We start from the raw sequence: 57,605 nt of genomic DNA, 5'->3' as shown, positions 1-57,605 counted from the left end.
TAGATAGATTTTGATGTAATGATGAAAGTTACCATACCTGGAGAACATGCTGCCGGCCTCTGGATTTTTCTAGCTAGTAGCACATTGTATGCCAAGATTTCTTTGTTATTTTGGTGTGATGATCAGTGTGTTTATTATGCTCTTAAACGGCATTTGGACGTCCAGTTATCTTTTCTACATGTAAAGTTAGTGAAACAGAACCCTTTTTTTTTGTGCAAGGAGGGTACCTGGACATTGTAAAGTAGTATATGGAGCATTTTTTGTTATGTTGGTTTACATTTTTGTCTGCTCTTTTCAATTAAACAGAACATGTGTGACAGTAGCTGAAGTAGAACAGTACAGACTGAAGCAGCTGGTATCAGGATGATACTTTTGCTCTTAACATCAACAGCTGCAATCAAACAGGCATATCATCCTCTTCCAAATACCAAATTGGCATGGATTATTCATTCATTTGATTAAAGCACATAACATAGTCAGAAAAGTAAATGAAGATACTATGACATCATACTGCAATCATCCTTATTTCTTACCAGGAGAAGTTATCGATAGTAACTCCGGTCAACCTCTCTACTCTGAGAACCACAATGTATATGAGGTACAAGGCAACAATCTGTATCCGATTCCCAAAAAAGCAAGAAGCATCTGTGCTGTTCCTATGGCTGCTGCTTGGGATCACGGTACCCAGCATCCACCAGGACCTTCTCCTTCTTGGCGAGCTCAATGTCGTGATCAACCATCATCTCCACGAGCTGCTGGAACCCAACCTTGGGCTTCCATTTGAGCACCTTCCTGGCCTTGGTGGAGTCTCCCTTGAGGCTGTCGACCTCTGCAGGCCGGAAGTACTTCTTGTCAATGACCACATGATCCTTCCAGTTGAGCCCGGCGTAGCCGAAGGCAGCCTGCAAGAACTCCTCGACGGTGTGGGACTCCTCAGTGGCGACGACGTAATCGGCCGGCTGATCCTGCTGCAGCATGAGCCACATTGCCTCGACGTAGTCTCCGGCGAACCCCCAGTCCCTGGCCGCCGAGAGGTTGCCGAGGAACACCTTGGTCTGCAGGCCAAGCTTGATGCGGCCGACGGCGCGCGTGATCTTGCGCGTGACGAAGTTCTCGCCGCGGCGCGGGGACTCGTGGTTGAAGAGCACGCCGTTGCAGGCGAAGATGCCGTAGGCCTCGCGGTAGTTGACGGTGTACCAGTGCGCGGCGACCTTGGAGGCGGCGTAGGGTGAGCGCGGGTGGAACGGCGTGTCCTCGCTCTGCGGCGGCGGCGTGGAGCCGAACATCTCCGAGGAGCCCGCCTGGTAGTAGCGGATGGGCTTGCGCGAGAGGCGGACGGCCTCGAGGAGGCTGAGCGCCCCCGTGGCGGTGACGTCGGCGGTGTAGTCGGGGACCTCGAAGGAGACGGCGACGTGCGACTGCGCGGCGAGGTTGTAGACCTCGTCGGGGGAGACGGCGTCGAGCACGCGGCGGAGGGAGGAGGAGTCGGTGAGGTCGGCGTAGTGGAGCTGCATCAGGGGACGCGGCGACGACGGCACCGCGTGCGGGTCGTGGTAGATGTGGTCCAGCCGCTGCGTGTTGAAGTTGGAGGAGCGGCGGATGAGGCCGTGCACCTCGTACCCCTTGGACAGGAGCAGCTCCGTCAGGTAGCTACCGTCCTGGCCCGTGATGCCCGTGATCAGCGCCACCTTCTGCGCCGGTGCGAGGGGACGTGGCACCGGGGTGGTCTCGCCGTCGCCGGCGGCAGTGGCAGTGGCGGCCGCGCCATTGGAATGAGCCATTTGGGAAGGGAAGCGAGGAGGTCTGATCTGGGAAGCAAATTTGGTGGGAAGAAAGCAGGGGCCTGCAGGGAGTATTTGTACATTGTAGTCCCGCCTGCAGAGCCGGAGCACCGGGGGTGTGGTCCAGTGCCAGTCAAGTGTGCGTGTATACTTGCCAAATGAGCAAAGCAAAACATTGTTTTTTTTTCCTTTTCTGGACATTGTGAAAAATAATATGGATGGCTGTGCATTGCACATCTCCACACACACACACACATCCTTTGGATCCATGATTGTATGCTGATCGATCAAGTTATTAACAAAATTAAAACCGCACTAGTGTGCAAAGATTTTTTGAATTGAGGATATGTTTCGAGAACAGGAATTTCATAGGAATCGTGAATCATTTTACAGGAATTAGCTTATTTTCAAAGGAAAAAAAACAGAAACATGAAAAAAAAAATCCCATATTTCAAACGGTTCCTAACTGTTGTGCTAAGAGAATCTCAACATCTCCTGTAAATTTCTTTTAAAGACTACCTTATATGGGTTGTCACCTTTATAGGTATAGGAGATGGGATAACGGACATGTTTTGCAGCACTCTATTCATCTTCTAAAATATTGTACTACCTTTATTTGCTTGGCTGAAAAGTCATAGCTGAAATATACCGTAATATTTACGGAGTAATAATTAATGAGCATAATTTTCACCATATGTATCGCCACCTTTCGGGGGGTGATTGCATCGTACCCATGTTCACCGTCGAGTTATTAATGTTAGGAAAAGAACTAGAAAAGTCAATTTTTTGTAGTCTAGCCGATCCCCATATAGTCATTTCACCATTCTTATAAATGTGCGTGTCAAAGTTGCACTAACATCGGTTTAAAGAATGATTGTATCACTATCTCTGGTACGGAGTACAAAGTAACGAGCGGCAGATATGTGTGTGGACGTGTGGTTTATGTAAAGGATTAGGTCCTGTTTGAAACATTAGATTTTTTTTCGAAAAGAGAATAATATTTTTTTTTCTGATCAAGCGTTGTTTCTATGTAATTAAACTTATGAAATTTTATAATTTTATGGAATTCCTGTATTCCAGACGGACGCTCCTCATGTTATACTTCATCGTATAAGAGAACCACTGTAGATTTGGAGAGGTATACAGGTGAGGGTCGCTTGGTTCACGTATAGTGCACTGAATAACAGTGAAATGTCAAATCAGCTCGCGTAAGATAACGATAGTCAAATACTCCTAGATAGCTTTGCTTGAGATGGTAAAAGTAAAGGCCGGCTGGCTCATCGAACATCTCCATCTTCAACGATCTGATTTTTTACTGGGATACTTCAGATACGTTTGATACTACCAAGCAAACATATACAACCTTCTCGTCACTCCCATCACGATTCACGAAGCAAGACGGCAGATGCGTGGCAATGGCATGCGACTAAAGGATCTGCTAGTTCCTTCTGTTATGTTAATACATATTACATCGAATGTTTAAACATATGTATAGACTATATGAAGTATTGAATAGAGATTATTTATGAAAACAAATCTTTTAAACTTAATTAATTTATGATTACATACTAGTTAGTAAATAAAACGAAAATATTTGTTAGACTTTAATAGGTCCAATCAAACGCCCCCCAAATGCATGGCAGGCACCAACGCAGCAGCTAGCGACGACAGGAGCAGCACAAGCAGGGCACGACGACTCGTCGCGCTGCGGCCCGCCGGAGCAGCGACTTGCGCCGAAGTCGTCCGACTGAGCAAGAGGCAAGAGGCATGCACGAGCACGGTTGACCGGCGGCCTCGAGCACCGGACACTTGGCTTCCGTTCATGATGATCCCCATGCATTGACCTCTGGTGCCCAACAAGTTGGTTCCACTTTTCGTCTCTGCCACGCATTCCATCTCAACCCCTATGGATTCCTCAAAACCGAGGCACGGATCCACTCCACGGATTGCAGAGAATGCGAACTCCAAAATGAGCCGGTCAGATCTGCCGACAGACAGTTAGGCCTTGTTTACTTCCACCCAAAATTTAAAAAAATTTCAAGATTTTCCATCACATCGAATCTGTAGACACATACATAGAGTATTAAATATAAACGAAAATAAAAACTAATTGCACAGTTTGGTCGAAATTTACTATACGAACTTTTGAACCTAGTTAGTCCATGATTGGACAATAATTACCACAAACAAACAAAGTGCTACAGTGTCGTGAAAAAAATTAGGGAAGGAACTAAACAAGGCCTTAAACAATACCAGGAGTATGATGCAGAGCACAGGATCCAGAACGCCGGTTGCAGAAACCAGCACAGGACGGATGAACCGCAGGCGACCAAGGACAGATGCGTTGCCCAGGCACGTGCCATGTCAAAGGTTCAATCAAGTTCAAAGCCAAGCACCACCCTCTCAGCTTTTATTCTACTGCCGTGCCGTCATTCTCCAGGCACGCACGTCCTAGGAGACGGATCCGGCAGAAACGTAGTCTCGGAAAAGAAACACGTATCCACGCTTGTTCTATTCGGCGAAGGAACCGTGCTTTTCTCCCGTAATAATAATTAATAACACATGAATATAAACAGTACCATAAGTCAAATTTGAGCGAAACGACACTGCAGGTCAGACGACCATTATGGTTCAGTTCAGACGACCATCATGGTTCAGAGACACTTCACAAACTCATCATATTTGAAGTTTTTTCCTGACCTGACGGATCTCCACAGTTTGCATCCCTGACAGCTCCAACTGTCGGTGCCAGCTGCAAAAAAGAAGGCAAAGAAAAACACTAGTTAAGCAACGTTTTGAGTAATAATAATAGAAAAAAAAACAGGTCGATGATGAAGAGCACATATGGCTTCACCGTGGTAAGCACGTACGGTACAATCGTTCGAGCGCGATGTAAGCATGAGAGTACAGTTCCACGTTTCAAATGGAATCCGTCAGTGCCATTTTCCAAGATGTAAAGTGGCAGCAATGCGTGAGCTGAAAGATACCAATTTCTCTAAAATTGTTACCTGGGATGCGTATGCCTGGCATCTTTCCTTCCCCCCAAGCGACTACATGCCTTTCTGTGCTAGATTTGAGATTTCCATGCATACGTGCCACAATTTTTTTTAGGGACCTCTATCGGGAAAAAAAAAAGGATCATGTAGACTCACAATTGCTTTGATCTTTAGCCATCTTGTAGTAGATTCGGATTTCTTCCTTTAGTCTACGAATGACACCCAATCAGCTGCTACTGTCTACTTCAGATCTCTGGACCAGCTTTCTGTAATTCTTCGGCCTTGTTTACTTCGACCCAAAAATCTAAAATTTTTCAAGATTCTCCGTCACATCAAATCTTTAGACGCATGCATAAAGTATTAAATATAGACAAAAATAAAAACTAATTACACAGTTTGGTCGGAATTAACGAGACGAATCTTTTAAGCCTAGTTAGTCTATAGTTAGACAATAATTACCACAAACAAACGAAAGTGCTACAGTATCGCGAAATTTTTTCCTTCGCGAACTAAACAAGGCCTTAGAGGCTTGATTGCATCTCGATGGTCCTTTCGTTCTTAACAGATACTAAGACAATTGTTTCATCTCATGCCAACTTTTTATATCAGCTTTCCTGCTTTGTCTTTGCACTGTATAAGATCTTGGTGACAACGACACCTTTGGGACTACTTGCTTCATGCTTGACCGGATCCTTTTTTAACTACTTTAAGCTTTGTTCTTTTCATGCCTTATGTGTCACGCCATGAAAATTGCAGTAACCCTTTGGGCCGTGTTTAGTTGGTGTAGGAAAAAATTTTGCGACACTGTAGCACTTTCGTTTGTTTGTGGTAATTATTGTCCAACCATGGACTAACTAAGCTCAAAAGATTCGTCTCGTAAATTTTGACTAAACTGTGCAATTAGTTTTTATTTTTATCTATATTTAATACTTCATGCATACGTCTAAAGATTCAATATGACGGGAAACCTTGAAAAATTTTGGTTTTTTGGGTGGAAGTAAACTTGATGCTTAAGCTCCTTTTAACCACTTCGCTTGATTCTTGAATTGGCTTCAGTAAGGGCCTGTTTAGATCCCAAATCTTTACATCTCAAAACTTTTGGCTGTAAACTTTACATTCAAATAGGTGTTTAGATGCTTCTTGGTCTGCAAGACACATAACACGGGTCTCTAAGCAAGTTTACACAGTTTTGGGGCTCTAAGGTCCCAAATTCCAAATCTTTACAGCCAAGTTTTACAAGCCCCTGTTTAGATCCATTCTTCCAAAAAGTTCTCATTTCTCTAAACAGGCCCTAACCCTTTGGGTTTTTGGTTTCCGACACAGTGCAGTCTGTGTTGGGCACACTTATTGGACAGCCATTCAGAACCTTCCGCACTTTATTCATCAAAAGACAACAGCTCTGTAAACGCTTTCTTTTGCCTGCAACAAAATGTTCAGATGAGTAGGCCTAGTTCATACTGTTTATATGTGCATAAGTTATAGCATCAGGTAAAAACATCTGGTATGCTCTAAAAGTTAAAAGAGACACGGAATTACAAGTGTTTATTAAACCTGAGTTTATTAGAAATGTGTTTTTTTTTTCGATTTGAGTGAATCACTGGAGAAATATATATCCAGCGTGACAGCAAGAAAAGAGAACAGGGGTAGTGTGAAGAAAGAGACAGCAGATATCTAGCTAACACTCTTCAAGGATGTGAAGGAGTGCAGGATTAAAACGAGTTCCTAGATATCTTGTTATATATATATATATATATATATATATATATATATATATATATATATATATATATATATATATATATATATATATGTGTGTGTGTGTGTGTGTGTGTGTGTGTGTGTGTGTGTCTGTGTGTGTGTGTGCTCTCTTGATGCAGTGCAAGGAAATTTCATTGAAGAAGCTAATATGTTAAAAGAATTACCATGTGAGTTCAGTTACTTGTACTTGTAATAAGAACCTCATCCTCTTTAGATGTGTATTCAGCTGGTTGATTGAAACAAACCCTTAGCAACCATTGCAAGATCACGATGGCAAATGTTGTGTTCAGTGTTCATAACGCCTGTCAAAAACAAGTAGGAGCATGCAGAAGATTGGATCACAACAGTGCTCATAAGCTTTCTCAATTCTCTCCTAGCTCATTGAAATGTTCCCTGAGGAAAGTTGAAACTGAAAAGAATTTCGGAGTGAATAAAATTAAGAGGAAAAAGGCAAGCCGCTTATCCTCATGGTCACCTGAATAACCATAGCAGTACAACCACAGCAGATCGAATCAATTAAAGCACAATGTGCCTTAGGAACTCAAGGACTACTAATTTCCAAAAGAAGCTCAGCTGGAGATACATTTGTAATATCCAGATCATTTTTGTTAGATCCGATGAGAAAGTGATATTTTATCATTAAATCATACTGATGCTACTCTATTACAAAATGGCTCGGAGAAAGAGAGAGAAACTGTACCCAAACCATAAAAGAAAATTATGACTGAAACGCAGCAAGATAACTAGGCAGGTACAAATTAAACATTTGCTAGTTAACATATAACAGAGGAATGCGCATCAGCCAAAACTGTCTTGCGTCAATGGTCAGATATCATGATCCAGTGGACAGAAAAAAGACTAGCTTTCGAATCCCTCATTGAAATTACCCCACATCGCAAATGAAGAAAGGACATGACCAGCTTCTAAACAGCATCAGGGATGTGATATGACCTGCTTCAATTGACAAAAGAGACGTCTCTGTAAACCTCTTCAAGTGCTGATATACTTTGGAGTGCTTCGACAAGCAGGTAAGCAGTGAGTTCTGAACTTCACTGGATTAAACTCCGAAGAGAACTGCACATTTAGTTGTACCAATTAGAACATTACTGGTACTACATATTAGCTAAAATTTTAAGAAAACAAAATGATAGCCTGAGGATGCATAACTCTATATCATGCCTACTACAAAGAACAACCTACACTCACTACTACTGATAACCTCCAACTAAGTCAGATCAGAAATCTGCATGGAGCTGAACAATTATCCAAGCATACAAATCATTTAGTTGAAACCAAAGATGTATCACTTTCTCTTGCACTTTTTCTTATCTAGTGGCTGTACTAGACACTCTGTTGGCTGAACAACTAAACTAAATGTGCTTAGCACAGTTTCAAATAACAAAAATAGTTCAATATATATGTAGCGGTGCCATAATCATATCATGTTTTGTCCTCTGACTCTTGAGCCATTTGCTGTTCTTTTTTTCTTAAAAATCATAATGGTTTCCTTTTGCCATATCAGAGCTAAATTTAAGTTGCTTGCTTTTAAAAAAAATATTGCCAAAAGTTGTTCCCAGTCTAATTTTGCCACATGACATACACAGTAGTTTAATATGCATTAGAAGAGCTTGGAATTGATGTCAGATAATCTACAAAGACAGAATACCAAAAAACTTAACCATGGGGGGACATGTTCCCTTGGCTTTGTCTTGACTCTTGAGAGAGGAGGGTATCAAACCCTTTAGGGAGGTGCTCAATGAGCTTCAAGCATCAGGGTTCAAGTCCAGGAACTTGAAAGCAGATAGCATCACAACAATTTATAAGCTAATGATGGTGCTTGGCCAAAGCCTCATAGTTTTTGCATGACATGATTTCAATCAGTAGAAGCAAACCTGCTGTGCTCTGGATGAATGATGACCAAGTTCCCAGAATACGATAGGCTATTTTACATAAATGATATCCTCCTCATCTGGGTCATCTGCATCCCAGTCACCATCTTCTTCTTCTGATATATATGAACCTTCTACATCTTCCTCTCCATCTTTTCCTTCTTGTTGCTCCCTTTCCTCCTTTAGTTTGTCAAGTATAGCAAGGATCTATAAAGACAGAAATATTCAGTCAGTATTTTTCCAGTATATAGAAATACTAAAAAAAATTGTTGTGTCAATACACCTCCTAGAGCTCATCAAATTGTTTATGTTGAGATATAATTGTACATGCCTTATGGTTCTTATATCCCCATAAAGCATAAAGCTGATTCTAATTTTCACCAAAAACTGCACTGCACATACCCTTTGCGCTTCAAAGTTAAAAAAAATGCAAAACACTATCCGTGCCTCACAATTTGCAGGGGAACAACAAATCCAATAATGGATGATTGGATGAAGGATAGTCATTTATTTATGCACGTTTTTTTTTTTGTGTGTGTAGGTGTGTGGACTGTGGTGGTTGATTAGCATATGCTGTGCCGAGCAGATCAATCACGACATTGTTGGGACACACAAATTCACAGTACTGAACAATACTGTATCAAGGGCATATATCGAGTTCAATGTAAACAAAAACAACTATTGTCGGTCTGTGATTAACGGAGTTCACATCATGCAAAAACAAGTGAATTCGAATCCTGCAGAAACAGATAAACTTGTATCCTACCCTGCTTCCACGCTCCATAGACTCATCCTCGATGAACCTTATCTCCGGCGTGAGGCGCAGCTTCATCCGCTTGCCTATCTGGCTCCTGACGTACTTGGTCTTGGCCTTGAGCCCCTCGATGGCCACCTTCTTCCCCCTCTCGTCCCCAAACACGGACACGTACACCTTGCACACCTGCGCACACCGGAATTCAGCACCACCTGCGCAAACCCGACCACCATTTGGGCACTCACGCGTGAGCGGCGGGTGGCCTGACCTGGAGGTCGTTGGAGAGCTCGACGTCGGCGATGGTAGTGAGCGACGAGAGGTAGCGGTCGGCGCCGAGCGCGGCCTCGGGGAGCACGGCGCGCTGCAGGACGGGGTCGCGGGTGAGCATGTCAGCGAGCTCCCGCTGGATCTGCTTCGCCACCATCCGCACCCGCCGCTCCTTCGCCATGCACCGCACCACGCGCAGAGACGACGGCGGCGGCCGCAGCGACGACGGAGGAAGCCGCAAGAGGGAAAGGGCACGCGGCGGGGGCCGCGGAGCCAGAGGGCGGCACGGGAACATCACGCCGGAAGGCGGATGCTTCGATCGATCGGTGGAGAGCGCGGGTGGGAGTGGGACGGAGCGGGAGCGGCGCCGGCGAAGGGGATAGTGTTGCCGGGTCCAGTTGAGCAAATATCTTTGTAGTTTTACTGCATTTATTATTATTTATTTAATTCAAAAAAAATAAAGAAACACTGAATTTATCTATTCTTTTCTGCAAAAAGTTCACCAATTCGAATTCCTACTATCTGGTTCCCAAAGTTATGTGATGCAGCATCTGCATAAGCCGTTGTGAGAAAAAAATCCATTAGTACAAACATTTACTAAGCATTTTCCGAAATTGCCATTCTTTTTTCAACATTATTTGCACAAATTAAGCTCTCACACAACTTTGTACAATAGGGGGGGAATCAAATATCACCCGTGGACTAGATATGGAAACACAAAGAAGCCATTACAAGCACAGAATACAAGCCCATAACTACCAGCCCATTCTCGAAATCTAAGCCCAAAGGGCAACAACCCTCATGAGGCCGTGCTCTTCCAAGGCAAAAGAAGGGCAACGAATACCTAAGGAAGTGTGGTAATTCGATAATCTATGATTCAAAAAAAAAATCGATAATCTAAGATTTGGTTTGAATACGTAGTGTTTTGGCTTACCCTGTCAAAGATCAAAAGCACAATAATCTAGATTGGAAGCTTCAGTTTTGTTGATACCACTACTTTGAGTTTTTGCGAGAAATTTCCAAATATGTCTAATTACCCTCTATGAGTATTGTTGACCTTTCGTGGTTAACCATCAAGATATGCATGAAAAATTTCAAATAAATTAAATATAATTCAATATATATTTACATATTAACAATATGTATCATGCAGTCTAACTTTGTAGCAACACTACCTCATTCAAGAGACATCATGACAACGATGTGTGTATACTCATTAAACCATTAGCAATAGTCGGCATGCGACTTCTTAGAGTCTTGAACTAACGTTTACGACTTAGGCGACACCATCTGGATGGATGTGATCGCTTTCTTATTTGCCATTATCGTTGTAGATTTTGCACATCCACCGAGAACACATGAATAAGTCCGAATACAATTTAGACAGGGCTTCGATACATACTTTAAATGTTTCATAAAATCATGTTTAGTATGGTGACTAGATAAAAAACATAGAGCATGATTTTAGTATTCTCTATGCACTTTCTAATATAAAGTAGATTTTAGTGCTTTAAATGCATATTTATTCTAAAAAATATTTATATAAGGTTGACCTCCTAAACCGTGGCGAAAGGTTGATTTACATCTCTCGTTCTTAATGTGACGCCACATAGGACGGTTGATGTTGCACCACATAAGCTAAAACAACCTTCAAAATCAAAATTGTTTAGAGAGTTAAATCATATGTTCCAATAGTTGGGAAGCTTAAAAAACTATTTTTCTGATTGAGAAAAGTGAAACGAACTTACCCAAAAATTAAGGGAGGCTAGATGGACTTTCTTCAAAAGAAAAATCAAGCATTTATATCTTCGACTATCAATTTCAAAGGAAAAAATATAGATTCATGGTATAGGATTTATGTTTTTAGATTTACATGAAAATTACTTTGATGTTATACAATTCATATGTTGTAAAGCTATAAGGATTTTTGGGAGTGGATAGTCAGTCAAAGATAGTAATGTTTGACTTAGAACAACCCTAGAAGGCTAGACATATGAAAGAGAACTGAGGGAGCACTATACAATATTTATATAAACATTATTCATACATGATATTATATGAAAAAAGTTGTGGTTTTTTTTAAAAAAAATATGCTGCACTAGGCAGTGGATAAATCGGGGCAATTTTTCACATCCTTAGATAGTACATCTTGAAAAATATATAGCTTTTTATATATTCACATATCAAGATTATTTTTTTAATAACTATATTTAACGGTGAAATCTACAACAAAATTTTTATTTGAATCCATCTTGGTACCAAAATAATCAATATAATATTCATATATGTATAAATATAGATTTGAACATTTTATCAAACGGTTTTGGTATCAAAACCACCTCATCAAATGAAAAAAAAAGTCATAAACTATAACATTGTATTTTTTCACTACAACTTTCATATAAATTTTATCTTCATTCAAGTTCTTATGTAAAATTTATGGTACGGTTCAATCGGCGGCAATAGTATAACTTTGTAATTTTTCAATTTATACAGACAGATATTTAAATAAAAAAACGAATTAGAAAATATAAAAATTCGACGTTCCCATTACCAGCTCAAAATACAAGCCCATAACTGGCAGCCCATTCTCACAGTCAAAGCGCATCCTTCGTGAGGACGTGATCTTCTAAGGCCCAGCAGGTGTCTGTTCCCTTTCCCCACGTCCCCGAGTCGAGCGAGTCGCGGCGCCGCCACCAACGCGCCACGTTGCTCAGAGCGCTCTCGCTCCCGCCTTGCTATCCCTTAACCCTAGCCGCCGCCGCCGCCGCCGCCTAAACCCTCGCCGCGCGAACCGCAGCAACCTCCCGCCGGCGATGGCGAAGGAGAAGAAGCGGAAGCAGCCTCCCGCCGACGCGGCGCCGCCCCCGGGCGACGATGGCGAGGGGAGGAGCGGGCGGAAGGGCAAGAAGGCCAGGAAGGAGAAGGCGGAGGCGATACTGCCGTCGCAGATCAAGAACAAGGACAAGCGCCGCGAGGTGCATGCCAAGCTCAAGCGAGAGAAGAAGGCCCAGAAGCGCGCGCTTGCCCGTGAACGCGGCCAGGCCGCCCGCCGCGCCGAAGAGCTCGGGGAGCAGGTAAGCGAGCGCTCTTCGAACTGCACGCGCCACCTGTAGAGCTTGTAGTTTTTGGTTTGGTTTGGTTCTGATTGCTTTGGGTGTTTGCAGCCGCCGGAGAGGCAGGTGCCGCGGACGATCGAGAATACCAGGGAGCCCGATGAGACTGTGTGCCGGCCCGACGACCAGGAGGTCCGTATATCATTCTTGATGATACCATGCTTGCATAACATCATAAGTCTGTAACTACCGGTGATATGTTTAATTTAGTGCAGAACTGCAGAAGCATTGCAACTAATATAGTACTTGTGCGAATCTGATGTTTAGGTTACTAACACCACATGTAACCTATGAATGTCAAATTAATAGTGACAATGTTCATCAGAATTAAAAGTGACAGCTGAAATGAAGTTGCAAATTATAGGAGTGACAATGAGATCATTTATGTTATATAGTTTGCTTGTCCTAATGAATCCAATCCAATTTGGTTGTGCATCATCTTATGTACCTGACTGCACTTTCATCTTTCTCTTGTTAACTTGTTAGCTGCTCTTAAAGCTTTTCTTGTGCATTGTGTTCGCTGTTCCACTTGATTCTCTTGGGGAATGCAGTAACACTCTCTCTTGGAAACTTAGGAACCTCTATTAGTCTATTTTGTCTTTGTGGATGAATGCTCATTTGGATTGCTGTGTCAATTTTACTCAATTTGAAGTTCTGTATTCAAAATTTGGGGTTGCGCTCGGTGATTTACTAAGACCAGTATTTCCTCTCAGCACAGTTTCTAGATTTGTGAACTATGGAATAACTTTTCATGTCTGCAGCTGTTTGCAGGAAATGATGCGGATGAATTCAATGCAGTTCTAAAGCAGCACATAACCCCGAAAATATTGATTACAACATGCCGCTTCAATTCAGGGGTATTTATTTCCTATTCTTATCCCTTCTCCCTGAATTTCCGCTCCATATCTTATTCTGCTGATTTTCAATTTGTGACGATTTTGTGTTTTTATAATCTTCCTACAAAATTGCATGATTTAACAATACACTTTCTGCTGTGTATATCCAGAGGGGACCTGCATTTATTGACGAGTTAATGCAAGTGATACCGAATTCCCATTATGTAAAAAGGGGAACGTACGAACTCAAGAAAGTATGCCGTTGTGCTGATTTTTTTTTTAAAAAATAATTGTTTCAACGAGGCACCTTTATAAATTCATTTGTTTTCAGATTGTGGACTATGCAAAAAATAGGGATTTCACCTCACTTATTGTTGTCCACACAAATCGAAGGGAACCTGGTATGGATTCATCATATTGGTGCTAAAAGTTCTTGAACTTCATCTTGATTGTGACATCATGTTGGTTTTTATGTGCCAGATGCTCTACTTATCATTGGGTTACCTGATGGCCCTACTGCACATTTCAAACTATCCAAACTTGTTCTTCGGAAGGACATAAAGGTACTATATCTGTTGTTTGGTACTATGTTTCCTATATTTATTATTGTTGGGTCTATAATTTTTTTCTGCATTTTGTGGTCATCGCAATGTAACTTTTATGTTTTGTAAACTTTTGTTGAGTCAAAATTTTTTGTTGATGCTCATTCTACAATTTATGAAGAACTTACTGAATGGCTTGAGCAGCTGATCCATTTTCTGCCTGAAAACAAAAAGGCTGAGCCCGTGATGAAACCTTGAAAAAAGATAAATTGTTACTATGTTGTTAGTTTCCATTATTAGTAATATTTATTAGACTCCAAATAATAAAACTGCAGATTTTACATTTGCATATTTTTGGGCGCATACAGGTGTATAAGCCTGATCTCAGGGAATCAGATCAGACCAGTTTTCCCATTAACCTTTAGTTTTTTGCAGAATTGTGGAAATGGGGATTCAATTTTTCCTGCCTTTATCACAAATAAGGCCAAAGTAATGCTAGTTGGTATCATTGGACTTTAAGAATTGTTGTTTATTGTCTATATTCCCCCAAACAGTTTCTCTGATATTAGTTGAAACATCCTATGATGTTTTATTGTGTCATGATCTGCTGAGCATTATAGTAACACTTGTTAGAGACCACAATACAATTGTATGCAGTAGACTGCTCTTGTTTCAGATGCCTCTACATGGTATTGTGTCTCCACTCTACAGAAGTACCTAGATGTCCTCCCTCGTTTGTCACTATTTTGGGTAGTCTTGTAATTTTTCAGTTGTTTGCTACAAAGGACATGGTACTGCTATGGGAAAGAGAGGATTGTTCCCAATAAGCCCTAGCTAAACCCCTTCATGTTTGAACTCCTAGTTTTATGTTAATGTAATGAAGGCAATGTGGATCTCCACAATGCTATGTTAGGCATATTAGCAAAAGAGATCATGCATGGTGCATGGCAGATGCCACAAAGATGAACGGTATCGAATTATTTCTTCAGGTAGTTCATATAGCACCTCAAATGGTAAAGCATTGAGGCATAACCTCTAGACATAATTTCAACATCAACTTTTGAGACAAAAAGGTGCAAGGAAAATGAACAAAAATCAATCTGCTATCAATTACACTATCCTACTTGTCTCTAGGTTGTCCCTAGTTTGCCTTAGCCATATGAGTTTTGTGCCCAAAAACCAAACATGCATATGGCTATGTTCGGTGTCATATGGCATGTCTGCTATAGGTTGGTCCATGTCTCTTTCTGACATGCCATGTCCTAGTTTTAATTTTCCACGCTTTACAGTGTTGTATCGAATTATTGCATGGATGAAGTTGGTTAGTAACTGTTAATGCCTTCGAGATTGATGTAAAGATGAAAGTTACCTTACCTGGAGGACATGCTGCCTTTGGGTTTTTCTAGCTAGTAGAACATTGTATGCCAAGATCTGTTTGTTATTTTACTGTGATCAGTGTGCTTATTATGCTCTTAAACAGCGTTTGGTCGTCCAATTTATCTTTTCTATATGTTAAGTTAGTGAAGCAGAACCCTTTTTTGTGCACAGAGTGTACCTGGACATTGTAATGTATGGAGCATTTTTTGTTATGTTGGTTTACATTTTTGTCTGCTCTTTATATCACAGAACCATGGCAACCCTACAAGTCATAAGCCAGAGCTAGTATTGAACAATTTCACTACACGCCTTGGTCATCGTGTTGGAAGGTGATCAGAAACTTATACCTCTTTTTTTAATGAAAGGCTGGTCTGCTGCCTCTTTCCAGTAGTTTGCTGTTTGGATTTTTTTTTTCCTTACATGTCTTTCTTGCCTCTTTCATTCTTCAGGATGATACAATCTCTCTTCCCTCAAGACCCCAATTTCCGTGGGCGCCGTGTTGTGACCTTCCATAATCAGCGAGACTACATATTTTTCCGTCATCACAGGTGCGCATGTCAAAATGCAATTAGGATTAAGCGTTGTGTGGAGAGTTATGTTTTGTGAAAAAAAAATCTGGCAACTGTTGTACGCAGGGTGCCTTTGTGTATAGTTAGTTATCTGTTGTCTACCTTTATGAATAATTTTATGATGAATACTAATTTGCTATCGCCTAAGCTTATAGGCAAAGTTCATTTTTGCGGAATGACTTGTTGTTAGTGCCTGGTAATTATACAGCTAACATTTTAACTTTTGTCATGGACTCTTGATACTAGGTACATCTTCGATACAAAAGAAAAGAAGGTTGCTTCAAAGGACAAGAAAGCTAAGACATCTGAAAGCAAAAGCGAATCTGAGAAGCAAGTGATTTGTCGCCTTCAGGTATGGCAACTTCTACTCCACCAACAGTTTTACTGTTAGCATTTTTCATTTATGATTCAGAAATCAAGCGGCCTTAAATTGTCAACTGGTTTAATTGTTGATGGTGCACAATCAGTTTGTGCTTCATTTCTTTAGAAAAATATGTTGCCCCAGCAGTATCCACGATGCATCACCCTGAATACATCAACATGGGGTTGAGCATGTTTCCAGGCTAGCCGTTCCTTTCTCCAAGGCCTATTAATAGCCACTGTTTGTTAGTATGATATATATCTGTTTTTACGATATCACTATCCTGCCAGTTAGATGTTAGCGAACTCCATCTCTAATCCTCAGCAGCAGCTAAAGCCTAAAAGGAAGAGTTCACTAGATCTGCTGCTACTCTCTCTCTCTCTCTCTCTCTCTCTCTCTGCATTATTGCCACCCCACCCCCATTATCTGTAGTGGTAAAGCCTCAAACTGTTTTGTGATGGCACAGGAATGTGGGCCTCGCTTTGTTCTAAAGCTGCTCACCTTGCAACATGGGACCTTCGACACGAAAAGCGGGGAGTACGAGTGGGTTCACAAGGTACTACTGTTTCGCCCGCTGATTTATTATTTACCATGTCACGTCCACCCCTACAACTCCATGTGATGTTTTCCTGACATGTGCGCTTGATTTTGTGCAAATCGATCACAGCCGGATATGGATACGAGCAGGAGGAGATTCTTCTTGTGATGGAGATCTTGGCTGGAGGAGACCTGGTGTCCAAGCCCAACCTGGTGAAAATGCGCCGATCGTTTTTTTAAAAAAAGAAATTGCTGTAGAGAGGATGCTTTGCACGTAGAATTGACAGTCGATGCACTTAGAGGATGCTGTTGAAGAAATTTTGTGGATCCATCCAATGAGCAAGTAATACAAACTTCTGTTTCGCGTCGAAAATTTCTGTGGTGAAAATGTTGGCAAAGGCACGTCTCGTTTGTTCTGATCTCTTGTTTCGGCTGGATGAGAATCATTGTCACGCAAGGTCACCGTAGGTGGATTGCATTACATTACATTACGTGACACGTAATTGTTTCGCACCCTCCAATCACCATCTAACGACTTAGGCCTTGTTTAGTTTTAAAATTTTTGGCAAAATGAGCACTGTAGCAATTTCGTTTGTATTTGACAAATATTGTCCAATCATAGGCTAACTAGGCTCAAAAGATTCGTCTCGTCAATTCCGACCGCAATTAGTTTTTATTTTTATCTATATTTAATACTCTATGCATACGTCTAAAGATTCGATGTGACGGAGAATCTGAAAAAATTTGCAAAATTTTTGGGAACTAAACAAGGCCTTATCATCGCCTGCCCCTTCCAAGTCCCAACCCCATGTTGGTTGGTGTTGCTGCCCGTGATCGAATTCCCTTTCCTACCCGAGGCTACGAACGTCTCCATGAATGGATCTGAGCTGTTGAACTGGGATGCGTTTTAATCCGAGAAAACGAAACAAATCGCAATGCAGCAGCAGCAGCAGATGGAGGGCACACACGACACATGGATGGGGGTCCATCCCAAGCACACGCACAGAGGCTCCCAGTCCCAGGCCAGGCCAGGCCAGGCAGGCGATGGGCACACGTACGTCCGTGCAGGGCGGGTCGTACGACAGCGCGTGAGGTCTGCCACCCCACGGCCACCACCCTTGCGCGCAAACTGGCTGGCCGGCGGTGGCCCGTGGCCACGCGAAGCCGCCGGGCCGCGTCAGTTATTGCCTCCTGTTGCTGTTGCTGTTGCTGGGGTGGTCCGGCCCCCGCACGCACTCGGCCACTCGGGCGTCCCGCGGCCACGAGCGGCCGCACATGGGCTGCTGGCCGGCCCGCCCCCGGCCCCGGCCCCCACGGCGCCATGCCATGTTACCTGGCCTGCCTGGAATTCAATTCACCTGCAGGCAGGCTGCTGGAACGGACGGACGAGGACGACCGTCCTCTGCTGCTGCTCCAATGCAATGCAATGCAATGGTGTGATAGCATCTGCATCGACGGTTTTGATCGGATGGATCTATCTGGCTATCTCTATCTTATGATGATGATGATGATGATGATGATGATTGATGATTCAACCCGGGCGGGCGGCGCCTGGGTTCAGATCGAAGTGACGCCCTGCTACCAGCAGATTATGGCAGCTAACCCACCCAGCGGATAATGCAGTTTGAGCTGAGCAAACACCGCGCGCCGGCCTCGATGGACCTGCACGGCCGGGTTGCCATGCACAGTAATTTTGGTTGCATGGTCTAACCTGGGCTACCCTACTGCAGTACTGCTACTGCGCGTACGTACCTCAACGGGACTGCTACGTACGTAGTACGGGTGTACAGTGTAGGCTGCGAGTACGTACGTAGGTACAGTACGGAATTTATATATATCTATATCTGCAGTGGATATATTGAGAGCCTCGTCAGCAGAGAAGAGAATACGTACGGTTGCATTGCGCGTATACAGAGGACACATCTTTGTCGTCGCCAGATTGGCATATATATGCATGCACGATGACGACGACACGGCAGCACAGCACGCGAGCATGCACGATGCCCCCGCCGGCGCAATGCATGCATGGCAATGGCATGCAGGGCGAACTCCACCATCCCGCCAGTCGTGTCGGAGCGACGGAGAGCTCCTCCGATCCGGTCCATCCGGCCGGCTAGCTACCTCGATCGCATGAAGTAAACCTGTGCCTGTATGTGAGCGACTATTCTTTAATTACCATGCACTGCAGCCATTGCATGCATGTTTCATCCAGTGCAGAGTGTGGTCTGTCGACGTTTCTGAGAGACTGATCGTCGCGCGATGGGGCCGCCGGGACATACGTACGTACCTACGCCTGCACGCCAAGTTGGCAATGCAAGTTGCATTGCATTGCATGCGGCGGAGCGAGCCAACGGCAACGGCAACGCCCGTGACCCGTGCGTGTGGATAGATCTTCTGTCGCGCTGCTGTGCTGTGTGCCTCGCCGCGCTCTGAGCCGGACGGACGGACGGACGGGGTTACGATTTACGTGTACGTACGTGCCTTGCCGAATGAATGCCGATCGAGGCAGCTGCAGCTGCTCACTCTGACGATCTCGCCTCGGCCGCCCCGCCCCGCCCCGGACCCGGACCCCGATCGACGCGACGCTCGTGCGCGCGGGGGCGGGCGACCATGCACGGCACCGGTGGGATCGATCGGTTGGTGGATCCGTCCGTAGGCTGCGCGGTGGCCGCGGCCGTGTGTTGGCCGGCCCCCCCGCGAGAGAGAGAGAGAGAGAGAGAGCCGGGGCCGAGTACGAAACAAAACACTACTCGTGGTGGTCGTGGGTGGCCGTGCGCGCGCGCTGGGGCGCGGGTGATCGCCGATCGGGGTCCCAATCTGCAGGCGACGTACTGCGCGCGGGTACGACCACGACCCTGAAGAGGTCGTTCTCGTTCGTTCGTTGGTTCGTTCTCCCTGGTGAAAAAGCTAGCGACTCCACCACATGGTGGATCCATGATTCCATGTGACCCTGGGGTACCAGCTAGCCCTTACTACTCCCAGGTGCTGTACCTCGATCTGTTCTGCGCATAGCAGTGTGCCTACTCTGCCGTCTCTGCGCTACGACGACGTCGTACCACTGCTACAAGCCTCTTGTAATGTTTGCGGTTAACTACAGCTGGAGAGTAGGAGTACAACAACACACAGTGCACGCATCGATCCAAACATATAACTAAAAAATGTCCAAAGGTTTATATATTATCCTTACTTAATTAACGAGAACAATGTTATCCAAAAATGGAAAACCAACAGAAAACGCAAACAATCACCAGTCCAATTTTACTCTTTTACTTATTTATTATGTGTAGAGTCGTGTACGATCTACCCTTAACTGATAACTCCTGCATCATGCCACAAGCTAGTACGGATAAAAGACTAAGATCAATGTTGGTCATCATCGCGTATAAACAGGGTCGATCGACGCGACCTACGTACGTGCTGCTACAGCTAGCCGCGTGGTACGGTGTGAATGTGATCGATGAATCGACAACGTAACCAGCTCCATGATGCATGCAACGCGGCGCGCAGTACGCATATGCTCGTACGTGGTCAGTAGGAGCACACGACAATTTGCCAAAACGGCCAGGCAAACAGCGCGGAGACAGGCTCGCTGCAGATATATCCTTGGAATTAATACCCCCCACGTTCCATTCCATCCGCGGCTACTACTGAAAGCTGCACGCCGGCCGCCCACTGATTTCCTCATTTATTTCACAATCGATCGATATATCACACACATATTGACACATGCACGTACGTACTGTAGTACTGATGAGTACGAGTAGTAGTACGTAGGAGCAAGCTAATAATAAGATCAGCAACCAAAACAGACAGTGTCTGAACACAGCAACTATATATGATCGGTATCATGAACCATATTTGCTTTTGCTCTGAGCAAAAAGAAGACTTATATTGATAATGAATCAGAACAGAGAGAGACGTACGGGAATTGAAGGTAGGAACACGCACATGTTTATATGTATGCATATCTGATTGATCTCGGTACGTACGGTCGCCCATCAGCTCTGGCTACCTACAGCTAGCCGGCCATGCCGCCAGTATGCATGTACAGAAAAAAAAAATGATGCTTCACTTACACTGGCCTGACCATATCTACTAGCTTGCACAAGGCCGGCCAGGAAGTATGTAGAACGCATCACAAACAACGTACATGCATGCATGCAGCACCGGCCAACAGCTAGCTACACGTACAATAGCAGCCAGTGAAGCTCTGGAGAGACTGGAGCTAAGCTAGCTCTCGCTCCATGCATCCATCATCTCCCCATCGATATCTCCTTCTTGTTCAATCGATCGGCTATCTCCAATGACGGGCGCGCGCTAATATAATCCTCGGCGCATGCACCACTACGTCGTCGTCGTCGTCTTCTTCTTCTTCTCTAATAATACATATTTACACACGCCATTAACGTAACCTTCATTGTAGAGGTACGGTGCTCTCTCTCGCCAAGCTAGCTAGCTAGCTTGTAGGTGTAGCTGCTGGTAGCAGCGAGCAGCCTCGATCTGCTAGCTAGCTCTAGCTGGGCCAAATCAATGAATCGAACGAATAGGCGGCGGCGGGCGGGGGCATGCAAATGCAAGCATGCACGCGCGCGGCAGGAAGGGGGGCGGTGCGTTCACCGGGCGCCGCCGGCGCAGGCGAGCGCGGAGGTGAGGGAGCGGAAGGCGACCTCCTCGCAGGGGAGGACGAGGATGCCGCCGGCGCCGGCGCCCGCGAAGCCGAACTCCTCCTCGGCGCGCCGCAGCAGGGACCGGAACTCGGGGCGGTCCAGCAGCGCGATGGGCACCACGAACCGGCGCCGCCGCTCGCCCACGTACACCGCGAAGTGGCCACGCGGCACGTCGGACGGCAGCCCCGTCGTCTCCTCGTCCTCCTCGTTGTAGTCCTCGTCCCCGCCGTGCTGCTGCTGCTGCTGCTGCTGGCGCCGCCCCAAGCTCGAGCATCGCCTCAGGATCTGCTTCAGCCCCGACGCCGCCGCGCCGCCCTTCTTGATCGCCATCTAAAGTGAGTATATTATTAAGCACGACGTACGACGAGCACTGGCGGCGTGCCGGGACGACGACTGAACTGGAACTGGCCGGAGCTGGTGATGGTGGAGCGGGATCGATGTGGTGGTGGGCGACGGCGAGAGGGGTGGGCGGGTTGTATATATAGTGGCGGGCAGGCAGGAGAGAAGAGGAGGTGATGGGTGGTGGATCGACGACGGATGGGAGAAGGAGAGAAGAGAGAAGAATTAACAGCTGCTAGCATGGATCGGCGCCCGTCCCGTCCCGTCCCGTCCATGGTTGGTGGTGGTGGTGGGGCGGAGACGTACGGCGACGAGGGAGCGGGGGCGGGGCAGGGTGGGGCCGGGCGCCCGTGGGCTTGCCGGGCATGCATGTGGTGGGCCCGGCACCACCTGTCTGCAGTCTCCATGTTTTTCACCGACCGTACGTACGTGTTGCAATGCACCAAGGGTCAAGATGGTATTCATTGGCGTGGTGAATCTCTGGGTGTAGTACCGGCCGGATCTTTAAATCTCTCATGGTGGGTACATGATCGTACGGCTGCCTACCTAGCCAGGGGACCTCCCAAGTCCCAACCATATATCTGATCTGAGATGAGTTTTCATCAACTTTTATCCCCTCCCTTTTTCTTGTTTTGCAATTGCATGCAAAGTGGTCTCCAGACTAGTTAAGTTCAGGTCAGGGTTCCTTTTCGAGTGTGGCAAAACCAACCAATCATTCCAGTTCAGGCCTCCTTCATTGTTTGGAACGCAGAATGTCATTCTTGATTTTCTTTTCTTTTGTCAAAGGTCACAGGGGATGCTCCACCTGAACTTCATTAGCACAATTTTTGACAAAACCTAGTAACAGTAATAATATTGTTGGGTCATGACTCATGAACCTAGAGTCACAGGGAAGTAAGAGGCGCGAAAGAGAGCACCATCAACACCACATCTAAAGGAAAACAACCCTCACATACAGTCACGAGAACAAATAAAGCTACAACTCTCGCCATGGAGGCATGTCGATGGTCAGTGAACATGGCACCACTAGTAGGAGGCAGGACTCTTGATGAACTCCATTCTATATGTGATTGTAACACAATGAGTCAAGATGACATATGACAATCGTGATGTACATTTTTTATGGAATTTGTCTAGGATCTAGTCATCTTTCACCAACGCCCCTATAGGGGCGGAGGAAGCCTCAATGGTTAGAGAACCCACGATTGGAGAACGAGGAGATCTAAGAGAGAGGATCATGGTCTCCTTAAAACCCAGCATATGGTAAGAAGATACAATCAAGGAACGCGAAGGACGTCAAAGCAAGGACACTGGCAGCAGCAGACACCATCTAGCAACCAGCTTACGCCCCAAATAGGAGGTGCCAGTAAAAAGGCCCTGCAAGAAAGTTGTGGTTAAGTCTGAGCCGGCGACTCCTACAAAGTAAATCTTGATGAAAATAATAAATATCCCTTTTAAAATACGTACTTCTCACTCCATATTCTTGTATTAGAGAGTTTGTGTTCGCTCTTTCTCTTTCCCTCTCTCTTCCTTTGCAAGTTGGTCTCTAATTAAGTTGAGGTCACTATTCCTCTTCGAAGTTCGAACATATATACTAGATAGAAATGTCAATGACTCGTATTCATGTCTCCGTTGTAACGCAGGATTGTTCTTCCTTTCCTCATGGGACGGGGACGCATCTGATGTGACCGAGCACCTCTGTTCCTCGCCCTATACATGTTCCATCATATACGTATGTTCACTTAGCAAGTGGCCACTCAATGCAATACAATGCAATGCAACTCGAGAAAAGAGACCCCACCATGGTCAACCGATCCAAGGTGTAGTGCAATATATGCTAGATACCTAGTGGCACTTAATTGAAAGTGCTCTCTTAGCTTTAGTCTTTATACAGGCAGGATCGGAGCAGCGTGTTGACATTTTTGAGCAAATGGGGGGATCGGAGTTGACATTTGACAGCTGAAAAAAAATCTCTCCGTACACGTTCGTCCATCGCTCAAAGTGCTCTCGATCTCGATCTCGATCTCTTTACAGTACAATTATTATTATGTGGAGTATGGAGCTACTAGTATCGTCCATCACAAATAAGGATTGGAGGCATGCATGCCGGCCGCAGGGATCGCACAGCTAGCTCCAGGATAGATCCCGTATCCGTCGGCCACTGTGCGCGCGTGCGTTTGCCGGCGTCCGTTTCCACCGCCGCCGCCGCCTCCACCACACGCTCTCCGTCCGGCCGTCGTCGGCTGGCAGTGGCAGCAGACCGGCCGCCGCCCTGAGAAATCCCAAGCCCATACGCCGAGATCCATCCTCTTGTCGTAGATCCAACAATAATCCAAGGTCCTTGCACCCAAACGTGGGATTCCTTCTTTTTTTTGTGTGTGTGTGCGCAAAACCATGAATACTTTTTTTTATTTTTTTTTTGTTACCACGCACTAAGGCTTATTGGAACACTGATACTGGGTAACACATCTATCTATATTTACTAATTACTACGATTCACATGTTTAGAGGTTGGCTCACGGCATTGAGAGGAAGGATTAAACGTTGACTTTTTTAGAGGTTGCTGGTATTATTTGGAAATTTTGGTGTACTCGTAATGATATTTTTTTTCAAAAAAGTATAGTATGTTTTATATAGGCCATTTTTGGTGCATCATGCTATAAGTAGGGATTTGGTTTGCCGTTTGGCTCTATTTAGTGCAACGGGTTTTCTTTTCCCTGTTCTTCTTTTTTTTTTTAATCAAACACGCAGAAGAGCTACGTTTTATTATATTAAAAAATATTTATTTTCTTTTCCCACCCAATAACATAAATTTCTAGAGTCGCCCCAGCCGAGCACCACCGTTCCTCACTATACAATTATCTTATCTGTCCTCTTCGATTGCAGTAGAATCATCTCTCGCTTTACGTCAATAATGTAAGAATGACAAGAGCAGGAAGAAAAAGGCACACACACACATACACACACACACACTCTTTTTTGCAATAATGCAATGCAATTCATATGAAGATAGTAGACCTCTAGGTGACTAGGTCAACCCATGCATATGAGGTGTAGCACAAGCACAATGCTAGTAGTATGGCACTAGTGGGAGAGACAACAACAGCGCGTTGACATTATTATTATTTTTAAGTAAATGGGAGTTTGACGACAAGCAGACCGTTCGTCCATCCTTGTAAGTGCTCTGTCTATATTACACTTATTTGTTTATTGGATGATAATGGAAGGGAAAAGATGGACTTCCTCACCTGGTTCATTGCACTTTGGGAATCAATTATTATATATATTATAGACAGATTACAACTTGGGGTATGACGAAGGAATCAGATAAAACGGAAATTAAGAATTACACCCTCCGTTTTAAAATACTGCATAACTTTTTTTTATTTCAATGTGTGAAAAAAATAAAATATATTCTTTGGTCTTTGAACCAGAGGTGATATATACATCATCATCATCTTCTTCTTCTTCATCTTCTTCTTCTTCTTCTCCTCTCTTTGGCGATCAGGATTATACATGCATATTCGGAAACAGAAAAAGGCAAGAAGATCAGACCACACAGCTAACTTGTTCACATGGCAATGGCATACTACGTGGTGTTTCTAGAGCAGAGCTGCGTCCTTCACGGTCGACGGTAGGCGCCCAAGGCATGCACGGAGGCGAGCATTGAACAACAGCCACCTCATTGCATTGCAATATTTCTCGATCTGCCAACTGATATAGAGGAGGACATGGTAGTGTGGTAGATCGGCAGTGGCTAGCAGGCACCAAATGTGGCCGTGGCACTACACCAAAATTTATCAGAAAAGGAGCAGAGGTGTAGCTCCATATCTACACTTATTTGTCAGCAGCGGCCAGCGGCCCATACGCATATACGTCGTCCTGTCTGAAATCCAAGGCCTTTCGAAACGTGATGAGAATATATAAAATTCCCTTTTTCCAAAATCTTCAAACTTGCATTAATTGGATTGTCTATTTATCTTTTATGAAATTTGTCGGGTTATACAACTTACAAGTACAGGATTTAGCTTCATAGCTTGTCGTCTGCGACCCGTTTCGTGTGATGGATTTTCTCTTATTCTTCGCCGGGGATGAGATGAGATATGGACAACAGTAGAACACGTTGCTTCGATGCAAATTTCTTGTTTCAAATGCGATATATATTTTGTTTTCGGAGTCGCCGTCATGCCTCACCTTTGTTTCTGCACAGTGCACACTATAGATAGAGAGTAGAGACGAAGCAGCGACTGTTAAGTGATAGGAGCTGCAAATGCTTCCTCTGTTTATAAATTATAATCTTTTGATTTATTTATTCAACAAGCCTATGCATAGGAATTTCACATTAACTATAGAGGGTTCGATCTTTTGTCCCAAAGGACTGGACAGGAAATTTCCCCCTTTTTTTTTAAAAAAAAACTCTGCTCATTTTAATCTCTTTCATTTTTTCCTTCCTACCAAGGTACCAAAGGACAGCTAAAATGGTGGCCGTACTATTGAGATGCTGATTCTGTATGTAGGAGTACTACTGTACTGGTATCAACTTCTTCTTTTTTTAAAAAAAAATATATTCTAGATGATCTTAGAGAATGAAAAAGAAATCAAGATGCAGAAATAGAGAGCCAAAACTTAGTCAGTCGTGCAGAGAAGTACTCTGTTCCCATTTGCTGAATGTTATTCAGATTCAGCCAGGAACACACCACAGCATCTGCTTTCCTTTTTCCTTTCCGAACTTTGATCTTGGTGGACAAAGAACAAGCTCGCAACAAATGCACAATCTTTTGTCAGTTGAAAATAGATTAATAAAGAGCCGCACTTGCAGTGGCAATCCATGGCAGCCATCACTATTTGCTAGCTCCAGTTGTTGTCCTCCCACCTCATGATAGGAATTTAATTTCATAGCAGTTCTAGAGCCAACCCTTTGTTCCAAGCTGGGTTGGGTGATATTTTTTCTAAAAAGGACTGGTCATTTAAAACTCCACCATGTTACTTTCCTTCGTTCCAAAGGATGCCTGAACTTGCTGACATTCTATTGTGATGTTGATCCTGTATATAGCAAAAACTTATTTTAAAAAAAATGTTTTCAGAATGAGAAGGAAAGCAGTTAGTGCAGAGAAGTGCTCTGTTCCGATTCTCTGAATGTTATTCAGCCACGAATATACCACCGCATCCGCTTTGTTTCCTCCTGATGATCCTTGATTTTTTGCAGACCAAGCACAAACTCTCAACAAATGCACAATCTTTTATCAGGTCAAAAATAGATTAAAGATCCGCACTTACTGTGTAAACCTATGGCAGTGGCAGTCATCACCAGTTGATGCATCTAGCTCATGATAAGCGATGGATCGGAGGATGCTATGCTACATTCATAATATGGGTGGCCCTCTTTTGAGCTTGGTGTTGGACCATCGAACATGGATTTGCCACTTGCTTGCTGCACTATGTGAGGAAGGGAAAAAAAAATCACCTGCTTGACTTGCAGGAGACGAACGCTACAACCACAACTGGTGCTGGTTTCATATCCAAATTCCAAAGGTATCCATCCAGCTTTGGCTACCATCCGTTGATATTTGCAGGGCATCAGAGTGATTGAGCCAAACAAAACGCAGCATTTGGGGGTGATGCTATCCGTTGCTTTTGGGATTTTATTAATACTCCTACTTGCACTATGCACCACACTAACTCTTGTTTGTGTGCATCTTCTTCTTCTTCTTTTTCAATCAGTTAGTTGATCATGTCCTGCATTATCACTTGATGATCAGACTAATAACCAATCGCCTTCAAATGTCCTTTTTGGGGGTCTATATTTCAGAAAAAAGGAGGACTAGGATCCAAAATCCTTTGAATTCCTTTACCTCTTCCAAACGCCCCAGGTGGGACCAACCATGGATAATTCACAAATCACAACCTACAAGTGACAGTATCAAATTCAGGGAATCCATGTAAAAAAAAACTGAATATGTAACAGTAGAACACTAGAACTGCTGCTCTAGCTCAGCCGGGAAGCAGCCAAGGCATATGCATGGATGGTCCAACACCAACCATCGCCCAACAAATATCATAGCAGCCCACTCTCTCTCAATTAATCGCAGGAGATTATTTATATATTTCTCAGATATCTAGTAAAGGCTTCTTTTTTTATATATGACTAAGGTCTGTGGTTCAGTGAAGGTACAGCAAGTCAGCACTCACAAGCGCTGCTTGCCTGTCGTTCAGTCGTTCAGCAAGCCTGTATGGGCACACCCAACACAATGTTGGCATGCACTCCTCACAAAATGGCCAGGCATACTAGAATAACACTGAAAAGTTTATTTATTTGACTCATTGCTGCCCACTCACTAACCATTCCTGATAGACACTTCAACGAATCTCTACATTTTACTTTTCTTTAATCCCCTGATGTGACCATGAAACCAAGCTTGGGACAAAAAAATCAGCTCCTTCCGTTTCGGGCCATTAATAAAATTCAGGTGGGGAACGCCTCCGTCCAGTGACCTTAAAAAAAAATTCAGGTCCTTCTGCATGAAGCTGATGTTACTAGTAAAACCACCTAGCTGAGGCTGTCAGCCTGAGATGCTGAGATGGATACAGCATTACAACAACTAACCCTTGCATGCATGAAGAAATGGCCCTGTACTTGACCCTTGCTTGGTTCACCAAACTAGCAAGTGGCAGCAGGCCTGGCTGCATAATCGTTAGCGTTAGCGTTAGCAAGCAAACAGAGGCGAGCGTGCAGAGAGTGACACAGCACTGGTACATGCACGGCACAGTCGTTGTAAGGGTCCCCGTCTATGCCCAAATCAGGACCAACAGTTGCCTGCAAGATTTTCAGAAAGATCGCATGCCTGCACGCTGCTACCACGGTCCTCTTGCGTACTGCACAGTACACACCCACACCAGCAGGCGGTAGTAATAGACAGGCGACGACAAGTAAACAGATCACAGGCAGGCATGAACACTGAAACTGAACACACCACACCTAACTGAACTGATGAAGCTGCCAAACAGAAGCTGCGTCGTCGTCGTCCCTGCAATCTTGCCAGCTGCAGATCAGAGACGGGCAAGCAAGCTACTCCTAGCTAGCTAGCTAGGTGAATGTGAATCTCCGATCCGGCGGTTAGAGCAATGCACTAGATTGTTTTCAGATTCATTGACAGAGATGCAAGGCGTACGGGGTAGGATGGAGGTGCGTGCGGCTGGTTGGGACGTACAAATCAGGGTGGATCCTTTGGGGATCCATGGACCGATCGAACGGTAGACAAGTGGGAAACACTGGTGTCTGGTGTCGACAGCGAGTGCGGCGTCGCCGTCGCCGTCGCCTGGAAAGGCGGCACTTGTGGCCGCTGCGACAGTGACACCGCGTGCGTGCAGATGCTTGAGTTCTAGCTGACGGCCGGGTAAGAAGAGTACCAAGAAGCTTTTAGCTAGCTGCTGCAGCCTGCAGGTGGCCTGAAGCATGCAGCCCAGTTGAGAGCAGAGGCAAGGCTTCCTGTAAAAATCCCTGCAGAGCTTCTTCTTCGATCGGTCCAATAATCCACCGGCCGTGTATGCTCGCTTCGCTTCGCTTTGCTTTGCTTCGCAGCGATCCAGACGTCAGAAAAGGCATGCACCTAGCTGGTGGTGAACTGGTGGCTACTGAACTCTGAAGAGGCGTGCGTGCGTGCATTCTGATTTCTGAAGTTTCTGAACCGAACTGAATACAGAGCAGAGCACAGGCACGCACGCAGCCCTGACGCCTGAACTTACCGACCGGCGACCACCACCGGCTGCTCGGAGTCGTCGGAACCTCCAGGGAGGACACGCACGCACGCACGCAGACTGGTAGTACGTGTGGCGTCGACGGATCGGCGACGCATGCATGCCCACGTCGACGGCGACGTCTGAGCTTCCACATGGCGGAACTCACTCTCGCTCGACCGGCCGGTGGCTCGTCGCCGACGACGTTGACGCGAATTATTGCAGGTGAGTGAGAGAGTGATCGAGACAGCAAGTCGCATCACATCCCACACCCACACGTACGCGCTCCGCTCGTGTGCTCGCCGCCGGTCGCCACCTCGAAAGTACACTCATGCATGGCGTCCTCTGATCTATACCTGCAGCTAGCTAGGCCATCATTATCCACCACTACTGCACGAACTGATCATGATTAGTTAAAACAAATGAATGAAGCTAGCCATCCCCAACTAATCGCACAACTAATTAATAATCATGCTCGGTTCGTTTCGTCCTCAAGCTTGGAGCTAGTGGAGTGGAGCCATGCTTCTGCATGGACGACGGACGGAGCCAAGGCCAAGCACGCATGCATCGAGACGTGACTCGCAGCAGGTCACATGATTGATTGGAGTTTGGAGGCGGAGGGGGCAGGCGGCAGCGGCAGGGCGATCTTGTGAAGGTTCCTCTTGTCCTTGCAGGCGACGACCAGGCTGGAACAACCTACACAGGACCATGCATGCATGGATTCATATCCATGGCGAGAGCGAGCTGAGCGAACTCGACACGGGAGGACGTCTTGTACTACGATCCATCCTAGGCTCCTAGCTAGCCTAGACGGCCTAGGCCGGTGGTTGGCATCTCCAGGGAGACACCATTGATCCACTTGTTTTCCTTTGCGCAGAATTATTGTGAATTTGCAATGTCCTCTCTCTCTCCATGTCAAACGGTAAAGCTCTGTAGTAATGCAGGGGTTGTGGTTGCCTCATTCTTGATCTTGAGGGGGCACAACCGTGTCAGCATAGAAATTCCAGCGAAAACTAGTGCGCGATTCCTTGGGTTCCAGATGAGGCTGAGTGGTCACATTCATGTTTCAGCAAGGTTTTTGGTACACTAAGGTATTTTTTTGTTCGCCGCTAGCAGATATTAGTACTCTTTATTCAGATTCCAATCAAATTTACCCAGATGTAAGGAAATGTAAATATTGACGGCCCGGAAATGGCCTAAATTTTGCTCATCAGAGGATAATTTCATGAGTGTGTTATGTCCCATATGCCCCTAATAACTATTTGCCTGTTGGAATGGTATAGTTTTAGAAAACTACGGTATCAAGAAAGTATGGTTTTATATATAAGCCAAAGACATTCAAACCCATGGTTTAGAAATAAGTGCTCATGATGAGTATCTAAAAGACAAAAACTCCATAGAAAGAAAAAGGGTTTTGATAAACCATGGTTTAGAAACTAAGGTTTGTTTTACCCAAACCCAAACACACATCAAGTTCTGAAAACCAAAGTATTTTGCAAAACCATAGTTTTATCTAATATACTCTGAACATACTTTGCATCCAAACAGCTAAAGCCTGTGACTTTACATGTTTACTACCTGCAGTTTTTGGGGTAGTAATAGTAATAAAAGGTATAGTGTACTCATGTTGAATGATTCCTTGGTCTACATGCAAGACAAAAATGCCTCTTAATTTCAAAAGTAGAGAGTAAACGGTAGATTATGTCGAGTAAACGTAAAAACATGTCGGCAGCCGAAAACTTTACAGTCACGAATAACCATTGATAGTCATAACTCATATGGGCAGTTGCAATGCCCAGACAAGGCATAATCTTGCACAGTGCACAACCACTCAAGAAGGTCTAGAGAACAGTCCAGGACACTAGAGAACAGTGAACTATAGCAATTGTACTGCCACACCTATGGCTTCAGATTCCTTTACTGGATACTGTAGCTTGTGATTAGAAAATATGGAACATGCATGCTGATATGCTAAGTTTTAGTTCACAAAATGGTCCCAGCAGAATATTATGTCATCCATTTCGTCCATAGAAAATGGCACAAAGATCAGCAATATATTATTGACTGGACGATGACATCAAGTAGATTACATAAGGTTTGTGCAAAACAACAGGATCATAGCAGGTCGCACTAATCAGCAGTCTAGCACAGTTACTTACTGTTAACCCATGCTCCCTGTCAGAATCGACAAGCATAGCATAATTCCTAGTCAACAATGCTAATGTTCATAACTATTTGCAGTGTCAAAAGCGTTAGAAGTGAGCCTAGTTTGTCCTTACTCTCTTTCACTGTGGCAGATCCATCATCATATAGATTTTTTTTTTTGAAGAACGACATGCCGTTTTCATACATAGAAAAGAACATCAATGGCGATATAGGAAAAGATAGAGCAAAAGGTCACGTTAGTAATGTTCTCTTATGAGCCTAATGGTACTACAATTCATAGAATATACACAGTGAACTGCATATTAGTACATCATTTGCAAGCCTAAGGCAGCCACCTCAATGTGAATACAGAGTTACACATCCAATTTGTCAAGCAGTTGTTGAAAGATTCCATTCCAACATCTTCCTTACAATCAGGTGCGCTAACATTGCTACATTAGATGTGCCTAAACTGCTGTCCAGGGACTGAACATAGAAGAGAAGTAAAAGTTCATCACCAGTTACCCACCAGCAAAATCATTCAAAAATGAGAAGTTTTACTGACCAGAAAAGGCTTTTGATTGCTGGGGCATTCCTTCTATCATGGTTAACTGCCTTCTCAGCTTGGCTATGTGAGCCTGCACCTGGAGGACAAAAATAATCCAATGTCAAATCACTGGACGTTGTTTTCCCCAGTGTTAAAAAAAACATCAATAAACGCTCGCTTAGGTCTGCTGCTTAAGCACTAGGCGGAGACCTAGTGCGTTGCCTAGGCCCTAGGTGTCCAATTAAGCATGGCATGAACTGTCAGAACCCATAGATGGTGAAGAAAGGAAGAGATTACGAGGTTGTTGTGATTCCATCTATGCCTACCTCGTGGTTGCGCGCGGGTGGAGTAGTTGTGGGGGCGCACAGGCGGAGAGGCGGAGCAACGGATGGGGTGCACAGGCGGAGGAGAGGTGGCGCGGCTGCGTGAGAACAAGGATTGTCTACTGGTAAGCAATTGTTGGGTGTTATGGTGTCTAGATGGGCTTCCTCCTCTAGTGGGTTCAGTGGGCTGTTATGGCATTGCTCTTCCTTTCCTATTTATTTTGACACATTTATGCAACTAAATCTCTTGATATGTAGCTAGTATGTAAACACTTAATCACATTTAATCTATGTTTAGACAACCTAGGCACCAATCGGTGGCTTAGCGCCTTTTTGAACCTTGGTTTTCCCCATTCCATTATTTATGTTCATTCATACTCAAGGAGAGCAGTATACAAACTTTTTTGAGCAAGATTGGAAAACTAATCAAGTAGATGAAATGAAAGCTACATCAACACTAGCACCCACCCAATGTGGAATTAAACAGTAAAAAACTAGGCACTGAGAATTTCTGCCATTCATGACAGGAAAAAATCACTTTGCATCCCTCAACTCTATCATGGATATAGTTGCCAAACAGAAACAAACTGAGAAAACTCTCCATGAACCAATAGAATAATTTCATTAGATTTTACAGATTTCATATGAAAGTGTTAGTGTTCATGAGCATGCTTAGCAGTTAGCACATATATGGACATCAGAAAAATAAGGACAGTTAGCCAACTCTCACCTGTTGCCGAGCTGCAGCTAGTTTCAAAAGCTCATCAGCTTCAGAGAAATTCGAGAACCACTGACTCAAAGGATGATCCTTAGTGTCACCACGCTTCTTTTCATATGGAACAATTTCCATAGAGCCTAGACGATTGGAAGTTACATAGTGCTACTTTGGCATTTCCTATTGTTTAATATAATGCACACAGGTTGTAAAGAAACATACCTGGAGGAGGCAAGGTTATACCAGGAGGAAGCCTGGGCACATTAGCTGCTGGATGATTCTGCACACGTTGGAAAAAAGCCTCTGTAGGCTCAGGAAAGACAATCTCATCATATGTTTCCACAACAACAGGTTTCTTGGTTGATTGAGGCCCAGCTTCTTCTTCTGGATACAGCTTAAGCTGATGAAACCTACATCGCTTGCATAATTAACTATCCTCTTGCCCAAAGAAAAACAACTCTGAAAAACAGGACAAGTGGGACTTACAGATCCAAGCGCTTGTCACAGACATCACTGTGGAAATAAAGGGTTATGGCTATCTCAAACTCTCCCCATCCCGATTCAGACAGCTCGAAAGGCGGTTGCTCCACGACTCTTGTTGGGTTTTGGAAACTTGGGTGAAGCTGAAACACCACACGCTTAACTATGACACTCAGATCCTCATTGTTTGCGGAGCGGACATACACAGTCCACTTGTGGGAGTTGTACCTACACACAAAGGCAGGGAAAAGGAAAACAATTGTCCATCACATTGAATTCACTGTAAGAATCCACAGGACACAGGCTAAACTATTTTCAGTACTTTGCGAACCAAAAACTTACTCGCTAGCCTTTTTACCGAGCCAGAAAGAAATGGTTCCATAGACGATAGGGAAACTGATCTCCACATCCTTGAGCCTTTTACTCTGTTGGATTAGAAGAATTTCAGTACGTATGAACTATCAGAGCTTATATATACTAATAATCAATAAGGTCTAGCAACTGATAAGCACGCACAGCAGGGGTGAATCCAGTGAAGGACATGGGTGTTCACACCCGATAATTTTTTTGGCAAAAATAAATAAATAATCGAAACTAGTACTTAGTAGGCATGACACTACACGTATACTGCGTACGCTTGTAATGAGATCAGATCCGAATACAAATAGCTTAACTTAGGGTTTGGGAGCTCGGTCTCGCATAACAGGAAGGGAAGAGAGGGGGCTAGGCGTACTTGGGTGCTCATCGCCGGCGAAGGGCCCGAGGAAAACGATCCGAGATGACCTGGGCACCTGGCAGAGGGCGGCGGCGGCGGTCGCCCAGTCGTCGCCACGGGAGAGAGACAGATAGAGCGCGCAGGCAGGGGGGAACGGGGATTCGGGAGAAGCAAGAGAGAGAAAGTACGCGGGGAAAAAACAGAAAATGGATTGGCAGACTGGGCCCTTACAAGGCCTGATTGGCATAGCAGCCCAGCCCAGCCCAGGCCTGCAACCGCCTCGTCCTCACGCTGGTGCATTTTTGAGGCGGAGGCGAAGGCGAAGGCGAGAAGGGCCCTCCAAATCCATCATCCTGTGCACTTGATTCCGATCCCGCTTGCCGCGAGCTGCTGGGCATACGCCGCACGAAAAAGTTCATTTTTCCTCTCTTACTTTTTTTTTTGTGAAAATTCGTTTTTCTTCACGAAACTCTAAAATAGGTAAACTATCTTTGTCGACTTTTAAAATCGCAGTTTTGTCTTTTTTTTCCATCTGGATCTAGTAAATCATAGAAAATCGTAAAATAGAAAATTTCATTTTGTTAGACCATACACAATGAATATATAATATACCATGCTTCAATAAGAAGTTTTTCTTGTAGATTTTGATCTATTTTTTGTAATTAATTGAAATACTTTATAATCATAGTTTCTATAGTCTAATTATGGTAAAAATATATGGTAAACTAATTATTGTATGTTTAAACTGCAGTAAAATTTTTATACACAGTGAATCATGTATAACTTAGTTATAAAATTATTTAAGATTTATACTGCATATATACATATATATAAATAACGTAAAGATCGCTGAGACGCCCAACGTGTCCCAAACTCTCATCACAACAGTAGACGACATCAATTATATGGAATAGAAATGAGAAAAAAGGTCAATTGATTTGGGGATTTTCTCAAAGCCAATTTCTTACCTGCCAAAAAAGTAACCTATTTTCCCTTTTCCTTTTCCTATTATAATCAGAGTATATTTTGCAACAATAATTTCCATCACGGTATAATAAAACTATAAAAGGATCAATCATCAGAATCTTTTGTTTAGGTATCCTTTATAAATTTAGACTTTCTCTATATAAGGTCTTGTTTAGTTCCAAATTTTTTTGCAAAACGGACGCTGTAGCACTTTCGTTTGTATTTTACAAATACTATCCAATCATAGATTAACTAGACTCAAAAAATTCGTCTCGTAAATTACAGGTAAACTATGTAATTAATTAACTTTTTTATCTATATTTAATACTCAATACATGTGCCATAAAGATTCGATTTAACGGGAAATCTGAAAAATTTTGTAAATTTTTTTGAACTAAACAAGGCCTAAATATGCATGCGCATCGACCCTCTTTGTCATTTGTCAGTTCGTTGCCTCATGCATGCATATGCATGTCACGTGTTCTACAAATACTGTACAGCTAGGCTCGCCGGGCGCCGTGCTGTGAGAACAACATGATAAATACAATATTATATTATTAAGAACAACAGAATAGTTAAAAACCTACTATATAACAACAGACTACTCACTTCGAAGTTTTACGATGTTTTAACCTTTTTGGACTCAAATAAATACACATATTGCGTTTTGAAAATGGGTGGTGGGTACACAAACTACAACGAGTTTGATTTTCAAAAGCCGATAATAAGCTCACCAATCAATCGTTTATGTCAGTCAGCCCCTCATCTAAAAAACCTACGGCTGCGAGCCTGACGAGTAGAGGGATCGACACGTTCATGCATGGCCCAATCGAGGTGGTTCGATCGGTTGGCTGCAGCTCGGCGGAACGGCCAGCAGTTGTCGGGCTGTAAAGTTGTGGTGGCAACTGGAGTGGGGCTTAAGCGGGCCCAGCCCATAAACACAGGAGGTGGGCTGTTGTTGGTCCTAACAGGCCCATTAATTTCTCCCCACAGATTTGGGCTCCGTCCCGATAGCCAGTTAGCCACATCCTCTCATTTCCCAATCACAACAACAACCACCACCACAACAACAACAACAACAAGTTAGTTACACGAGAAAAGAGTAATATTGACAAAAATCACCATCGACGAACATGACAACTCACACACAGGCAACGGGTTCAGTTATTCTGTTCAGAATCACCATGCCTTTGCTTTGATTTACCAACCGATTGCTTGGCCTAGCTTATCCGATAATGGAACAGTGATGTAGTAACAGTAGCTCTCCAACAATTCACATGCACGATACTCACCTCACCCTACGTACCGTACCATTGCTAGCTGCAAAGCCCGCATCCGCATCCGCATGGCCCATCCGGAGCCGATCCGCCGCCCGGAAAGGGACAGGACCGGGACCCATCCGTCCCCGTCCCCGTCCCCGTCGGCGACGAACCGTCGTCGTCGTGGCTGCCTGCGCCGCGCCGCGCCGCCACGAGGCCGGCCCCGACATGCCACGCGCCGCGCAACGTGCGCCCAACCCGCGGGCCAGACCAAGACCACCCAGGGGGGCGTCGCTCTGCTCGGTTCAACAGCTGAATTGGAGACGACTGATGACCCTTGCCTAATAATTAATAATGGAACTAGCTTGAAATTCAGACAGTCTTTTTTATACCCGTGTATTGCAAATCTCAACTGAAAATCTGAAAGGCCTTGGGACATACTACGATTTCCCTCTGTTCATACATTTTCCATACACACGGCATCCGGGCACGGGCACGGGCACCACACGGGGGCTTTTTGAGGTGTTGGGGGTCCATGCCTCCAAGGACCAACCATATAGATCTGATCTGACATGCCAAATGCCAGCAGCCAATAGCTATCATGAGATCTGGGATGCGATGCTCAAGTGAAGTGAACTAGAGATGGTTATGGCTACACTATCAGGTTATGGGTCTCTCTGATCCTGATTACGGCTGTGTACTCTCTACAGGTTAGATATCATATCAGCAGGGATGCAAGCAGCCAGGGAATGTCATGCTCATGCCGGGTTTCTCTTTCCTGTCCCATCTGCACCGAGGCCCACATCGAGCTCTCTTCATTCATGTGCCACCACTTGTGGCCATGCACCTGCCATTGGGCAACTGGCAGTATCTTCTTTCACGAGTTCGACATGACCAAAATGTATAGTTCTTGCAAATGCAGAGCAGTTCTTGCAGATGCAGAGGGATCATCGGGGCAACGGTAAAAGAGACGTTTTTTATGCCGCGCTGTGGTGGCTGGCTGCCCATCCGATTTCCGATCCATCATCTCTTCATGTGATGAGCTCGAGTACACGCACATGCGCAATTTCTGGATTCATGGCGTGACCATCCTTCTTCACCTTTTCATCACCACATCTCTCTTCAATAGTTCAATGTACGTAGAGGTCGGTCGAGCGCCTTTTTTCAGATCCGACCGTGCACGTGTGCATGCACCGTGGAGTGTGCTCTCCTCTCGACTGCACGTACTGCGTGATCATTGCTCTCTTGGATTCCAGGAGAGATCTCCTCGCCATGCCATCGCCAAAGCCGTTGTTGCTTCATGCATGAATCCATCCATGATCGACACTTTTATGTACGCACATCAGGAGGCAGCCGGTGCTGCACCACATCTGCTAATCCTGCCATCGTTGTCTTAGTGTTCAGAATTAATATAATTGTGTACGCCGTTCGGCTTCACTACGAGCCAATATGCAGTGTAGGGCAGCCAGACAGGTCCGCGCTGCATGAAGCTAGAATTTGTCCAAGCCAAGACAAGTCTCGCTTCAGCACAGCAATTCGCCAATCCGGGCGCTGCCAATTTTCAGCGGAGACACACGGACGGATGGATCCAAGGCAGCTTCTGGTTTTGGCCTATACAGCAGCTAGTGAACGGCGTGCTTGCTACTACCTGCGAGCATCGAGCAATGAGCCAGGAAGAATCCAAGGAGAGGCAACAATCTGCGCTGCATGTACGGACACATCCTAGCTAGATGCGGATTCTCCGGTCTTTACGTCTGACAAAGTACAAGCATTATGCACTCAAGTCTGAAGATGCTAGCTTAATCTCTCTCTCTCTCTTTTTTTTCCTTCTGATTTATAAGTGAGGTAGCCAGCGAGCATTTTTTCTTGTTGTTTCATGCAGGGGCAGGGCAGCTCAGCTCTGAATTCTGATCAGAAGAAAACCAGATGGAACTTCATCAGTTTGTAAGCTGTCATTCAACAGATAAATACTGACAATGCATCCGGCCATATCATGCATGCATATATAGTTTTAGGAGGGGTAATCAATTCCATCATTGTGTAAGAACATCTGTCTACGCCTTTTACGGAAGAAGATGGGTCATAGCGCATTAGCTTGCAGAAAAATCATGGAATGATTCATCCATTCATTCGTGGCATGAAGAAAAAGGCAGGCAAATAAAGTAGGGGATCATTCTTCTATCTCAAGGTCGCTCCTTTGACCCTACTCTGGTCGCCCCAACCACCAGACGTACAGAGAAGCTACTCTGATCCACTAAACATTGCTTCAAAAGCTAAGCCCTTTATTCTCCCCGGCATCCTGATGAATTGAGTCATGATTCTTCAGAAAAAAGGGAACTGGTTTTGTTTTTACCTTCAAGAGAGGTTAACCTGAACCTAACCACATAGTCACATAGTAGTAGCCTAATAGACGTATAAAAGCTACAGGGAATCAGACCATTAGGGGCTAGTCCTAGGTTTTATGGTTTAATCAGTACGTACTGACACGTGACCCTGACGTGAGCATGAAAACAAAAAATGATCTTGCACGGTAAGCATAATCGTTACAGGGACCGATGAACTCAAAGGTGAAAGGGATGTCCTGTTGCGTTCACCGTTCAACACCTGAAGCTCTTCTCTCTTGCGTGGACTGGGAGACACTTGACAAAATGGAGTCCTTGATGGTGTACAGAGTACTGTACTATGTGCTACCAACTGAACAACTGTGTAGGATAAGTCTTTCAGTGTGACAGTAGCACGGATGATAGGTGTCTCTCAAGTCTACGGTACTTGTACATACTACATTGCAAGCAAAGATAAGTACAGGCTCTAGCGCAAGACTGTCTACCTGCCCTACCTCTGCCTCCAAATTCCTATGTGGTTTTGACGACACAACAGGGGGATTCAGGACGAACAGCAGGATCAAATTCAGGGTTTGTTCTGACGAACTGAACCTCAAAAGGGAAAGGAGAATGATTTTTATTGCTTGTGAACTCCCCTAAGAAACCAGTAGATCGATTGAAGCATGGCACCAACTGGATTGAACTTGAGCAACACACACTTTGACTGCAACATCGACAATGACGCGATCGCTGTTTCTTTTTTTTTTGATAAGGTCAGCATAAAAATGATCGAGTGGAGATTTGCTCAGAATTGCTTTGCTATTTTATTAGCCCAACAAAAACACATTCTACCCTGACAGGTGACATTCCATAAATCTTTGATTGGCAGCTTATTTATCAACTACAACACCTTTTTGCAAAACTTAGGCCTTGTTTAGTTCACCCCAAAAAGCAAAAAGTTTTCAAGATTCCCCGTCACATCGAATATTGCGGCACATGCATGAAGCATTAAATATAAACGAAAGCAAAAACTAATTACACAGTTTAGCTGTAAATCGCAAGACGAATCTTTTGATCCGTCCATAATTGGATAATATTTGTCACAAACAAACGAAAGTGCTACAGTACCGAAATCCGAAATATTTTCGGAACTAAACAAGGCCTTAATTTATCAAATCCTGCTAGACTTGCGTTTTTTAAAAAAAGAGTTCCTGCAAAAGGAATCTCAAAAAAAAAAGTTGCTCCAATTTTCGAACCATTCCCCCTCCATTGAATTGAAACCCCTCCAAGGTTGATCAAAATCCCAGGATGAAAAGGGCCCAAACACATAAAGAAAGCAACAGGCGTCACAGCTTTTCTACACCTCTCTTTCCCCACTCCCAACCTCCAGAAAAACGTCTGCCAGCCAAATTCAAATGCAGCCCGCTAACCGGGCCCCACTTCTCGGCCCCACCTGCATACGCACCCGGCTACACGGGTGTACATGCAGCCTCGGCCGCACGGAACAGCCTCGCGCACGTCGGCGGATCCCGCCCACCCACATCACTGTTCGGTGGGACCCATAAAACATGACCCACCTTGCAGTGACTAGGTGCTGAGCCGGACACGCCACACACCCCGCGACACGAGGACACGACACAGCTGAAGGCTGCTGCCCTCCCCTCCCCTCCGCTCCCCAGCCCAGCTCCGGCTTCGTCCTCCCCGTCCTCGGCTCTTCCCCACACCAACTCGCTCGCCGGCCAAAGCGACCCCTTCGCATCCCCCTCTCCCGCTGTCGGTGGGGCCCCGCGGCGCCCGCTTTCCGGCCCTCCCCGCATTTAATCCTCGGCGTCCGTGTTCTCCCCTCCGCGCTCACGCCCCGCCCGTGAATCGTGATCTCGCCGTCTCCCTCCCTCTGTCTCACCTCACGAGCCCCGTGTGGTGGTGGGAGTGGGAGTCGGGGGGCTGCTAAATGGCGAGCAGCGGGGTGAGGAACGGGGTGGGGCCCAGGATGAGCGCGAAGCCGGACCGGGGGCAGGGCTTCAGCGCTACGCCCAAGACAGCCGCGGGGAAGCAGCGCCTCTCCTCGGCGGCGGCGGGCGGCGCGTACCGGCGGACCAGCTCGGGCCCGCTCCCCAGCCGCGCGGCGTCGGATGGAGGTGGGTTGGGTTCGTGTGCCTCGCTCTTGCTTTGCTCTGGCTCGCCTGCTCTGGTCGTGCGGAGTGGGATCCGGATTTGGATTTTTTTGGTTCGGCGGGGTTTGGATGGGTTTGTGGATGGATTCGTAGCCGCTCTGATCTGCATTTGGGTAACTTGGCTTGCTTCGCTGTTTCCGAGTCGCTGCTGCTCAATCTGGTGCTTCAACTCGCGCGGTTTTATGGGGATGTTTTTTTTTTTACTCCTTTTCATTCACGTAAATTTAGCTGTGGATCGCTAGTACCATTTTGATTGCTAATGTTGTGCCGTAGCGCGATCGCGAATTCATTCAGATTCTGGGCTTGTTAGTTGAGCGATTTGCTTGTGCTGGTGCAAGTGTGTAACGTATCTGCAGAGCAATCGCACCCATTTCGGAACTGATGCTGTGCGTTTCACTAGGTAAATGTCGTTGTTCAGCTACCACTTGAGTTTTTTTTTTCCAGAATGGAATGGCGGTTTGGTTGACTCGGGAGGGAGGGATATTGTTTTGGCCACGGCACGATCTTGTGTTTCATATCTTTGTTGTTGCATACATGTCGTGCTCCCTGCACCCCACCACAACCAACCATCTCACTTTAAGCTGCAAAACTGATACAGCTGTTGAGAATAATGAAGAGCCACAGTTGGTGAATGTGTCTTATTGCTGGCTCAGTACGCATCTCGTGGTTAGTTTACCTTGGAGAGGATGACACCCAAGTAAATTTTACTATGTGTAGAATTAGTGAGCTACAATTTATATTAAGACAGCTCAATCCTCTTCCATGTAAGAGACTGTCCTAAATTCATATGAACCAGTAGCAGTAACATTCTCTTAATTATACTGGATGTGGATTTTCAGTGTCAGCGAATTTCTTATCAGCTAAGCTGAAGTGCATGTGGAAAATGACTCACTTTTTTGGATATCGTTTAAAATTTCTCCTGAGTTTGCTTTGGATACTTCTATGCGGCGTTTTGAAGTTCCTGTTCACTATGTTTGGTCGTTCTCTTGTGTTCTGTCAGTTTGTCATGCCTGTGAGATTGTGCACGTCTGCTTACTTAACTCTACTACCATGCCTGGAAAAGTACCCTGCGGAAAGTTGCTTTATGATAGTAGATGTTTCAGAAGAACTACTCAGCATCAGCAGTAATGATATTGAGTAGTAGTTTACACTGTTTTATGCCTACTTTGATTTACTATATGCTGTGATATGATCATTCCTATCTGAGTCTTCTTTAATCTACCCAATAGAAGAATTATTATGAAAAAGATTGAATTCCTAGTAATTCTTCTATTGGGATGATTAAATTGTCTCATTTTTTAGTTTTTTTTGACTGCATGCCAAGTGTACAAATTGTCTCATTGTTGGTCCGTGGAAACTCGTCTAGTGCGTAAGCTATTAAATATTTAAATATCTTGCAATGTTGATAACTACTCTGCTAGTGCATAGACGGTTAAATTTCATATTGCAATATTTTTATCTCCATGCTGTGTGCAACTACTTCCTAATATGATGGTTCCAAATATTTGAGGATCGAATTGTTGGTTGCCATTATGTGTAATGTTGAAATTATCAAGAACTCTCTGTTCTTCTTTTGCTTTCTGGCAATTTTGATTTGATCGAGTATCTATATTTTTGGTCAACTGAAGAATCTATTCCTCCCTGGTCCTTGCAGTTTCTAGTAGAGTAAGGGTTGCTGTAAGGCTTAGGCCTAGGAATGCTGAAGAGTTGGCCGCAGATGCAGATTTCGGTGATTGTGTTGAACTTCAGCCAGAGGTGTAGCTTGGTTTCTCTTTAGCATGTTGTGACAATTTTTTTTTTGTTGTCTAACCTGATGGAAATTTGTTATGAAGCTCAAAAGGTTAAAGCTTCGTAAAAATAATTGGGAGTCAGAGACATACGAATTCGATGAAGTGCTCACAGAGTTTTCTTCGCAAAAGCGAGTGTATGAAGTTGTTGCGAAACCAGTTGTGGAGGTATATGAATCTCAAGCTTCTATCACTTTGGAGTTAATTATTTTGACCTTTCTATTTTTTTTCTCATTTCAAGGTAGTCATAATAAGTTACATGATTCATTTACTGAAATATTACATATGATGTGACTTTGCGTATTGGATGCTGCTGATTTTTTTAATGCCCTGTTTTCCCCTCCTTTTTGTGAGCATGCATGGTATTGCAAATTGCTTCATGATAAGGTTTCCAGACATGGAAGCAATTTTGTAATTGCCTAGAATTTGTTTTCAAAGTACAGCATCTTTTATAGCTTATACTCGATCTGTTCATTTTTAGTAGGCGTATTAGGATTTTATAGTCTTTAGAGGTATATTTTGACCATCAGTTTCTCTTACAATATATCATCAGTCGCTACAAAATCAATGCTGAATTAAAAAATCTTTGAAATACAAATCTATTCATATAACTTTTATACACTAAGAGCATCTCCAACAGTTATGCAATTGAAATTTGCTATTTGTTGGAGTTTGCCAAGTCTCTAAACGTTTTGCCAAAGGAAAAATAAGTTCATCTCCAAGTGTTTGGCATTTTTGACTTGGCATTTCCCAAAATAGTGGACCCAACTATTTTTGTCCGGGAATTTTTCAACTTCGCGGGAAATTCTCTCGCGTGTCGCACGGGCGCTTTCTTTTTCGCGCGCAATTCCTTCGCCCGTCGCCGCCAATTCTCTCGCGCGTCGCGCAGCCATGTTCATTTCGCAAGTCCACGTCGCCGCTTGGTCCAGGCGTCGAGATCCGATCGAGGCAACAGTCCCATGTAGCACCGTGGCATCCTGGTCCCAAGGGTTCCGCAAGGAGGGCTTCGAGGTCGCCAAAAGAGGTCGCTGCTTGATCCAGGCCGGCGACATCTGCTCGAGGTAGCCTCACGTTGCTGCAAGAAAAGGAGGCGGTGATGGATCTCCTTCGTCCCCGCGAAGAAAGGAGGCGGCGCGCGAAGAAGGAAGGCGACACGCGGGGAAAGAAAAGAGTCGCGCATGGGGAGGAGTCGTCTCACGGGAAACTACCGTGACGTGGGGAGTACGGACACGACAAGGAGTCCAAGATTCTCGGGATATCAAAATTGCCAAGCCATTGTGTCTATGCAAAAATGCCAAGTTTGGTCCGTCAAATGCCAAGTTTGCCAAAATGCATAAGTCAAATGCAAAACTGTTGGAGAGCAATTTTTAAAGTTTTTTGCAAATTTCAAGAATGCAAAGTCCAATTGCATAACTGTTGGAGATGCTCTAAGCATGCATATATTTCACTGGCTGTTGGTCAACATTTTATGAAGTTTGACCTTTTAGTCCTAATACGTGGATGGAGTAGTTGACAAGAAAGGACAAAGCAACCGTTCAGCCCCTTTAATATTTTCTTCTGGCTATTACTGATAGTTGATTACTTTTATGTGTTACTTCCTTAGCAATGCCTATACCAATATAGAATTATGTATGTTTTGCAGAGTGTTATGGAAGGATATAATGGTACAGTTATGGCATATGGCCAGACTGGTACTGGGAAAACTTTTACACTGGGAAGACTTGGTGAAGAAGACACTGCTGCTAGGGGAATCATGGTTCGTGCAATGGAGGATATTTTAGCAGACATAACACCTGGGACTGATTCTGTCTCAGTATCATATCTTCAGGTTTGTGATGGTGGGCCTTTTGTGGTTGTGGTTGTATCTATTAGTCTAGTGCCTTTGGGATGTTGTAACAATGTATACTGGATGGTTGTTACAGTTGTACATGGAGATGATACAAGATCTCCTTGATCCTGTAAATGATAATATAGCCATTGTAGAAGACCCAAGGACTGGGGATGTTTCATTGCCTGGAGCCACAGTAGTTGAAGTTAGAGATCAAAAAAGCTTTGTGGACCTTCTAAGGGTGGGTGAGGCTCATCGTGTTGCTGCAAATACAAAGTTAAACACAGAATCATCACGAAGTCATGCGATCCTCATGGTATGCTTATGTTTCTTGAGTTTGTTTACCTATCTATATGCCTTTGCAACTATAGTATTTCTGGTAAATGATATCGCGAAATGAAATCCTCTGTGAAGGTGAATGTCAGGAGGTCCGTAAAAGGTAGAACTGAAATGGATGTCAGCATTTCTGGTGAAAATGGGCATTCGTCATCCATGATGGGGTCTTTGAGACCGCCTATTGTTAGGAAAAGTAAGCTTGTAGTTGTTGACTTGGCTGGATCAGAGCGCATAGACAAGTCAGGTGAGTCTTCTTTTCTCAATGGTATATACTTGTTCTGACTTTTCAGGTGTACGTCCACATTATGGTTTCTTGTAATTTGCAACTGTATAATATTGTGACTTGATATTTGCAGGAAGTGAGGGTCATACGTTAGAAGAGGCAAAGTCTATCAACTTGTCCTTAAGTGCTCTGGGAAAATGCATCAATGCACTTGCTGAAAGCAGTCCTCATGTACCTGTTCGTGATTCTAAGCTTACAAGATTGCTTAAAGATTCATTTGGAGGTAAGATGTGTTATGCTCTTTATAATTCTTTTACAATAATATAATAATAAGATGATCATTGCACGTGTGGCTCCAGAAAGAATAAATGTGCTATACTTTTGATCAATTCTAAAGGGCACTGCTCCATTTCGCTTCATGCTTATTCTAGAAGAGCAATTAAACCTGCAAAGTAATTTAAAAAAATAAAATTTGTGCACCCTAAATTTTAGCTTCAATGTGTTCCACGCTATCACCCAGTTGAATGGTGATGCCACTTGTTTACCGCATTGGAACAATTGTTATTGTTGCATATGAATAGCCACACAATAATGCAGGTTCACTTTAGTATCAGCATACTGAAATGTAGGCATGATTTATTGTCACAGTACCCCAAAAATTATTTTCCAGTTTTCCCAAAAGAAAAAGGGTAGAAACTAGAAAGGAGGCATTTGTTAATGATTTGACCTTTTCAACCATATATTAATGCGTACATCATGGTTTGTAGATTATCATACACTAGTAAGCAGTGAATGGATGTGATGCAGAAAAGTACTGTGAAACAGTGAAAGTACTTCATTCTTTCTTTTCAGAAAAGTACTCATCCTACTATTATGTACTAAAAAGAATCTTGTAATAACATTTGGAAAGAACATTTACAAAATTTTTGATTGGTATTCTCCTGAAATTTGACAATGGCATGAGGTATTGTGGAATTTTGTACAGTAAAGATGACATTATGGCATTGACATTTCCACAAAAATGTTGCCCGTCACTTTTATTTGCTCTAATCAAGGTCAACCTGGTGTTAAATCTCATAGGTACTGCAAGAACATCATTGGTTGTGACAATTGGTCCATCACCAAGACATCGGGGGGAAACTACGAGTACAATAATGTTTGGCCAAAGGGTACAATCTCTGCCTAGATTTTGATGGTTTTATAGTCTTTCATCTTCAAGTTGTGAAGTAGTGAGAATTTCTAGTTTTGCAGAATAGGTGAATAGTTGCAACTTTTTTCATATAATTGAGTGATTAATATTTTACTTGTGTCATGTCTAGGCAATGAAAGTTGAGAACATGGTGAAATTGAAGGAAGAGTTCGATTACAAGAGCTTATGTAGGAGACTTGATATTGAATTGGATAAATTGGTTGCAGAAAATGAAAGGCAAAGGAAATTTTTTGATGATGAAGTTGAGAGAATAAGAGCTGAAGCTCAATGCCGCATTGCTGAGTCCGAAAGGGAATGCAAAATCACATTAGAGGTTTGTTTACCATCGTCATATTCTACTATACCTTGATATTTTGTGTAGACTAATCAGCCCTGTCACTTTATCTTTGGATATTGACACCACTTTTCTTTATAATTTGCTGTCCACAAGCTAATATAAGTTGTGATCCAAACTGAATTTATTTAGATCGGCAAATCTGTATGTTTATATGGGTCTATGGGAAAACTACTGTTTCCTCCAAAAAAAAATAAGTCAAAAGAAAAAGAATAGGAAAAGTGTCAATATGTTTTTATATCCTTTTGTTGATTATTCAGCTGCAATATTGGTTCCTTTGCTTGCCATTTGTTGTTTTGAAGTGAACTATGTTAATATGTAAAGGTTCAGATGTTTCTGTGTTAATCTCACACATTGCTTTCATATGCTTATATCCTAATCCTAATAGGATAGGAAGTGTGTCTCTTCAGTTTAGAGGTTCCTAAATTAATTACTATCTCTATATCATGCTTTATTTATGCTTATTTATCAGTTTTCCTTTTCATGCAGAACGAGAAAATGAAGTATCACCAAGAATACTTGGACTCAATAAGAATAATGGAGGAGAAGTGGAAAGTACATCAACAATCACCCAAGAAACAAGTACACGTCTGATTGAGCTTTACAAGTTAGTGAATCTCATGCTATTTGAGAAATTCTAAGTGTGATTTCTTTCTCCTTCCATATTGTAGAATAAAGAGGCTGAGTCTACATCCAATGATACCGGAGAAGTGCATAACTTACTGCAGAATGAGAAAATGCTACGTCAATCGGCTGAAGATGAGGCCAGTGACCTCAAGAATCAAGTATCACACTGGAAAAAGCTGGAGGTGTTGTTAGCTTAAAACCTTTTCTTTTTGTGTCAAATTATTGCCTCAGTGTCCTGATAGCAAAGTGGCTCGCCTCACTCATCTTGTAGGCTACAGCTACAGCTGAGGTAGTAAAACTCCGGAAAATGCTAGATGCTGAAGCTAGCCAGAAAGAGAAACTTGAAGAAGAAATAGATGTTTTGAGGAGTCAGTTATTGCAGATGAGTATGGAAGCTGATGAGGTAGTTGTTATACCATTGTCAAGGATTTTTTTTCCTGTGGGAAGCTGCTATATCTCTTTGTAACTTATTTCTATTTCTGATTTGAACTGTGATGCTACCCTAACATAATCGGTCTGTTTTCTCTTCATTCCAATTTGGTCACATCAGACAAGGAGGAGTCTTGATAAAGGAGATGGGCCAGGAAAAATATTTCCTGGTTTAGATTCGTTGGTGTCTCAGACTCGAGGTTCGCAACCCAGAGAGCAGAGCAATGGACCAAAGCAACCAATTGCCAAACTCTTTGAACAAGGTATTTGTTCCTTATGTATTCTCTCAGTTTCTACTTGGTCTGCCTATTTCCTGAAACTCTGTAAGCAATCTCCAATAGTAAAAGTAAAATTTTCTCACAAGTTAAAATACTACCTGTCCTACTGTGCTACCTTTTTTTTGTAACGTATTTGGATGCAAATATACTTGTGTAGACATGCTATTGATAAAAATATGAAATACGAGGAATGGTACGGTCACTGGGTTTAAGATGACATCGTGAAAATGTTAGATGATAGACTTAAGATAGAATTTTGTGAAGCACCCTGTCCCTTGTTTTCAACCTTACCTTCCCAACTATTGATATCAAAACATATGGTGCTTAAATTTCCTCACTCTATTTCAGTTGGGTTAAAAAAGATATTGTCATTGCTTGAATCTGAAGAACCTGATGTCCGCGTTCATGCAGTGAAAGTTGTTGCAAATCTGGCAGCTGAAGGTGAGTGCTACTTGTTCATAATTGTATTGTTTGTCCATGGAATTTGCTATCTGAGCATGTTTCAGGCATAACTTTTAAGCAGCAGCCAGCCGCTTCTTCTATGTGTAAAGTCTGTTTTATATCCTGTGCGTGCATATAAGTATATAATTATTTTGGATTGGATGCATACCAATGAAGCATTATTATTCCCAACATATTTTGTAGTAAAACAGCATTTCTCTATATGTATGCAATGGACTCCTCACTCCTGAACTTTTAAAGTTTACGTTGAAGTATACTGCTGTAATAGTTATGTATACGTTGAAGTACTTGATTTTACTTGACAGGCTGACAACATTGTGTCTTTAAAGGTATTGCAAATCATCAATTAACTACCCTCAACCTTGTGCATTTCAGAGGCAAATCAGGAAAAGATTGTAGAAGCAGGTGGCCTCACTTCCCTCCTTACGCTACTTAGGAGCTCTGAGGATGAGACAATTCGTAGGGTAGCAGCAGGAGCAATTGCTAATCTTGCAATGAATGGTCAGTGGACCAGTACTGTTTTGTAATTCATGACAGAGATCCTTTGATAGTGAGCTTCTCTCAGTGGTAGAAATTGGTCTCATTATCTTTTTATAATAATTTATACATGCAGAAACAAATCAAGATCTTATCATGGATCAAGGAGGTGTAACCTTGTTGTCTATGACAGCATCTGATGCCGAGGATCCACAAACTCTTAGAATGGTGGCTGGAGCAATAGCTAACCTTTGTGGCAATGGTAACTCTGATTTTTGCTTGTTATGCAAGAGTTTGGTCTACTGCAAGATAGTAATGCACTGAATAGTATACATCAGAAATCTAATACTTTGGATGAGCCAATTATAGGTTTTGGCTGCTGCCTATATAAACATTTAGATTCCTTCTTTTTATGTTTAACAGAAAATATATATATACGAGTCTTGATTCTTAAAGTTCAGTTAGATTGACAGAACTTGTGCCAATCTTGCAGGTCATTGGCCAAAGTGTAGGCCCCAGCATTATTTTAGCTAACCCTAGAGTATATATATGAACATAAGATGAATTGGATGATCATCTTCTAACCACGTGCTTGTATCCAAAAACTAAACTTGGGACTAAAAGGCTTTGTTGTTGTTGTTGTTATATCCAAAAACTAACATTTTGTTTATAAGCAGACAAACTGCAAACACGGTTGCGGGGAGAAGGTGGAATTAAAGCATTGCTTGGGATGGTTAGGTGTGGGCACCCTGATGTCCTTGCTCAAGTTGCACGTGGCATTGCAAATTTTGCAAAATGTGAATCTAGAGCAGCTACTCAAGGTAATGTATTTATGCTTATACTGTGTGGTTGTTTTCCTTATTAGGGTGATTGCATGCAGTTTGGTTTGAACAGGGAGCATACTGCAGAATACAAATTTGTGACAGATTTTCCAGTATTATTGTATTAATAACTCATGAGAAGTGTTCTATAACATGAACTTATCAATGCACAACTAAACTGTCCTGAAAAAAAGCACAAGTAAAATGAAATTTAAAAACCTAATGCTTTGAGGCGATACTCTGAATTTTCTGTTGTGCTAATCTCAGTATTAGAATGCTTGATGTGAAAATTTAAGAATGGCATGCCTTTTCATGTTTGATATAATTTTGAGAAATATACTTGTGTGCTATTGAGAAGAATGATAGATGCATCCTTAGAGCAGTCCAATGCATTTGTGTTGATATAAGTGGCCTTTTGTTCCTTTTTTCAGGAAATAAGGTGGGAAAATCACTATTAATCGATGACGGATCACTTCCTTGGATTGTAAAAAATGCTAATAACGAAGCTGCCCCAATTAGGCGGCACATTGAGCTTGCACTGTGTCATTTGGCACAACATGGTATCCTTCCCATCACCGCTCCTTTTATTGTGGGTGCACACACACAATACTATATGCGTAAGTTTGAATTTGTTCTTTTCCGCAGAAGTAAATGCAAAAGATATTATCAATGAAGGTGCCCTATGGGAACTTGTTCGGATTTCAAGGGACTGTTCTCGAGAAGATATAAGGAAATTGGCATATCGGACAGTGACGTCCAGCCCCACTCTTCAAGCAGAGATAAGGAGATTAGGAATAAAAATGTGATAACAGAACAAAGTGCAGCTGGAGCTCACACTATGAAGTTTCATTTCTCGTGCATATATAGAGGTGCCCATTGCTCTGAGTGCTGGTAATCAAGCATATCTCCCCTTGATTTACCTGATTTTGGCAGGCATACACGGGCAGGCACCGCACTGACTAATCAGAAGAGGCAATGGCCTTTGCACCAACTTTCTCCTCGAGAGTTAACTTTTTCTTTGTTTTGAGGGGACAGTTGAAAATCTGGACAGCACTAGCAATTCATTTATTTGTAATAATTTTAGCATAGCAGATGTGACCTATCCAATGCAGCGTTTGTAAAGTTTTTGCTGTATAAATATCAAGGCCGAAAGGAGTGGTTTCGCAGTTTGAAGTATACCTACATTCCCTGATCCCTAGAAGGTTTAACTTTATTTATATATATACTGCAGATGAGTCATATTTGTAAACTGTGATTTTATTTCTTTCTTAAGCGTTGACACTGCCATTTCTTTTACCATATCTGTTCTCAGATCATCTTTGTGAGGCACAACTTTTGGAATGCTAAGCGACACTATATTTTTTTATATACATATTTAAGACTGTTTAGTTAATATATTTTGATTTTAACCTAGAGCTAACCCTCACCTTGGACAATAAATAAGATAACACTATCACACTATATGTACAATGCATGCATGGAGTCCTTGTGGCCTCCGTCAAAGACTTATACAAAGTTGGGTTTATATGGGCATACTTGATACTCCATTCTAAATTATGAGAAATTTCGGCTTTTATAGTTACACTTACACAGTTTTGCTCTGCACTTAAAGATATTTCAAATAAAAGTTCTTGTTTTTCCAGGTATATAACATTTGCTATGCATGATATAAAAGTTGTTCTTGTTTTTCCAGGTATATAACATTTGCTATGCATGATCTAGATGCATAACTTTTGCTAACAACTTACATAATTTAGAATGGAGAGAGTAGTAAAAGCAATCTATCTAGACAATATATTGTATGACTTATAAGCTGTTTATGTACAAACGCTATGTTTTTATAGCTTTTTTTTGTTGTTTTTTCAGGCCATGTTTCTTCCCACGCCCCCCATTTATTCTAAAATGTAGGTTCTTAGAGAAGCGCCTTTTCTGACTACTCTAGTAAACAGCCTATATCCCCCAAGTGTAGCAACTTCTTAGAGCATGATCCTATAAAAATATATAAAACCAGTTTCATATTTGTTCCGAGTTAAAACAATTTCTTTTCGAATACACAAAAAATTTACACATTATTATATTAGGATAGAAGAGTTAGTTAAAACAATTTTTATATGACTTTCTAAGGTTAAATATGATTTTAATATTTTAAATACATGTTACATTTTTTTTATATATTTAATTGACCTCTCCGAACTATCACGTACCTCTCTTGTGTGTGACATGGCACCACGTAAGACGACTGATGTGGCGCTACATCATCTAAAACTGTTTGCAAAATCGCTGATGGAGATAATTGGACGGTTAAAATTCTGTTTTTTTTCCAGTTCAGAAAGATAGGAATCATGCAAGTGTTTGGCAAAAAAACAGCTCACAACAGCTTAGAGCATCTCCAAGAGCTTGGCTAAACTTAGTAGTCAAATTCTAATGTTTAGCTATTTTGTAAAATAGATAACTTCTTAAAAAAGAAGAGGTTCACAACAGCCTTGCTATCAGATAGCTAGTGCCAGTTGTTGGCTATATATGACCAGCGAAAATCAAGGGATAGCAAACTTTCTATTTTACAAAACCAAATAGCACATCTGTTGGAGCCTATTTTTCTTCTATAGAAGTTCTAAAAGACTTTCATAACAAGAATAGCAAAGTTGTTGGAGTTGCTCTTATGTTGTGAGCTGTACCAAACAGGCCCATAGTTGAGGAATATATCGACTTTTTCCATGCTTATCCCTACACCTCAGGCCCGTTACCTGCCTTCCAGCTAAGGATGAAAACGGTCGGAAACGGTCGAAAAACTCCTAAATTGTTTTCTACTTTTACATTTGAAATACGAAAACGAAAACGAAAACGGTAAAGTCGGACATGAAAACGAACACGAACTTACGAAATATCGAGACTTTCGAAAACGAACCAATTCGATCGGATTTACGTCGAACACGGTCGATATACGAAAACCTAATACGAAATACCAATACGTAGTACCAAGTGCACGACTAAGTATATACACGATCAAGTTTAAGTGCATATAATAATTAAAAAGTGCATGATCCTTGGTCTTAGGTATTTAATATAATAGCCCACACATAAATACAAGTCTTGAATAAGTAATTAATAGCTAGCAGGAACGCACTAGCCACCAGTACAAAGAACGCAGATGCATGGTGAGTAGTCTGTAATTGGGCTGTGTGACCCTACGGTTGACTAAATTCGGTTTAAACCAAATTTTGAATTCGAAATATTTCAAATTAAAAGTAGAAAAGTAGAAAACGGTCGAAAAATATCAAAACCGTTTTCTACTTTTACATTTAAAATACGAAACCTCTAAAATACGAAAACGATAAAGTCGGACAAGAAAATACGAATTCGATCGGATCAAATATAGAAAGCGGTTCAGTTCGGTTCGGGATATTTCCGTTCCGTTTTCATCCTTACTTCCAGCCCATGACACAAGGCACAGCCCATACACCTCCTCTCTTCCTTCGAAAAAAAAAAGGAAAAACACCTCCTCTCTTCTCCGGCGGCGGCGTGGAGGGGTCGCACGAGCGAGGATCCTTCTTCTTCTCCGGCGGCGGCGCGGGGATAGATTGCGCGAGTGCCTGAACGCGCGAGTTTGAGTTTGAGCTTGCGTTTCGCGAGCCCGATCTCTCGCCAAACCCTAGCCTCCCATCCGCCGTCTTCCTCCGCTAACCGCCGGCGATGGCTGGCCCCCACCGTCAGGTCACCGGCACTCATCTACATTCCGAGCGGATTAGGCTTCCCTTGGGTGGCAATGGTGAAGGTCTTTCGCGACGAGGAAAGCCGATACTACGAGGACCATCCTCTCCTGAACGTGCAGTTTGCCAACCACAAGCATCTGGACAAGGTCTGCATCTGCAAGATCCATGTTTTGCATCCTCAAAGGACTTGCTTGACACTACACCATTGGAAGAGTCGATCACTGCTGTTCCACAGACAGTGCCACATAACACCATTGACGGCACACCTACCACTTCCCCATCCTGTTATGAGAAATTTGTGGCGGGTACTACGGAATCCCTACCTGCAGTGCAAGACGTAGATGGTTCATCCTTGGACAAGTTTATTGACGAATTTACCACCGCCGATGGCTTTCAGCAATCAGCTTCATCTATTGTGTCACGTGAAGAGTTGATGACTGCAAGTTCAGGGACAGTGTCACACAACACCAGATTGTCCAGCTTTTCCATCTTTAGCTGTGAGAAGTTTGTGGCAGGTGCTGCTGAGTTTGCATCTGGAAAGGCATTGCAAGATCCACATTTTGCATCATCAAAGGCGTTGCCCGATACTACATCATTGGAAGAATCGATTACTGCCGTTCCACAGATAGTGCCCCATAAAACTATTGACGGCTCACCTAGTACCCTCCAATCCAGTTATGAGAAATTTGTATCTGGTGCTGCAGAGACCATACCTACACGGCAAGACCGAGATGTTTCATATTTAGATAAGATTCTCGATGAGATTTTCTACAGTTCATCAGAGACTATCACTGCCGTTCCAAAGACTGTGTCACATACCACTATCGACGGCTCACCTAGCACTCTCCAATCCAGTTGTGGGAAGCTTGTGTCTGGTTCTGCAGAGACCACCATACCTGCACTGGAAGACCAATATGATTCATTTTTAAATAGCGCTATTAATGAGCTTATTGCCGAGCTTGTTGACAGTTCATCGGAAGAGTCGACCACTGCTAGTCCACGGATAGTGCCCCATAATGCCACTAATGGCTGTCAGCAATCTGCTTCATCTATTGGCTCTAAAATTTTGATCCGACGTCATATGGATTGCTATCAGGCATTTTACATTAGGATGGACCGAATGGGATCTTTCTGGACTTACCCTGACGTAGGTGGGCCATTTCCCAGCATACACGAAGCTGAGGTTGCTATCATCTACTTTATTAATGTACTGCGGTATGGAGCAAGGTGAAGTTTCTTTTGACTTTGTTCTAGCTCGTTTCTTTCTAAACTGCAAGCAACCATTATTCGTTATAATGCACCCAAAGGACTAGATAGGCACAGGCTTTCTTGTATGTCATGCCTTGTTACTATTCATGGGTTTCATGTGATGGATATATATTACCCTTCATGAACTAATTATGTGCAGTTCTCTGATCTGAATTAGGTGCAAGGAGCAATATGATTTATCTCGTGGGGATAGTAATTACCCTTACTTTCTTAAGGGCCCACCAAAGAGAGATCCCAATTGGCAAAGTAGTAAGAATACCTATGATGAAAAACAATATTTGGTTCAAGCTTTACTGGACCAGTATAATAGTGACAACGATCTTTTTGGGGTCTGATCCCTCCTTCCCTCCCTCTACACGCCCATGGCACACACACACTAATGCAATGGTTTACTGATCTTCTTGTTTCAGGATCTTGCACATGAACTTAAAGATCTTTTGAAGTGGCACTGGATTGAAGAGGATCCTTGGTGGTATTATCATTTCAATTTCACAACGAAGCGAAAGGCTGATGATAGCACTGACAACAAACTATTCTTTGCTGAAGTGTCACATTTTCTCGGAGAAAAGGCCTTTGAGATCAACTGTTGCTGCATTATTGAAACTGAAGATGATGGTATTCGTACTTCTGTTTATACATTATGTTCTGCATGCTTAACATAGTGGTTAATGGTGCAATTACAGTTTTACATCAAATATGGAGGAATATTAATTCATCGATATCCTATATATATGGAAGTCATATGTTAAGCATGGTCTTTGGTGTTGTGTTTATGCTCATATAAATATTACAACACACACTTTTGTTACACCCATGGAATGTATGTCGCAACAGCATTTGTAGTTTTCTTTGCTAAATGTAGGATATGATGTCTAGTTATTAATCAAAGTGAGATCAGTTTATATTATGTTCAACAGTTCAGGTACTTTGTTCATACAATTTTCCTCTGTCCACGCATGGTTGATGATTTGGTGCTAACTCTTCTGTTAGATGTAAAAAAATCTGCTAAATGTAGAAGTTATCCAGAATTCCCAAACAGGAGTTGTTTATGTATTGATTGCATGTACATATTTCTTTACCTCCATCTACTTGATAGTTATGAACATCTTATGCTTGGTTTATGATTTAGCAGTTATTTGACAAGTGATTTTTTTTCTTATGAAGGTGATCAATGCCATGGTTGTAGAAACAACAGGGATCCTATGAAACACCCCAAGAATACTAATGCATATACTGGAGGTCACTTTGTTGAGGGTCCTGGGGTTATTTTGTCTGATTACGTTAGCACGCTTCACTTTGCGGTTTTGTTTTTCCAGGAGCTCTTCGCACTTGATGTCTTATTGCTAACTGCGTGTGCTCCCCCAATTCTATAGGATGATGATGACGATTATGATAACTATGACGACGACGATGATGACGACTTCGACTTTGACGTTGATGATGGCGATGGCGTCAACAGCGACAGGGAGGATGGGGATGAGGAGGTGGACGACATTGTAGAGGATTGTAATGTGGGGCACACTAGACCGACTGTGTTAGACGTTGTATGTGTATAGGCATATCTTGGAGTGGGTTATGAGTCTGGGGAGACAGGGTTTCTTTGATCTGGTTTCGGATGTATTTTCCATACAAGTAATATTTGTTGTTGAGCTGTGAGACACCGAAGTGAGGGAAATCGATCTAGGCATGTGGCGACCTTTTTTGTTTTAAAAAATGAAAGGCATGTGGTGAAGTCATTAAATAAGATCTAGGCTGGTTGAGGATGACTGCACGTGGAAGGGTCATGGCTGTGTCAGGCTGTGTTTTGATTGTGAACAGTGAACTGGTTTTGTGTTGTGTGATGGTGAATAGTAGTCTAAAACGAAAAAGGAGATCTGTATTGTCGATGGTTAGTTGTAAACTGAAATTAAAGAAAATTGGAGTACACTAAATGTGAAAGAAAAGAAATTATGTTGATAACCCCCTTCAGGGCTGGATAACGAGCTAAGCTGGCTCGGCTCGGCTTGTTATGACTTGTTAGGATAACGGCTTGTTATCTTAACGAGAAGCTAGCTTGGCTCGGCTCATTATGAGCTCAAGCTGGCTCGTTAAGCTCGCGAGTCATGTATAAAAGGTACACAAAATATAATAATTGTATTTATCTGAAGCTTAAAAATAGTAATAATGTAAAAATAATATATCCAATAGTCTTAAGCCGAACAAAATATTCATATGAGCTAACATATTAGTCATTTGTAAAGTGTAAGATATGAAGTAATATAAAACTAATATAAGTTGTGATGATTTTTTTTTCTGAAATTGTAGCTTGTTTGGCTCGCGAGTTAGCTCGAATTAGCTCGTTATAGCTAATGAGCTAAAATTTTGGCTCGACTTGGCTTGTTATGATAACGAGCCGAGTGAGTTAACGAGTTTCGAGTTTTTTTTTTGTCCGGGCTTACCCTCCTTCCATGCAGTTTCCGTGGACTTTTTATAGTGTCATACATTCGGTGTTACAATGGTATTGCTCGAGGAGGATGTTGATATATACGCCTGTCTAGCCGGCTGGTGAGCCGTTTTGTTGAGCTCGCTGGGAATCTTGAAAGTCCTGTGTTGTCACCCTTCGTCACATCTGATGAAACGGTTGGTGAATGGCTTACATCTCCGGTC

General features: G+C 43.3%; 7 protein-coding genes across 9 annotated transcripts; 3 read left to right on the top strand and 4 right to left on the bottom strand.

Moving 5' to 3' along the window:
• LOC8069086 (GDP-mannose 4,6 dehydratase 1) lies at positions 409-1,841 on the bottom strand. Its single transcript, XM_002436391.2, has one exon. It carries the CDS (start codon positions 1,779-1,781, stop codon positions 657-659), a length of 1,125 nt encoding a protein of 374 aa, XP_002436436.1. The 5' UTR covers positions 1,782-1,841; the 3' UTR covers positions 409-656.
• Positions 7,077-9,855, bottom strand: LOC8068416 (probable ribosome-binding factor A, chloroplastic). 3 transcript variants are annotated; one of them, XR_002448083.1, is made up of 5 exons: positions 9,447-9,855; positions 9,191-9,364; positions 8,485-8,631; positions 7,465-7,609; positions 7,077-7,414 (listed from the first exon to the last, which is right to left on the bottom strand). XR_002448083.1 is itself a non-coding variant. In XM_002436390.2 (4 exons), the coding sequence occupies exons 1-4, from the start codon at positions 9,738-9,740 to the stop codon at positions 7,526-7,528; spliced, it is 699 nt and encodes a 232-aa protein (XP_002436435.2). In that variant the 5' UTR covers positions 9,741-9,855; the 3' UTR covers positions 7,077-7,525. The 3 variants fall into 3 exon arrangements, 2 of the variants coding, with proteins under 2 accessions (XP_002436435.2, XP_021304257.1); XM_002436390.2 differs by having other exon boundaries at positions 7,077-7,609; XM_021448582.1 differs by having other exon boundaries at positions 7,077-7,609; positions 8,428-8,631; positions 9,447-9,854.
• On the top strand, positions 12,077-17,199 carry LOC8068415 (ribosome production factor 1). Its single transcript, XM_002437740.2, has 11 exons — positions 12,077-12,522; positions 12,613-12,693; positions 13,323-13,418; positions 13,568-13,651; positions 13,729-13,798; positions 13,878-13,960; positions 15,566-15,645; positions 15,766-15,864; positions 16,132-16,237; positions 16,713-16,802; positions 16,914-17,199. Exons 1-11 carry the CDS (start codon positions 12,262-12,264, stop codon positions 16,950-16,952), a joined length of 1,089 nt encoding a protein of 362 aa, XP_002437785.1. The 5' UTR covers positions 12,077-12,261; the 3' UTR covers positions 16,953-17,199.
• Positions 20,641-21,970, bottom strand: LOC110430913 (auxin-responsive protein SAUR50-like). Its single transcript, XM_021449129.1, has one exon. The coding sequence runs from the start codon at positions 21,778-21,780 to the stop codon at positions 21,397-21,399; it is 384 nt and encodes a 127-aa protein (XP_021304804.1). The 5' UTR covers positions 21,781-21,970; the 3' UTR covers positions 20,641-21,396.
• Positions 31,899-34,629, bottom strand: LOC110430776 (transcription initiation factor TFIID subunit 14b-like). The gene is made up of 7 exons (XM_021448721.1): positions 34,467-34,629; positions 34,076-34,158; positions 33,740-33,961; positions 33,476-33,663; positions 33,269-33,393; positions 32,234-32,312; positions 31,899-32,154 (listed from the first exon to the last, which is right to left on the bottom strand). The coding sequence occupies exons 1-7, from the start codon at positions 34,476-34,478 to the stop codon at positions 32,126-32,128; spliced, it is 738 nt and encodes a 245-aa protein (XP_021304396.1). The 5' UTR covers positions 34,479-34,629; the 3' UTR covers positions 31,899-32,125.
• LOC8068414 (kinesin-like protein KIN-UB) lies at positions 40,637-51,276 on the top strand. Its single transcript, XM_002437739.2, has 19 exons — positions 40,637-41,132; positions 42,823-42,923; positions 43,001-43,123; positions 44,598-44,783; positions 44,878-45,099; positions 45,198-45,363; positions 45,476-45,625; positions 46,423-46,511; positions 46,662-46,865; positions 47,376-47,468; positions 47,558-47,695; positions 47,785-47,916; positions 48,064-48,205; positions 48,569-48,661; positions 49,058-49,183; positions 49,296-49,421; positions 49,837-49,980; positions 50,412-50,540; positions 50,626-51,276. The coding sequence occupies exons 1-19, from the start codon at positions 40,946-40,948 to the stop codon at positions 50,784-50,786; spliced, it is 2,712 nt and encodes a 903-aa protein (XP_002437784.1). The 5' UTR covers positions 40,637-40,945; the 3' UTR covers positions 50,787-51,276.
• LOC8068413 lies at positions 53,302-56,695 on the top strand. Its single transcript, XM_021450322.1, has 5 exons — positions 53,302-54,917; positions 55,117-55,288; positions 55,370-55,574; positions 56,124-56,239; positions 56,333-56,695. Exons 1-5 carry the CDS (start codon positions 53,671-53,673, stop codon positions 56,513-56,515), a joined length of 1,923 nt encoding a protein of 640 aa, XP_021305997.1. The 5' UTR covers positions 53,302-53,670; the 3' UTR covers positions 56,516-56,695.

The sequence above is a fragment of the Sorghum bicolor genome, chromosome 10 (genome assembly GCF_000003195.3).
Source record: "Sorghum bicolor cultivar BTx623 chromosome 10, Sorghum_bicolor_NCBIv3, whole genome shotgun sequence".
NCBI lineage: Eukaryota > Viridiplantae > Streptophyta > Magnoliopsida > Poales > Poaceae > Sorghum > Sorghum bicolor.
Note: the sequence above shows the minus strand (reverse complement) of the source record. Positions and strands in the feature narration are given on the sequence as shown.

Excerpts from the sequence above, each read along its gene's own strand:
- LOC8068415 (XM_002437740.2), top strand. The coding sequence starts at position 12,262 with ATGGCGAAGGAGAAGAAGCGGAAGCAGCCTCCCGCCGACGCGGCGCCG. Across the intron at positions 13,419-13,567 it reads CATGCCGCTTCAATTCAGGG|AGGGGACCTGCATTTATTGA; the intron begins GTATTTATTTCC and ends GTGTATATCCAG. Across the intron at positions 16,238-16,712 it reads AAGTGATTTGTCGCCTTCAG|GAATGTGGGCCTCGCTTTGT; the intron begins GTATGGCAACTT and ends GTGATGGCACAG.
- LOC110430913 (XM_021449129.1), bottom strand. The coding sequence starts at position 21,780 with ATGGCGATCAAGAAGGGCGGCGCGGCGGCGTCGGGGCTGAAGCAGATC.
- LOC8068416 (XM_002436390.2), bottom strand. The coding sequence starts at position 9,740 with ATGTTCCCGTGCCGCCCTCTGGCTCCGCGGCCCCCGCCGCGTGCCCTT. Across the intron at positions 9,365-9,446 it reads AGCTCTCCAACGACCTCCAG|GTGTGCAAGGTGTACGTGTC; the intron begins GTCAGGCCACCC and ends CGGTGTGCGCAG. Across the intron at positions 8,632-9,190 it reads CTATGGAGCGTGGAAGCAGG|ATCCTTGCTATACTTGACAA; the intron begins GTAGGATACAAG and ends CTGTCTTTATAG.
- LOC8069086 (XM_002436391.2), bottom strand. The coding sequence starts at position 1,781 with ATGGCTCATTCCAATGGCGCGGCCGCCACTGCCACTGCCGCCGGCGAC.
- LOC8068414 (XM_002437739.2), top strand. The coding sequence starts at position 40,946 with ATGGCGAGCAGCGGGGTGAGGAACGGGGTGGGGCCCAGGATGAGCGCG. Across the intron at positions 42,924-43,000 it reads GTGTTGAACTTCAGCCAGAG|CTCAAAAGGTTAAAGCTTCG; the intron begins GTGTAGCTTGGT and ends TTTGTTATGAAG. Across the intron at positions 49,184-49,295 it reads TGCTAATCTTGCAATGAATG|AAACAAATCAAGATCTTATC; the intron begins GTCAGTGGACCA and ends TTATACATGCAG.
- LOC110430776 (XM_021448721.1), bottom strand. Across the intron at positions 33,962-34,075 it reads CTCGGTAAAAAGGCTAGCGA|GTACAACTCCCACAAGTGGA; the intron begins GTAAGTTTTTGG and ends CTTTGTGTGTAG. Across the intron at positions 33,394-33,475 it reads TATAACCTTGCCTCCTCCAG|GCTCTATGGAAATTGTTCCA; the intron begins GTATGTTTCTTT and ends CCAATCGTCTAG.
- LOC8068413 (XM_021450322.1), top strand. The coding sequence starts at position 53,671 with ATGGCTGGCCCCCACCGTCAGGTCACCGGCACTCATCTACATTCCGAG. Across the intron at positions 55,575-56,123 it reads TATTGAAACTGAAGATGATG|GTGATCAATGCCATGGTTGT; the intron begins GTATTCGTACTT and ends TTTCTTATGAAG. Across the intron at positions 56,240-56,332 it reads GGGTTATTTTGTCTGATTAC|GATGATGATGACGATTATGA; the intron begins GTTAGCACGCTT and ends CCAATTCTATAG.